Raw genomic sequence first — 72,089 nt, 5'->3', positions numbered from 1 at the left:
CTTTCAGCTCTTTTGCACTTGTATTCACCTCTTTCCAAGGCTAGAAAACTTTCCCAAAGTCACACATACATTTCACAGAACACTTACAAAAGCATACAGAACAGTACCAGAACGGCTACAGTACAGAACAGAACAGAGACAGAACAGAAGCAGAAGCTCTACAGAAGACCTACAGAAGGTTACAGAAGGTCATCAAAACCTCATAACTCACTCTCAAACCATTTCAAACTCTCACAAACCATTCAATAAACTTTCACAATATCTCATTCTTCATCAATCAATACTCCATCCCTCCTTACAGAAGACAATCAGAACAAAACAGACCAAAACAGAACAAAACAGAAGGTATACAGAACCAATCAGAACCTATCAGAACATCACAGAACCACCAACAAACATCATGATCTTCCAAAACACAATCAATATCATCTAAAACACTCTCAAACCACTTCCAAATCAACCAATCATCCCATAAAATCAACCATTCAGCTCTCAAAAAACAACAAAAACCAGCCAAAAAACAAGTCATTTCAACACTCAACACATAGGGATATATAAAACATGCATTGAACGCACGTGATGCCTAGGGTTTATACATAGTAACTTACCCGAGGGAAAAATATAGTTAGTCTAGGTTCACAGTCCAATTACTTTTTAGGACATGCCTTCTCTTTCTTCTTTCTTTCAAGCTTTTGGAGAAGCTTCCATGGTGGACAGCAAGGATCTTGCTCTCTTGATCAATAACTTCTTTATCTCTCTTTAAAAGCATGGGGAAAAGATTCTTTATCTTTCATTGATCATTGCAACAACCAGTCATCAGCCACATTATTCAGGTCCATCAAGAGCATGCCCAAAATTTGCACTGCATTTTGCACTGATCTATAGCTCCTCTTCTACAAATTATGTCATTCATTGATTTCTTGTCTACAGCTTGTACACTCTTTGGACAAGTGCTTTTGGCAACATTCTCAGTAGTTAGGGATTGACCTATTTGAGTCTCTAATCTTCATTCTTACCTTCGAAAACCCAAAAGACTAATAGGGCAACAATAGCCACAGGTCTGAAAGCTTCAATTTCTTCAATATTTGGCTCTTCTTGACTTCTAAGGCTTCTTTACTACCATTAGTAATAAATATTGCTTCAAGTTTGAAGACATTGGAAAGATTTTAGTACATCAAGCTTCTTGGAATACATAATGGTGCTATATTTTGGGGCCTTTGCTTAGAGAGCTTGAATCTTTGGTATTCAAGTATTCAACAGGACTCAAGGCAATGATTCTTCAAGGATTTCATGATCTTCAAGTATGTATGGGCTGAATTCAATGGATTTTTTGGAGCATGAAGCTTCATGAATGGATTTCGGGCAATCTCTTCAACCATTGGACTAAGGTTTGATTCTAAGTGAATCAATCATCTTCTTCAACTCAATAAGAGGTATTTCACTTAATTTCTTCAACCATTGGGCAATCTCTTCAACCATTGGACTAAGGTTTGATTCTAAGTGAATCAATCATCTTCTTCAACTCAATAAGAGGTATTTCACTTAATCTCTAAAATCTCTTAATATCCACTTTCTTCAAGTTTTTCACTTGTTGATGGAAGATTTTGATCAATTAAGACTCTAAATTGATCAATAGGTGCTTCTTTTCATTAATCAAAGCTTATCAATTAAATTCAAGTATTCTTTTCAATCCTCTTTCATCATGATTACCATTTACATTATCTTGATATATCACCCTGATTTGATTGTGTGATTCTCTTGTATCGAAGAAAGAAATATTGTAAAGGATAAGTCATTGCAATCAGTGAGTCACTGAATTGCAGTGGTGGTAAGACCCTCAACTAATCTCCATTTCTTACTTCTATTTTTTTAATCAATCAAATTTTGCATATCATTAAAGATTGTTATTTTTTAAAAGTTATGCATTTCAACCCTATTTTCTTAAATAGAATGCTCCTACCATGTTGATATTCCCATGGAGAAAAAAGACTCCGCTTGAGGAAAAAGATCGATGCCAAGTGAGGTGGTAAGACAAAAGAGAGTGACCCTCCCTTACCACTTAAGACTCTAAAGGGGTGCACAACCCGTTCCGGTGGGGGACTTTGCCCACCTCTCGATGATCTAGAGCCTGATACTTGTATGCAGTGCAAGTACTCTCCCATGATCACCACCTCTCCTAATGTAATGATCCCCCTTGGACACCCTTTCAGTGCAAATGGCACCCATACATGACACTTGAAGTGCATGCAGTCAAAAGACATGTATGGCAATAAACTTCACTTATGCAATGATGACACAGTAGATGGACATGCAATGATGCTTGGGATAGTGATCAGTATGCTCAAGATGCTATTCATGTTGTTGGATAGGCCTCTCAATTTATGACTCATTCATATAGCTTTTGCACTAAGGGACATATAGTATTTTTTGTCACAATCAAGTAGGACAATCATAAAGATCCAATTAAAGAAAATTCTATATTGCACCTTGGAGTAAACCCTATAGCTCATCTCAAAGAGGGCTTTATCCCCTGCGGTTTGCATAAAAAATCTCCCCAATAATCAGAGCTACATTCTAAAAGTTATGCCCATTTTTGTGCACTAGGGTCATTGTGGACAAGGTGCACACCACTCTAGGACATACATAGAAATCCCATTGCAAAATAGTTTGATCATTTTCTATCACAAATATTAATAGCTCATCTTGAAGAGGGCTTTTCCCCCTCCGATTTGAATCAAAAATCTCACCAATCGGAGTTTCCTACCAAAATTTACACCCCATTTACTAACAGTAGGTCCTATGGATTCCATCCAGATGGTTGGCCAGAAAGGCAAAAGTAAGGCCCATGAAGAACTCCATAGAGAGATTAGAGACTCCAAGACCTCCATGAATGATGAACCGAGCTTGGCACAAGATTACCATGGTGATATGCATGAGAAAATGCCCGATACAGATCCCTACAACCTGCTCAGTCACATCTTATGTCAGCATGAGCTTCATCACATGGAACGGCATAATGACATGGTCACCAACCACCTCCAAATGATGCCCAAGTTTGATAAAGTAGTTGAGAAAATGGCCCTCTCAAACTTGAGAACTCAAGGCAGCTCGCCACTCTTGTTGCTCAGCTAGCTACAACTTCATCCCAAGAGAAGGCAAATGACTCTAAGCACGAATCTAGACGTCCACCACCTCAGGAGCCATTGCATGGTCCACAGGGCATACTTGGTGCTAAGGGAATCCTCCCTTCTACTTATGAGATTGGTGAACCCTCTCATGTGCATGATTGTGGGAGCTCTTGCTCAACCACCAAGACCCACGGACCGCTTATTGTTTCAAGCGTTCCAAGCCGAGCACTAATGGCTACCTCTCACATAACCAACGCGCCATCCATATCTACGGGTGTAGTGAGCTTACCTCCATGCTGTTCGAGTTACCTCCTCTCCTGCGCACTCTAGTAGCTCCACGATCCAAGTGCAAGCTTCAAGCAAGCTCAATCCTCTCGCTCCAAGCTCCAAGCTCCATTGCCGCGAGCAAGAGAAGAGAAGAGAAGAGAAGAGAAGAGAAGAGAAGAGAAGAAGAGAGGAGAAGATGGAGAGCTTCTCCACCCCACGATCCCTCACCCTCACACACTCACTCCCTCACACTCTCACACTCCCTCTCTCAAGCACAAGCTCAAGCAAGCAAGAACAAGAAAAAGAAGAAGAAGAGGAGAGCTACTTTTGGCCACACACAAGAATGAGCTTCTCATTCACTTTTCAACTTTATATACAAAACCCTAAATCCCTTTTGGGCGGCCATCCCCTTTTCCCCTTTTTTACATGGCCGGCCATAGCCTAGGCCCTTTTTCCCATTGTCCTTCTATCTTCCTAGCTTCCTTTCCACCGCCCATCTACATTTACAAATTGCACGAGTGAGAGCCCGGCGCTCTTTTACAAGATTTCAGGGTGCGCCTTTTTATTTTAAAATGCACATTTTCCCTTTTGCATTTGCCTTGGACTTTTAAGGTTGCCCTTGCGCTTTTGGCATTTTCTCCTATTCTTTCTTCAGTCGGGGGCTACCTCTTTTTCACCTTTGCCCTGCGTCTTTTTTATTTCATTTTGCTTTCTTCTTGTTGGGGTTAACATTACCCCCCTCCTAGACGAGTACCAGTCCCATGGCAGTCACCATCGCAAGTAGCAAGCGTTTAGCATGCACCGAAGACGTGGGTGGCAAGGACGTCTATGGTTGCCATGGTGGAGTGTTGGTAGTGGTGGGGAGGAAGGTCATTGGGGGCACATTGGTGGGTTGAGTGGTAGGTGGTAGGGCAATGGAAGTTGGTGGTAGGGCTGTTCTTTGGGGGGGTTGCACTGATGGAGTACAAGTGGCACTTTGTTGGGGATTCTGTACATGCTGATTCTTGGCAGGCTTATAGGGTGATAAGGATAGGAATTCAGAGTTGAGTGTTGATGATGAGCGAATGACACCTTCGTTGGAATCTTCAATACCTGCAATTGAAAACCTCTCATATGGTCTCTCCCTAAGGGATAGTGCTAGTCTTTTTATCGTGCACAAGACATATTTTGATTAGTTTGGGAGACAGGTCGAACTTCTAAGCAAGTTGAGAGTATTGTCCTGCACTTGAGGACCCAAACTGTATATATACTTCGGTGCAGATATTATGTGAGTACTCGTGCATACTTAGATATTACGTAGCTAGAAGACCGTGGGCTAGTTTCTCGTAACAATGTGTGGATGAAGCAAAGTTGTCCATGTTGAGAAGAAGTACACGTGAAGGTATATGAGACATCCTTTGCATTGTGATTGCACGACATAGCATAATTGAATACAGGGACACCGCACTTTCGGTAGTTGGAAGCTATTGGACTTGCTTGATGAGGACGGTGTACTTTTCATGGCCAATCGTGCGGTGCTTACCATAATTGATTGCAATGGTATTAAGGCAGAGTGCAAGAGGAAATTGTGCAAGTGGGTCAGGGTGACAGGTCTAACCATAGGCGAGACAAGATCCCTATGTATGTCCTGCCCTTGATGTGCCCTGAACAATTGTGGGTGATGCTAAAGGGCTAGGGGACTAGGGACGGAGCTAGTCGACCAAGGTCACTGGATGTACCTAATTTGAGGACCCCTAGGTGTTGTGCTGTGATCGTGGGTGCTTCTTATCTTTTCGTTCGTTTCTTTTCTTTTCTTTTTCTTTTTCTTTTTGGACTTGCCTCAGTACAACCATTGCAATATGTTGAGGCTATCAGCCTTTCAATGGGTTGGAAAATGTCAAGCTTCGAAGGCTCAGGAAATGGATATTACAGTGATGATTGTGTCCTAGCCTTGTTGTTAGAGAAGCAGTTGTTGAGATGGGGAGATACACTTGAGATATTGCAAACCTCCTTGCGACACACGTGATATTGGTACAATTGAGGTAACGACTGCCGTGAGCCAACTATAGAGCTTGACTCAGAAAGAGAGCATAGCCCATGAATATGCTTTGGGCTATGCGATGTGGGTGGTCGGCAAGGGTGATTTTTGCTTTCAGCAGCGTGGCTTTGTCACGGCTCTTTGTGGGGTCGATGGTCTTGCGGTGATTGGGCATTGAACACTTTCACACAAAGACCTGTATCATCCTGTATCCACTTGTCACTTATGAGAGTACATGCATAGTATATGCCGCAACTATAATAAACTAGTGCAATGCAAGGAGACATCACTTATCTAAATTCTATGGTGTCGACTTAGATATTTATCACCTACGCTTGATTAGCTTTTTCTTTTGCTAAAGACGTGAAATATATTAAATGCAGATATGAAAAGTTCGTACAATTCGGGAACATGTCAACACTGAACCATTTAAAGGCAAAAAGTCCTGGCCAGGTAGCATTTGATAAGTCTTTATTCAACATGGGGCTACTCCATTTGTACGAGGCAGGGCGAGTTTGGGTGGTCGGGTGACTGGGGCTCTACTGGTGCGGGGCTCCCGTGGGGTTGGGCAGGGAACATGTCGGCCGGGACATGAATGGTGTAGTCCCGGGCCGCCACCGTTTCCAAAATGCCTTTAAATAGTTCATTGACACCATTGGTGTTGCCACATTGTGTGCACCTCCTTGAGCGTCCGCTCCCCTGGCCCGCGGATTCTTCGGCCTTCATCCGGGGCGGTGTCGCTTGGGGCCACGTTTCTTGGCGTACCTTTTAAGAGTGGGCACGTAGTGCACTGGCAGAGGGGCGTATGCTGCATGTTCCCGTCGGCTGCAGAGAGCGTCCTTGCAAGCTAGCTACCCTTGGTTCTCCATGTTTTCCTCGCGGGGGGGCCTGTAAGATGCGAATCAAGGATTAGGATTTGTTACATGATAAGACCATTCATATGTAAGGGATTATAGTGCAGGTTATCAGGCGCATAAGACGAGAAGGGGAGGGGTGGGGTATGCAGTGCTTGTTATAGAGGGATGGCCCCCATGATGTATATTTAGCCTCCTGCCATTAGCAGATCTTGGCTCATGCCGAGTACGTCGACTGGTGGTCATGAATTTAGGTAGGGCTCAACCTTGGAAGGATAGATCGGAAAGGGAAGAAGGTGTATAGAAAAGGGGCTGCACCATGTCTACACCATCAGAGTTGTTGGTCAAGGCTTCCTATGGTGGTAATGTGGGTTGCATGCCCTTCAGTTGGAGGTGGGGATGGTCACACGGCTTTTAAATGCATGATGAGAGGAGGACTTGAGGAGCTTAGCCTGTCAGACCCCTGCCATTAGCAGATCTTGGCTCATGCCGAGTTACATCGGCTGGTGGTCATGAATTTAGGCAGGGCTCAACCTTGGAAGGATAGATCGGAAAGGGAAGAAGGTGTATAGAAAAGGGGTTGCACCTTGTCTACACCATCAAAGTTGTTGGTCAAGGCTTCCTATGGCGGTAATGTGGGTTGCATGCCCTTCACTTGGAGGTGGGGATGGTCACACGGCTTTTAAATGCATGATGAGAGGAGGACTTGAGGAGCTTAGCCTGTCAGACCCAACTCTTCTCCCTGTGCTTGACTATCATTGCTTGTGTGTGTTGATATTGTTTATACATGGTGACACAAAAATCAGTGTTTATTTATATACATATTTATGAATCCATGTCACTTCACGAGGATAAGAACCAATTGTAGAACTCGGGGTCACACGCATCCAGTACTCGTGGCAGCTTACTCAGTACCAATAGATATTTTGCCACATCGAGCAGCATGGAACCTTGTCCAAGTCTACTGGCAACGTGTAACTCCTCCTCAGTGAGAACCTTATCAATCAAAGGGCTCTCTAGGCTAGTTCTAGCTAAGTCCGTACCCCGAATGTCAGTTAGCACTCAAAGGGAAGTTGGTGCCACATAGGTTGGGTCTCTTTGAGACTGCCATTTGGCCAATCGCTCCTCAGAGACTATCATGATTCGAGCCCCTAGTTCGGCCATTGCAACGCGGTTCTCACACCAACACTGTTAAATTGACTTCGACCCTTTGTTAGTCACTTTACTTGCTCTATCTCTAAGAGATTTGGTTGGCAGAGCACATCATTGAACGTGACAGTTAAGCACAGTTCATCGGCTTCCTAGTCAGAGATGAGTCGCATGCGTTCATGCAGGAGCCTGTCATAGTGCTCGTTAAGATGTTCTTGCTCTTCCCAGGATAGAGGAAAGGGCAAGTAATCTCCAATCTGCTCCTTGGGGATTGTGCCCATGTCCGCAAGGACGTAGACTCATGCAAACACCTTGAGCTTAGCATCCAACTCAGCTAAGCATTCTGCGATACTTCTATGTTCAACGAGGGCTTGCTCGGTTGCCATCTCATGCAAGGTTCTAGGAGTTTGTCTAGGCTTTAGCATAGCTGGGGGTTCAGGCCTATATGAGCAAGATTGGTCAATGCTAGGATTGCTCATGCTTTCGAGGATTGTGCGTTTTTCCTAAGGTTTTGCTGCTATTTTGTCATGGTTTTCCTTGAATGTGACTGGTATAGATTTGTCACCTGTTGTGACAGTGTTGTATCCACTCTTGATTGGTCGATGCGAGTTCTATCGTCTGTGGATTGAGTGTTGAAAGCAACTCTTGATGGCAACGATTGCTTTGATTTTTCAGAGCACACGAATGTGTTTGAGGTTTCACCACTATTAGGAGAGACATCGATGGGTTCATTGGTGGATGGACTCGATGCTTTATTCCCCAGCTCTCCAGTGCTCTTGGTCTCAATGCTCTTAGGGTCCAAAACCACCTGTAGCTACTGTTGTTTTCATTGTTTTCTCCTTTTTTTCTTGGTCAGTGAAGGTGCATAACTTAATGACTCAAGACCCTGAACTAGGTCGACCGTTGATGTGCTTGGTCGGGCCTCAGCATTTCCCTTCTCTAGAGGCTTCTCATGGGACCTAGTCGTGGCCTGCAGAGTAGCCTTGCCAGGTTGCATGGGTACAACTGTCTCCCTTTTGGGGGATTCTAGCTCTTTCACCCGTTCCCCTATGCCTAACTCCTCCAGCCCAGGCTTTAGGCGCTTTGGAAGTACTGGAGTTGCTAGGAGGTAGGTCGTGACACCTCCTTCACAGGTAAACCACTAAGGACACGTTCCGCAAGGGGCCTTGTCACGGCCAAGGGCTGTGACTGCTGTGATCCTTGATTTGCAGTAGCTTGTTACTATTGGTGGATTGCGGTGTCAAGTCCTTAGGGAAATTGGAAGTGGTTGTTGCTCTTAGAGCATTCACTTGCGTAGGTCGAGTATCAGTTGAGTTAGCCACGGTGGATTGCACAGGCATATCCTTAGGTTGAGAGCTAAGGGGGGTGTCGTGTTCCACCTCTTGGACGTTTGGAAGCTTTGATGTAGGTAGAGATTGGGATCGAGTAGCCGCACTTGACGAGTGTTGTGCTTCCCGTGTCCGTTTAGGGGAAGAGGGTATAGGAGACTTGGGACTCCTAAGTGGCTTTGACACTAGTTGGGAGATTTGCTCCTGGCTGTTAGATGATTTTGCTATTTGCTTTATTGAGCATTTAACCTTGCCATGAGCAATGTTGTGCCTATGATGCCTGCTATCCTCTTGGGGAATCAAAGGCTCCTTGGGCACTAGTGGCTTTTGCGCATCCTCAGCGATTACATTTGCTGTCTACTTGTCAAGCACACTAGGCTGAGGATCTACCCTCCAATTGGTCCCATTGGGTTTCTTGATTTCGACCATGAGGGGCTCGGTCACTCCACCATTTTTGACTTGGGACTTGGTTTTTTGTTTAGATCTCCTCCTACGCTTCTTTGCTCTTGATATGTCCTGGCCTTCAGTCGACAAAGGAGTATGCCACCATTGCAACACCTTTGACTGATCGAATAAAAATGAAATTATTCTTTTGGGATGCCACTACTAATCATAGCTTCAAGCAGTTAAAGGACATGCTTACTTCTGCCCCCATCCTTATCTATCCTGATCTCTCTAAGATGTTTACCATTCATTGTGATGCGAGTGGGGTAGGGGTATTGGTACAGTATTGCTACAAGAGCATGGTGCAATTGCATTTGAGAGCTGCAAGCTTGATGATAAGGAGATGCAGATGAATGTGTATGACTAGGAGATGTTGGCCATCTTCCATGCTATCAAGAAATGGCACCACTATTTGTATGGCAGCCCCTTCCAAGTAAAAAGTGACCACCATGTCCTCCAGTGTTTCTTAACTCGGTCCTCTTTGACTCCTAAGCAAAGGCGATGGGTGGCAACCTTACAAAACTATGACTTTGACATTTCTCACACCCGGGGCAAAGATAATATAGTGTTGATTCACTCTCTCAAATGTGGGCATGAAAAGTATCCTCTATTTCAAAGTTGCATAGTGATTGGATTGAAGAGCTTGAGGAAGCTTATTTGTTAGACGATAACTTCATCCACATCTTCCATAAATTACAACATAGGGTCATGGCAAAACACTCCCAATATCAGCTCAAGCATGGCCTTATTTGGTCCCATGGCAAGATTGTCATCCCACACACTTTTCCCTTCACACAGAAGATCATGGAAGAGATGCATTCTTGTCCCACTAGTCATTTGGGTGTTTTCAAAACATATGACAGGATTGCCAAGATCTTTTATTGGAAAGGCTGATAGATGGATGTTAAGGACTTTGTGACCAAATGTGTCCCATGCCAACAAAACAAGAACAATACACTCCGGCCCGCTAGCCTCTTGCAGCCCCTCCCTATTGCTGAAGGGAAATGGACTCATATCACAATGGACTTCATCACTGGCCTCCCCGTGACCAAGAAAGGTTGGAATAGTATCTATGTGGTAGTTGATCACCTCACCAAAGCTACCCACTTTATCCCCACTAAGACCCAATACACTAGCTCTCAGGTGGCCACTTAGTTTATGGAATATATCTTCAAGTTGCATGGCTTACCACAAGTCATAGTACACAATCGGGATGCTAAGTTTATGAGAAACTTTTGGCAAACAATTTTCACCTTCATTTGGAGCAGCCTATCAAAAGTTATGACAATTTTACCTCAGTAGGCCTGTCATGGACAGCATGATGTCCCTAGTCTTTACCCACAAATTTTCATTGTAATGTGGCTCAGAGTAGTACTCTACACCCCATTCCAAACCCATCCATCACTCCCCTCTAGTTCTATTCATTTTTCAGGGTAGAAACCTTTCAAGTGGGGATGGATTGTAACAAGTGGGATACATAGAAACTAGGGGTCAGGCACCTAGTCACACTAACCAGGGTATATAAGGTGTAAGAGTCCTAGATTAGGGCAACCAGTTATTATCAAGAACATACTCTTCACCTTCATCTTCATCTTCCATGGCTTCCTCCTTCTTCCTTCCCTCTTTTTTGTATTTCTCTCTCCTCTTCTAGTCTTCCTTTCCCTTCTTCTTGATATATTTCTCTCTCTTCAGTTCTTTCTCCTCTCTCCTCTCAGCTTCATTCATTACACCCATCTCACTATACGAAGAGCATATTGGGTTGCTTGCAATTTTTTTCATTGGGGTAATTGCTAGATTGCCACACAATATTGTCCATTCCTAGAAATGGGTTGTTGATAGTGCTTCGAAGACTACTATCTAGGCAAGGCTTAACATGTGAGGAGATTGACGAGGCAAGGCTTGACATGTTCGAAGTCTACTACCTATGCAAGGCTTGACATGTGAGGAGATTGATGAGGAGATGAAGAACTACATGATGCTCTCTGATAATACACTGGAGACTACCATTGAGAGGTTGTCTGCCCTTGATTTTGCCACATCATCTAGGAGAGAGCACCTCGACAAATCTCCCCATGGTGATACAAGGAAAGTCTGTTCTTTTATTTTCTTTGTAAAGTAACTTTGGAAATGGGCTCAAAAGTGTGTCACATTCACTTTTCTTCATTTGCATTTGTGGTAGGATCCTGCTTCCATCGACTCAGGCCACACAATGTTTTGGGTTATATCACTCAAACTAAGGTGACCAAGTATGGATTCTCAAACTATATTAAACTTTGTTTTGTGAAAATTGAAATATATGTTATACTTAAAGGTGCTTTTTACTTTTTTTTCTCTTATCTATGTGTAGTAGTGAGCGTCCAAGATGTAGGTGGAGGAGTAATAGTTCTTAGTCTTTGGTAGCACGAGGTGTTGTAGAGACTCTATCTCCCTAGTCTACTGTAATGGTGCCTCCTATGTGAATGCCTCAAGGAGTAGTCTCTGCCCTCTTAGGTATATTCTTCTAGCTTATTGAGTATATGTTATTCTAATTGTATGTGTGTTTTGGAATTGTCTCTTACAAATTTTTAAATATTTGATTTCTTATATTCTTCAGGTTACACCACTTGCACAAGGACATATGGTGTCACTTGTGATACTGATTGTGATGGCTGCATCATCCCAGTCCGTGGAGAATGAGTATTATTTTGATGAATGTGCAACATTGTTGACCTATACATGTCACATGTTCATTTGGTGTGTGCATAAATCCAACTTATTTATATAAAATTAATATAATTATTGTGCTAACTCTATTTTTCTCATTGCAATGAAATATAGAGACTGGGATTCAATGTCAAAGAAGTTTGTCATTGCACAGTTGGAGCAGCAGTTTGGCTAGTTGGAGTCATAAGCAAGTCTTAAGCAACATGACAATCGTGCTATGGCACATACAAAAGAATGCACAATATGTTCACATTAATGGAAGTTTGATTTTTTTAATTAAATTGATCAATGAAAGTTGTGGGAGGGGAAGCTTGAGAGAAAACATAGAAGGTACAAAAATGAGTAAAACACAATAACTTAGTAAATAATGCAATACACATAAAAGTACATAATAGAAAGGAAAAAATAGAACTTTAAAATGAATGAATGTCATGAATGCATGAAAGTGAGTATAAGATGCTCAAAGATCAAGTCAAAGAGAGAGCATGAGAAGTAGTTGAAGTGTGATGACCATTGGAGATGTATCCTAAAACTAGCCTTTGAATCTAATTTATAAGATATTGATTATAAACTTATAGTACACAAATTATTCCTTGCTCTTCAATGGACCAAATTTTCTTCAATTGTTATGTCCTCTATTGCTTTCATTGAACTTTACCAATATAACATTGAGCCTTAGGGGAATCAAATCCTTGTTGACCTTTAAAGGTTATCACCATGGGCTCCCTACAGCCCCCTTAGCAAGTTGATATTAAAAAATATGCATAAAATTTGATTTAAACAAGTTACTTGCTAGTATAGGGTGCCACCGGAACCTTCTTGGATCTCTCAATGTACACTACATATGGAATTATTATTGATTAATTCAATATCAGTGTTGTTCCTAATTAAGCTTGTGGATTGAAATCTCATCATTTGTTGCTTCTAATTTATGGAGAATAATTTCTAACTCCAACTCTAAGATATCATCTTCTTCTTGAGTATCCTCCCTATCATTCTCATTGTCATATGTTGATGAGCTTGACACTTGTGGCTCCAATGTTGCTCTTGCCTCAACCTCCAACGTTGTGTTGTCCTTGTGTTCATTGTTTGTCACTAATACCATGATTTTTGTTGTCAAAGATTCGACGTACTCTAGGATTCATTAGCACAACTTGTAATCATGGCATAGAAGGAGACTTTGGATCTTGGTTTTTAAAAAATACATGCTTGCAGTGCACAGGAAGGATATATGGTTCCTCTATGGTCATCAATTGAGTGTAGTTGGCAGACTAAAAACCTATGGATTCAAGTCTCAATATCAAATTTGTGCCTTTGTACTTAGCGCAGACCCAATCTATCTTCAAGTTAGGTTGTCACAAAACATGATGTTTCAAAGAGCAAAAAATTGTACATAAACAAATATAGAAAAAACATGTAATATAGTAAAAATTCTTTGCACTTATTTCATGACTCTATAGTTGAGCTCATAAATTGCAACTATATGGTCAATATAGCGAAGCTCAACATCAATGAGAATTTGATACTTTATGCTTATACATGATAGTTATTGGAAAGATGCAACAATTGAGCAAACTTGTATGAGGGGAAGATTGTCTATTTTGAGTATGCAAAAATGTTTTTTGTATGCCCACATACTACCAAGGGCACAAACCTGTGTACTAATTCCAATTTGATTTAAAAAAAGGTGTTACCTCCCAACCACACCCAAAACTGAACTCAAGATACTCTTTGTTGACATCAATATTTTGTTTGTGTACTTTTGTGATATGAGTGCCCATCCAAGAAAGGATGGAAGGAGGTGGCTCTAGTCTTCTAGCTTTTGTTCCTCTTCTTCTAATGCACCCACATTCCTCTTTGTATTCTTTCATGAAGTTTGACATACACTTGGAGTTATAGATCATGAATATTAGGGGAGTTATGAGGTCTCAAAATTGTATTTTAGGAGATAGAGAAAGTGCTCTAGACCAATAGGAGTAAAGCCTCCATAACGAAACTTCTATGTTTAAAACATCAAAAAAACATTTTTTAAATATATAGATATTTATAATTACAAACTTTTACTTTGAATATTTGTGTTTTCCCCATTGTAATTGTAATTATGACAGCTTGTACATTAATGGCATAAGGTCTCGTCCACTTCACATTAATGACATGATCATGATTGCATGATAATCATGATTGAATATAAATTCAAATCTCAAAAAGGATTGGTGTAGTATTCACGAAAAACTATTTTCCCCTCCAATGGAAAAAAGGACCAAGCTTAACCCTAGCTGATTTTGGGCGGGAAATAGTCGGTTTTATAACTAAAATGCTAAAAAAATAGCCGATTTCATCAAGACAAGCTTCAATTTCAACCGATTTTTTGAGAATCTTGCCTGGAAAAAATACACTAAAAGACGGCTTTTTGTGAACACTGGATTGGTGCTTAAAACTTTCCTTTCATCCTTTTTACTCTCTCTCTCTCTCTCTCTCTCTCTCTCTCTCTCTCTCTCTCTCTCTCTCTCTCTCTCTCTCTCTCTCTCTCTCTCTCTCTCTCTCTCTCTCTCTCTCTCTCAGCCATGGGTGTAAAATTTTGACCTTTAATAAGGCACCCAACCTCTAAGATCACATTCATACTAGTATTTTAATTCATGTCAAAATGATGGAAAATGGATTCATATTTGATTCAACTTCATATAAGGCAATTAAAAAATCTAATACATTTTGCAAGGACTTTCCCTAGAAGAGACATCCTTTTTAGGAGTCCTTTTGGGCTTTTTTGATACTTTAGTGCCACGAGTGTTGAGGGTATGCCTTCAATTGACGTGGTTTTGAGCAAGTCTTCTTCATTGTCCACTTTCACACTCTCCATTGCCTCCTTGCCTCTGTGGTCAACATCCTGTCAACATCCTTTTTTGTATCTTTTTTAGCCTTCTATTTGTAATGACAATCTTTCTCTTGTTGAGGGTATGCCTTCAGTTGTTGTGGTTTTGAGCAAATCTTCTTTCTTGTCCACTTTCACACTCTCCATGGCCTCCTTACCTTTGTAGTCAACATCCTTTTATCTTTTTTAGCCTTCTACTTGCCATGATCACCTTTCTCTTGTTGTGGTTGGATACAATTGAAGACCATATGATTCAATAACTTTGCTCTTAAATACCAAACATGCTTGCTACTATAACAATTCTCTAAGAGCTATATGTATTTAAATAAAAAAGTTGCTACTTCACCATTATTTTGCAAAGGACTAGCTTTTGAATAAAACTCTACCTTAAAGCTTACTTTCTTTTTTGTCACCTTTATAAGTTTCTTAGCACTGCCTTTGGGGCATATGCGTATACAATGGTACGGTAACAAGATGGTGTAGGTCTCAAAAAAAATTTCCACTCTTAACTTCAGTTAAGTGGTCTACTTAGCCTTAAAATGTATGGATATCTTGCTTTTGGAGGAAGAAGATTAAACTTTTAGATTTTAAAAAAAGAGCTCTCTCTCTCTCTCTCTCTCTCTCTCTCTCTCTCTCTCTCTCTCTCTCCCTCTCCCTCTCCCTCTCCCTCTCCCTCTCCCTCTCCCTCCCTCCCTCTCTCTCTCTCTCTCTCTCTCTCTCTCTCTCTCTCTCTCTCTCTCTCTCTCTCTCTCTCTCTCTCTCTCTCTCTCTCTCTCTCTCTCTCTCTCTCAAAAAGAGAAATGTTATTGCATGCGATATGCGTACTTGTTTCATTTTATAAAAAAATGAATCAGTCTTCTTATATTTGTAAATACTCTCCAGCCACATGAATGGATATCTTCATGATGAGGACTCTCAAATCAATAACAAAGAGTGATTATTTCAAGTCATTTATCATTGTTTGTATCATCAACTATCTTAACATCTTTTGATTAGGGGTTTATTACAACTTGTCTATACTCCATCTTTGCAAGAAGATTAGAAGGCATTTGAGAGCTTCAATCAATATTTTTGCACTTCTATATCAAAAATTAAAATCTTAAAATATTTTACAAGAAGAAAAACTTCAAATGATAGGAGGCCTTGAACCATTGCACTTATATATTGGCATTTCCATGGGATCCTCTCAAAGAATTAATGAAATAACATTGCTTGGCCTAGGAAGTTCTGTGTATGAGGAAGGTTTGCATCGAAGATAGTGTCCCTCCATGCAAGACACATGTGCCTACATTACCTTGTATGGTCAAGTCTCCCAAATATAATAGTAAAATTATCAAACACAACAAATTTTAAGATAGAAAACCTTACATTGGGCTTGTCTTGTTGATGTAGTGAAGGTGGAAGGTGATGTGAACCGAATAACTCCTCATGAGCACATGACATATCACTTGTGGCCATCGATGCACTTCTCGACAACTGTTACAACAACATGGTACATGAATCATGATCCTCATATCCATCATGTATGGTGAAATGGGTTGCTATCAAGGATGATGTTCCTCCACATTATATCATAGAAGTCCATATATGGGATGGACACAAGGGTGTATCGAGGATGAATTTGAATCTGTGTATCCATCGAAAAACAAAGCTTGTAACATTACAAACTGTATTTTAACTAGAAAATTCACTTTTTTCTAACACACACACACACACAGAGAAGTTGCCAAGAAGCCTATTTCATAAGGTCAACTTAACTTGTTTCCAACCTCGACATTTCAAAAACTCATAAAACACTTTATTTTAACTTTTTTTAAAAGTCCTACCCTTAAAAATGCATTTGAACCTTTATCCTAAACAATCGTCATGGATTCAATTGGATACATAGACATGGACATTGAAATTCATTACAATAAGATCTTGGACATTGACAGAGCATATGCAATGACTAAGGAGAATAAGAGATCACTAGTCTTTTCCAAAGGAGTCGTGGGGCCACTTTTGATAGGAGAAGCATTTACAGATGACATTTCCTCAACAAAAGGTATGATTGATTTGTTTAAAAAGGGTTTGTAACTAGAAAAATTGGGTGGTCTAATGTTTTGGTCTTTGAGATATGATAGAAGGTGACACAAGCGAGGCTACGAGTAGGCCATGAATGGGCAAAAAGGGGTTTATTGCCACTTTTGTGAGTACTGTCACTACACCTCTCTCAAATGTTTTATTTTATATGTATGTGATTTTTGTTAAATTAGTTTTTTGTTTGTAACCAAATGAAAGACTATGGCCATGCGCCCACTCCTACAAAGATAAAGATGGCCATATACTAGGGCTATTGAGCTTTACATGTGATGCTAGCACAACCTTTTGTATGTATCCAACTAGATTTATGTCCAATGTGATTTCTAAGTAACACTCCATTACTAATAGATATCTCACACCATTTAGGAGATTCATAGAACATGTAATATGGAGATCATTGCTGAGAGGTATCAGCGAGAACGTGGAGATCGCCCTAGGTGATGGGACATATATGCAAGTGAATAGGCAAACTCACAAAGAGTAGGGTCATTCTTCTAAGCATCCTAATCTAAATATAGAGACTAGCAGTGATGACCTAGGTGATGATGATAACAACATAGCCTGAGTCACACTTTGATACATTAGCATGTCACCTTTGGCCATTACTTGAGCTGTGCTTTAATTTATTATAATTGGTCAGCCACTTGATCAATAATGTATGACTTGCACTTTGGTTTATTATAAATAGCTAACCACTTGGTCATGTATATATAGTTTTTTGGATTTCTACTCTAATATTTTAATTGTTATTAGTAAAATAAGATATTTTTCCTTTTACAAATTGTAATTAGAAAAATATGACTATGAAAGAATATGATATGATATTGTTCTATCATATAATACTTTTAATCGATTTAAATTTCCAATATCATGTCCTCGTAAAAGGCATTTTAATCGATTCAAATTTACAAAATTGTAATTAGAAAAATCTGAATGTTTCACTAACTTGACATGCTAGAGATCTCGAACGATCCACGTATATGGTACATCTATTGAGTGAGTGTATCCTTTGAGTAGTATCTATGGATGGATTCAAATGAGTGAGTGAGTGTGTGTGTGTGTGTTGTGGGGGGGGGGGGGGGGGGGGGGAGGGGGGGAGCACCCTTGATATGTGCAAAAGAAATCTCATAGCAAAAGAAAGGGGGAGGGAAGAGAGCAATAGAAAATAAATTTTAAATAAAAATTGTTGCTTAAACAACACTATGTCTTTCATTAATTATGCAACACCCCCAAAAGAAAATTCAAACAAAGGAAAAAAATTGTAACATCACTTAAGTGATGCTTTTGCCTTTTGTACTTTATGGGGGGGATGCTCGTCATAGATTATGCAACATTTCCACATGGCATAAGTGACATACTAGATCAATGACCATAGCGATGGTGTTTGTGATGCTTAAGCGATGGATTCACCGTCACTAACATCCTGTTTTTCTTGTAGTAAGGCCAATGGTTTTTTGATTGCCCATTTGTCTCATCTCCATCTTCATCCATTATTTAGTAACACAAATTATTTAACTATACAAACTATTAATAGTATAATCTTCATCTATTGTTTAACAATGCAATCTTCATCTCAATCTTTATGTATTATGAAATTGTTGGTTAACAATGCAAATGATTAACTATTGCGTTAATGAAATAATGCATAATGTTAAATTAGGTCAATTGGGTCTTAGATAGCATTAACTTGATAACTTATGTTGGAGCAATTGTGTGTGTGAGAGTGATCATCGAGTTGATTGTAGCCCCAAACGTGCCATGCCAATTGCACGAGGTGTAAAGAATGGGGATTAGAGGGTCTTACACGGGGTTAGCACATGCGAATACCCAATTACAGTGATGGGGTATTTAAGGTGTACAAGGACCTGATTAGGGTACCATTTTGAAAAATACAAATCTGTCTCCTCACCTTCACCTTCAGCTCCCATGGCTTCCTCTCTCTCTCTCTCTCTCCCCTCTTTCTCTCTCCTTTCTTATCTTTCTCTCTCTTCTCCTAGTCTTTCTCTCTCATCTGCTCTCTTCTTCTCTCTCTTCTGCGGTCTTCTTCCTTCTCTCCTTCTCTCTCTCTCTTTTAGTTAGATTATTTAGGTCCCCTTCATTACAATTGGTATTAGAGCTTAGTTTTTAGATCCTTCCTTTCTCTCTCCTTTTAGATTTAGTTCTCTTTTCAATCTCAGGAAACCCTAATTTTCTCAGGTACATTAGGACAAGTACAACATTAAAGACAACAACAGTCAAGGAGTACTATAGAGATGGTAGCCTTCTTGGGAGTTTGAAAAGAGGTCTTCTCTTTCTTCCTTGTAAGCTCCCTTTTGGAGCTTCCATGGAGTACCAAGCCAAGATCATTTCATGTCTCTTAGACATTGCTCCTCCCTTGCAAATGGGTGTTGTCATGGATTTCTCCACTTTATCCTGAGCGTCTGGAGTACCTTGCTGAAGCCCCAGGGCTATTCGGCCACCTCTTCAAGAGGCTTTGTGCTTGCCTCTACAGCCTTGGCATATGCTGCACCTGCATCATCTGTCAATATGTGCAAAATGACGCTGGTCCCCTTGAGGGATGCGGGAGACTTTACATGGGGTCCAGTCTCCTCGGTTTCATCACAGAGCATCTCAGCAGTTCCAAGCTTGAGGTGAGAATGGAGAAGGAGAGGACCTGTCCTGTTCCTGCCATGGCAGTCAGCCGAACTAAGGGTGCTCCAATCAGGCAAACAGATGCGTGTTTGTTCACTCCATGAAGCGGCAGGAGCTCTGGAGGCGCAATGAGAAGGCTCCACTATCAGTGTCAAGGGTTTAGTCTTCTCCGGAGTTCTCATCGACGAGAGCAGGCCTTTAGGAGAAATCTTCGGCTTCGTCTTCTTCCGCGTGAAGCTTAGAGAGAGGTGGGGGCGGCGGCTCCTATCAGCCTCTCGCACATGAGGTGAGCTCCATTGGCTTGATCCTCGGCAGGTTCTTTCTTAACCTCTCCTTTATTATTGCCCTTAGACGTGTTTTTCTGCTTAGCAGATTTCAGCAGTGCGGCAAAGGCATCAACTGGACCCTCAAGATGGCCATTTTCAGAGACGATGATTTTCCTCTTTTTAGCACTAGGCTGCTGAGGCTTGGAAGAATTATAGCTGGTCTTATCAGTGGCAGTACAACCATGCTCATGCGCAGCATCCAAGGGTGCAGTACCTACACATTCCTTTTTAACTCCTGTGTGGCCATTCTAGGTGAGAGTTGCGCCATCTACGCTCTTAGCAGTGGCCTTTAAGGAGGCTTACTTCACGCCCTTGGAGTTTTCCTGATTACTTCCATTTTCAGGCTTGGTCCTTTCAGCCTTTGAGGCAACTATTCCTTTCTGACCTTTGCTCAGCTATTTGTTAGTGAGGCTTTGAAGTAGTGGTCAGAAGTTTTAGGCTTTGGATGGATCACAACTGGAAAAAGAAATCTGAGTCCTCTCTTGCACAATAGCTACAACTTTGGCTTCCAGACGCTCCAGTTCTGAATTGGGAACAAGTGGGGCAGCAACATGACCACTACAAAGATCTTCCCCAACATATGTAGGAGTATAATCACGGGCATACAGAGTTGCCACAGGCAGTGCTGGAGCTACAACTTGGGGATAAAATGAATTGAGGATCCTCTCCCCATGAGCAAGCAGTAGGTCAGAGTACCAACTCAAGAAGAATTCACCGTATGGTGTATTCCATCCATAGTGATGCTGCTGAAGAAAAATTGTATGCTTGTGATGGTCCACTCTGGTTTGATATTGCCACTGTTTGGATTCCTTAAGGAGGATACTCCTAATTTCACTGGCTCTTTTATTCAATGACCAAAGCAATGGTAGAAGACCTTTTGGAGATTACAACAATTTCTGCATGTTGCATGTGTAGCAAGAATGAAAGAAGTAGTATCTAAAACTCGTACCCAGTTTTTAGAAGCACAACTACAGAGCCAGTTGCAGGTGCTGGACACACATGGAAAGAAGTAGATTATGGGGCTGCAGATCAGCGCGGCACCACGAAGCTGGTAGCTATTCCTCTCAAAGCTCTAGCTTATGCACTCTCTGGCCGGATCTGCAGCCACTTCTTTCATTTGAACCAATGAACTGTGATGAGTGGATGATCACCACACCTCTAAGGTTGGCCTATCCCTAACACAGGAGTCAAGAGTAGCAAAATCAGTAAGGAGAGTCCCACTGTATGCAGCAGTAATAAACGTGCCACTAGCACAGGTAGTATCAAGGGTAATTGGAGCCAAATATGCAACATGGATAGCATCATCAACAGTTTAGACTGTTGTTCCTATTAAACATGCGAGTTCTGTTGAACTGATTACTGTAATGCACTGAAGAAGATCTTCAAAACTCGAACTGCCTGTGCTACTTGCATTTGCAGCCGGGGTATGCCTATGCCTTTGATTAGCAATCTTGGTAATGATGCTTATGATTGATCTTGAGATGTCATGTCTGGTAAGGTTATGCTCTTGTTGGCAATATATTAGCCCTAATCAGCAAGGATTTGGTTCATATTGGCAATGGTTCCCGCACACAGTGATGCATGGAAGTTGCAAGTATTGCAAGGATGCAGATTCAGAGGAACTGTTGACAAAAGTCAATTACAGAAAAGCCTTCTTGTGCGATTGAGCATGGACCCCATAGCTCAATTTGAAGAGGGCATCGTCCCCTTCGATTTGAGCCAAAAATCTCCCCATTCCGCCCTAAGGTTTGGGAGATACACCCAATTTTGTGCTCAGAGGTACTGTGGGACGGGCAACAGTCCTACATAGTCAGCTCACAAGAGTCAATTACAACAAAGCCGTGATCATTTACTATCAAATATATTTTTACATAGCCTCGTAGAGAGGATTGAGAGCTTTAATTTGAATTAGAAAGTTTGGTGATTGGAGCTTCTTAGCTCAAGATATTGCCATTTCTGTAACAGGGGGTCTAGTGGACTTCACTTACGATGGTAGGCCACAAGGGAAAAGCAAAGGCCCAAGAGGACTTCCAACGTAAAATAAGGGACTCCCATGCCTCAATGAATGATCCTAGCTCAGCCCAAGAGGATCGTGAAGACATGTTTGAAGAGGGTGCCCCCAAGATGGACCGCTTCTCTATGCTTAACCATACTCTATGCCAACATGAGACCCGTCATGCCGATCGGCATCAATAGTTGGAACAATGCCACGGGAGATGGAAACCCGCCAAGATCAGCATCATTCCGAGATGATGGCCAAGATGGAATTACTCATCGAGAATCCTTGCCATCGCACCCTCCTCGGCTCAGCCCAAGGAGCATGTTCCTCCTCGTGAGACCAACCGCCTTTCCCCCTTGGAGATGGGATGTGGCCAGCAAGGTTTTGGTAGCACCCATGGTTTTCCAATAGCACCTATGAGGTGGGCCATCCCTCTATGCGACATGATGAGCTCATTCTCCCCTCACCCGTGACGAACCCTCCCAGCCCATCCTTGGGACAACACCTCCCCCGTAGTGGAAGCTATATGCAAGGGTAAAATGCAAATATTGGGCAACAAGGCCCTAATACAGATGCACATGGCAACGGGCATCATGCACATGGCAGTTTTGGGCAGCAAGGCCCCAATGTTCAGTTTGGTTCGCATGTATTGCATGGGCAGCATGGAAATTTTGGACAGTAAGGCCCTAATGCGGGTGCACATGGGCAGCATGGGAATTTTGGCAAGCAAGGCCCTAATAATCAATTTGGCCCACATGTAATGCATGGGCAGTATGGCACCCATGGACATTTTGGTCAACATGGCATGTATGGGCATTCTCACGGACATTATGAGTACCATGACCATTTGCATGCGCCTACTTATGGTCAACATGCATATGATGATTGTGAATATTTTCAACAACATGCATATGGAGATTCTTATGCAATGCAGGAGCAGCAAGCCAATGATTATGATTAGCATCATGCCGATACCTGTGCTCATATTTATGGTCAGCCTAGGATGCAAGGACCCCATTGTAGTCATGTTGGACAATCATCATGCAATCTTGGGCAGCATGTTTATGGGGAACAATATGACCAAAGTTTTGGTAATAGTTAGTAGCAAATAGATGTACATGAGTAGTAAGGCTATTATCACCATATGCAGTATGGACAACATGAGTATCATTATGAGCAGCAACCACATTGGTATGATCCTCCATATGGACAACATGAGCATCATGGTCATGGGCAATCATTTGTTATACATGAGCAGCAAGTTGACTATTAGCAGTATGTCAAAACTATTACTGAGCTGACCAATGGTGATGAGCATGTGTGTAGATTGCTATCTAAGGCTAAACGTATTACACACCTTACTAGTGATACGATACAGGAACTGCATGCTGCGGGCTTATGCTATCGATGTGCTAAGCCAATATCTTATGATCATCAAGACAAATGTAGAGCATAGAATGCAAAACTCCTATTTGTATTTCAATATCATTATGCCAAGGATAGGACAGATCTTGCTGAAGACCATTTTGATGTGGGTCCAAAGCAAAATGAACTTTCATTCAAGAAAGAAGATCATGTAGATCTTAAAGATCATGCTCATATTACGGATCAAGAAAACATGTCCTTTCAGGAGACCCTTTAGTCTGTACACATGTCACATATAAGGGTTGATGCAATTGTAAACGCCCCGAACAACGTAGTATGCTTAACAATTATGATATTCGCTTGTTTTCGAGATTTAATATAAAAGAGAATGAACACTTAAAGCTAAAAATGAAAATTACTCACAAAATTACAGCCATGAAAATGTAAAAGTAATGGAGACAAGATTGAGGGTTGAAGATGGGCAACCCCCCCCGAAGGAATGTATTTATGCTCAACCCAAGTCCCTTAGGGAAGAGCTCAGTTACAATCAACCTGAGAGTGAGAAGAAGTAATTCTCACTCTCACAAGATCATGCAAAGATGTACAAACACACATGCATTATCTATTATGCAATGATAAGAACTGATTTCTTTACAGTATGAGAGAAGAAAAAGGGAATTTCAGCCTTTCTCCATCGTTGATCAGCAGTACATGGATAGGGCTTGCTTCTTGTAGCTAAAATGGAAGAAAGAGCTCGAGGAGGAGGTGTTGTAATGAATTTACAGGCTTGCTGTCCTGCAAAACAACAGTGATAGAAGAGGGAATATGGAGGAATTTGATAATGGAGAAGTGGGGGATGATGATGGGGATGGATGGGGCCAGTTTCTGGCTATCTGTGGGTGCTGTACATGAGTTTACAGCAAAGAAAAATGGTGATGAATGAAGAAAAACGAGCTCTTATTTATAGGAGAGGGGAGAGCTAGTACAAAAGGGGAAAGTGGAGTAGCACAAGACAAGTGTCCAGCCACATGTCATGAGATGTGACAAGTGGTGGGACACTTGGAAACTTGTGTAACAAGTGTCTTGACACTTGTCTCTTCTCTATGGCCTTCCTTTTTGGGTTGAATACTGTCAAGAATAGAAACAACCAAATTTAGTAAGCACAGTCAGAGTATAGAACTTACTATTTTTAGAATGACATCCCTATTTTTTAGGACTAGCATTTTTAAGCTAATTCGAGGCTCCTAAAATTTAGGGATCTCCTAAAATTTAGGGACCCCCCCCAATATGGGTATCATATGAAAGCTTTTTCCGTGTACATCGCAAAAATGGTATCCGAATCTTCATGTGACTTTCCTATGCAAAGAAATGTGCATTTCAAGCTTTCAGCCCACACATGCACATTATACAAGCATTTCATGATCATGCCATCTTGTTGATTGTAACTGTCTGTTCTGGTGGATCTAGCCCACACTTCCGACATCAATCCTTTCTGTGTGCGAGTCTAACCCTGATATGCATGAGTTCTAGTCACAGGCGCCCAATCGGGTCATATAGGTGGAAGTGTGAACTATCTTTTCTCTAACCCACCGCGTGGGTCCACCATAACCTGTGACCACTCATCAGTGGCCAACTCCAATGCACTTTTCTTTATATCTAATTGGTGCAAAGGAAATAAATTTAATAAATCATTATATAGACAAATTAATGAAAAAAGGATACAAATTCTGTTTCTATAGAGTTGTGACAGCCCTCTGGCTTTTATTCAGCTGTCCTCAGCTGAAAAGCTTCTTGATATTGTTGTAGAATATTTGGGTAATCCTTCATGAATTTTTCATCTACCCACTGTGCATCTGTTGTGGGTAGATTTTTGAATTTTAGTAAGAATTTTCGTGTCACAAGGCCACTTCTCGTGGTTCGATCCTTGAGAAACAAAATCTTTTCAGGTTCCAAGAGTTGCTCTGTTTCTTCAACTTCTGGGGGATCTTCAGTAATGGGTTCCTTTGGTTCTGGTCCTATGTAAGGTTTTAGCAAACTTACATGAAAAGCATTGTGTATTTTCCAATGAGTAGGAAGCTCAAGTCGATAAGAAACTTCATTTATTTTCTCAATCACTTTGAAGGGTCCAAAGTATCTACTGGAGAGCTTTGGAAAAGATGAATTTTGACCAGAACCTTGTTTGAGCCTGCTTTTATCAAACTTTAGCAAGACATATTGACCTTTTTCAAAAGCCAAAGGTCTTCTTCATTTATCTGCTTGCTTCTTTTGTCGCTCTTGGGAAACTTTGATAGTGGCTCGAACTTGATCCATTGTGGCTTTTAAATCTGAAGCAAACTCATCAGCAGCAAAAATCTTATCTTTAGTGCGAATAATTGGAGGAGGAATCACTTTACCCTGTACTATTTCATTTGGAGCTTTCCCTGTGGATGAGTGCACTGTATTGTTGTAAGCAAACTCCAATAATGGAAGATATTTCTCCCATTGTGACTTATGTTCACTAACATAAGCTTTCAACATATCCAAAAGAGTGAGATTCATCATCTCTGTTTGGCCGTCAGTTTGAGGATGAAAAGCTGAGGAGAACTTTAAAGTGGTTCCCAAATTCTCAAATAAAGCACGCCAAAAGTTACTTGTGAATTTGGAGTCTCTATCTGAAATGATCTCAGAAGGCATACCATGTAATCTGAAGATATGTTGAATGAAAAGTCTTGCAGCTTGTGCGGATTTCAATGTTTTATGACATGGAATAAAATGTGATTGTTTGCTGAATCTATCAATTATAACCCAAATCATATCATGACCTTGAGGTGTTCTTGGAATACCTGAGATGAAATCCATTGTGATAGATTCCCATAGATCTTTGGGCACTGGAAGAGGTTGCAACAATCCTGGAATCTTCTGCCTATCATATTTGGATTTTTGGCATACCAGACAAGCCTCAATGAAGTTATGTGTATCTCTTCGTAACGTTGGCCAATAAAAGTAGCGCTCAATTGCACTTAGAGTGGCTGCCCTCCCTCTATGCCCTGCATAAGGGGGTTCATGACTTTCTTTAAGCACCTTTTGTCGAACAGGAAGAGTGACACAAAGGCGATTGTTCATGAGAAGGTAACCGTCTTTGATGGAATAATCTGGATGAGAATCTCCTTGCTGTAAATTTGACCAAATTGCTGCAAAATCAGTATCTTCATCATAAGTATTCTTCATCGTTTGAAAATCTTCATGATGAGCCACTGTAATAGTTGCAATGCGAGGCACTCTAGAAAGTGCATCAGCAACTACATTTTGTTTCCCTGGAGTGTACATAATTTGAAAATGAAACATAGACAAGAAATTTTCCCATCTCGCATGTTTCTCCTACAAATGCTTTTGAGTCTTGAAATACTTCAAGCTTTGATGATCAGTTTTAATAAGGAATTCATTGCCTAAAAGATAATGTTTCCATATCTTTAAAGCATGAACCACTGCTAAGAGCTCCTTTTCATAAATATCATACCTTTTCTCCACATCATTTAGATGGCGGCTTTCAAAGGCTACGGCATGGCCTTCTTGATTTAGCACTGCACCAATACAATCACTGCAAGCATCTGCTTCCACCACAAATGGTTTTACCAGATCTGGAATGATAAGAACAGGTCCAGAAGTAAGAGCTGTTTTCAGCCTTGTGAAGGCTGCCTTCTCTTTTTCCTTCCATTGGAAAGAGATCTTCTTCTTTGTAAGGTCATGAAGTGGAGAAGCCATATGTGCAAAATGCTTGATGAAGCGGCGGTAATAAGAACATAAGCCAAGAAACGATCGCACCTCATGTACATCACGAAGATGAGGCCATTCTTGGATTATCCTGATCTTTTCAGGATCCATCTGAATCCCTTCAGAAGAGATGACATGCCCAAGGTAATTTATTTTATGCATGAAAAATTCACTCTTTTTACCATTTACCAAGAGTTGATTTTGTTGTAGTAATTGTAGAACAATTTCCAAGTGTTGATGATGCTCCTCTTCATTCTTGCTAAAGACAAGAATATCATCAAAGAAAGTACCGACATATTGTCGATGCTCTCTAAAGATGCGCTCCATCATTCGATTAAAGGTGGCTGGTGCATTGGTTAATCCGAAAGGAACCACCAAGAATTCATAAAGACCGTATGAAGTGCGGAAAGCAGTTTTGTGTACATCTTGTGGTATTACCCTAATTTGATGATAACCACTCTTTAGATCAATGCGGCTGAAAACCTTTGAGCCTCCTAGACGATCCAAAATGTCGTCAATTCTGGGAATAGGAAACCGATTCTTCGCAGTGATTTTGTTGAGGGCTCGATAATCAATGCACATCCTAAATGTGCCATCTTTCTTTTGAACAAGAAGAACCGGTGAACAAAATGGTGAGCTACTTGGCCTAATTAGCCCACGGTTGAGTAGGTCTTCGACTTGCTTTCTGATTTCTTCTTGTTGAGGACGGCTCACACGGTATGGTGCTATATTAGGAGGAGAACTGCCCGGGATAATATCAATATGATGGTCTTCTGGCATTTCTGGGGGAAGCTGATAAGGAAAATCTTCCGAAAAACAATCTTTATACTTTTCCAAGAGCTGAAGTTGCTCTTGGTTTTCAGCATTCATATTATCTTTTACATCAGTGATATAAAGCAGACAACATTGAACACAATCCTTAATTGCTCTAGAGACTTGCATATGGCTTACCATAGGTATGGTGTCTCCAGAAACTCCAGCTTGGATCTCGTACTTCTTGCCTTTGTTGGTGAGTTCTACCTTCTTTTTCTGAGAGAAGATGGTTGAATCTACTCTATGATTCCAGGGCATGCCAAGAATCACATCGCAACCATCAAGGTCTCCGATACAGAAGGTATCTTCGTCACTGTAGCCTTGAATTTGAAACTTGAGCTTGCCAATGTAGGGTATCACAGTCTTCACTGTGTCACCTTCATCAACATTTAAAGCTTGGCGAACTTCTGCCGGAGTGTCCATCTCTTCGTTCTTTAATCCAAGCTCTTTAGCTAATTGCAAGGAAATGATATTTTCATTCGCCCCAAGATCTATCAAGAATAGTGCTTGCTTACCTTGCAACTGTCCCCAAGCTTTTAATAATTTGCGCGTCTCTGGAGTGTGAGTTGTGTTTGCAACTACATCACTGATAGCATTGATTTTCACTGGCGACTTAGGCTTGTTGTCAGAAACCTTGCTTTGTCCCTTGTTTGGACATTGCTTCGCTATGTGGCCTGTTTGTCCACTTTTAAAGCACTTCCCTTCTTTCATGAAGCATTACTTTTCTTCTTCGGAAAGTTGCTTTGCTTGTGGGTATAGATTGGAGCGAAATTGAGGAGCATTAGCAGGTGCATAGGGCTTCATCTTCTTTTGATTTGATGGCTGCTTTTGCCACTGTTTTTGTCCTTCATTTGGGGCTGAATACTCCTCATCATCAGCTACTCTCTTCTTATCATTCTTTTGGAATGATTTGTTGCCATTGTGCTCCATTTCCCATGTCTCAGCATGGTCAATGAGTTCCATGAGACTAGAACAATGATAATGATTAAGAGCAGTACGAAGTTTAAAATGCAAACCTCCTTGAAACTTCCTAAGCTTTTCCGAACTGCTGATCTTCTTGAAATGTTGGACCTTCAAAAGTAGCTCCCAAAATCTCTTGGTATAGTCACCAAGTGACTCATTTTTCCTTTGCCAAAGCCAATCCCATTCCATTTTTACATCTCTTTTGAAATGAACAGGAAGAAATTGGCTTTGTATCAGGCGAACAAAGGACCGCCATGATTTTGGGGCAGCATGATCATATTCCAACCCCGTCCACCAAGTATGGGCTAAGTCGGTTAAATGTAAAGCTGCAAACTTAATCTTTTCTTTTTCTTTATACTTGTCACGACCATACAAAATTTGAAATTGACGAATAAACTTCAGAAGAAGATCAGGATTTCGGGAACCATCATACATACTGAACTTGATCTTCTTTTCAAGTTGAGATAGTGACTTAGTCTTCTTCTTCTTCTTATGCCTTCGTCCATGCTCGAATCTTAGGTTGAAGATGATGAAGTGCTTGATGGGGATGAAGATGGAGACGAGGGTGAAGAATGTCGATGTCTTTGACGATGATGAGGTCTTCCACGAGAAGGGTGTGACTCTTCATTACTAGAAGAGGATCCATCAGAATAGGCGCCAGATGACTTTGAAGAAGAGGATGAGCTTCGACGCGATCTCTTTCTTTGTCTTGAAGTAGAATGGGACTGCCTCTTAGAAGTAGTTGGACTTCTTGATCGGCTCCTTTCATTGGTATGGATTTGTCTCCTTGAAGTAGATGGGCTTCTTTCCTTGAATTCTTTGGGATTCTCAACTTTTTCTAGTTTGAGAAGTTGCTCACGAATTTGCTGATTCTCCTCTCTAAGACTTTGAATGGCTTGAAGGATAGCACTCGATTGATCCATTGAGACTAAAGAAAAACATATATGCTCAAGCACTCAATGCAAGGGCTGAAAACAAACAAACTTATAATTGTAAGCACTACCAGTGTTGGGGGTGAGGACCGAGCCAAAGCTCTGATACCACTGTAAACGCCCCGAACAACGTAGTATGCTTAACAATTATGATATTCGCTTGTTTTCGAGATTTAATATAAAAGAGAATGAACACTTAAAGCTAAAAATGAAAATTACTCACAAAATTACAGCCATGAAAATGTAAAAGTAATGGAGACAAGATTGAGGGTTGAAGATGGGCAACCCCCCCCGAAGGAATGTATTTCTGCTCAACCCAAGTCCCTTAGGGAAGAGCTCAGTTACAATCAACCTGAGAGTGAAAAGAAGTAATTCTCACTCTCACAAGATCATGCAAAGATGTACAAACACACATGCATTATCTATTATGCAATGATAAGAACTGATTTCTTTACAGTATGAGAGAAGAAAAAGGGAAATTCAGCCTTTCTCCATCGTTGATCAGCAGTACATGGATAGGGCTTGCTTCTTGTAGCTAAAATGGAAGAAAGAGCTCGAGGAGGAGGTGTTGTAATGAATTTACAGGCTTGCTGTCCTGTAAAACAACAGTGATAGAAGAGGGAATATGGAGGAATTTGATAATGGAGAAGTGGGGGATGATGATGGGGATGGATGGGGCCAGTTTCTGGCTATCTGTGGGTGATGTACATGAGTTTACAGTAAAGAAAAATGGTGATGAATGAAGAAAAACGAGCTCTTATTTATAGGAGAGGGGAGAGCTAGTACAAAAGGGGAAAGTGGAGTAGCACAAGACAAGTGTCCAGCCACATGTCATGAGATGTGACAAGTGGTGGGACACTTGGAAACTTGTGTAACAAGTGTCTTGACACTTGTCTCTTCTCTATGGCCTTCCTTTTTGGGTTGAATACTGTCAAGAATAGAAACAACCAAATTTAGTAAGCACAGTCAGAGTACAGAACTTACTATTTTTAGAATGACATCCCTATTTTTTAGGACTAGCATTTTTAAGCTAATTCGAGGCTCCTAAAATTTAGGGACCTCCTAAAATTTAGGGATCTCCTAAAATTTAGGGACCCCCCCAATATGGGTATCATATGAAAGCTTTTTCCGTGTACATCGCAAAAATGGTATCCGAATCTTCATGTGACTTTCCTATGCAAAGAAATGTGCATTTCAAGCTTTCAGCCCACACATGCACATTATACAAGCATTTCATGATCATGCCATCTTGTTGATTATAACTGTCTGTTCTGGTGGATCTAGCCCACACTTCAAGGCATCAATCCTTTCTGTGTGCGAGTCTAACCCTGATATGCGTGAGTTCTAGTCATAGGCGCCCAATCGGGTCATATAGGTGGAAGTGTGAACTATCTTTTCTCTAACCCACCGCGTGGGTCCACCATAACCTGTGACCACTCATCAGTGGCCAGCTCCAATGCACTTTTCTTTATATCTAATTGGTGCAAAGGAAATAAATTTAATAAATTATTATATAGACAAATTAATGAAAAAAGGATACAAATTCTGTTTCTATAGAGTTGTGACAGCAATACACTTTTCAGCTTATGCAACCCCATGTGTTATTGACAGCATCCAAGCGTAGACCGAGCTTAATCATATGATGCTTATGGCAGACTCGATGCAACAGCTAGTGTTACCGACCATTCTAGCTTTACTTGTGGATGGTAACCCAATGCATGGAAAGGATAACCACTTTCCATTTGACCCCGGTGGTAGTGCAGAGAACCACGCTTGCATGGATGACCTGTATGCTGGTGATGCTTACCATGCAGGTTATCCATTTGATCCCGGGGGTTTAAAAAAAGCTCTATCTACATCAGCACTTCCCCGGTGCAGTCCCCTCACCTTGAGGCAGTAACCTTGGTTGAAGGACAACTCGATTTGGGCCTGTTTTGCAATAGATAGCCATCCATTTTCGAATAGTTTTGGGCCTGAATTAATTGCACCCATGCATGACCTACCTGGGCTGAAAGTACGCTCAAGGAGCTTCGTTTTGACATGCGGAACGTCTCATTTGGAGTTGCCCATGGCAAGTTATGATCAGTTTTCCACTGCAGGCCTGTTCGAGACAGCATGATTGGGCCTGTTTTGCAATAGACAGCCATCTGTTTTCGAATAGTTTTGGGCCTACATTAATTGCATCCATGCATGACCTACCTGGGCTGAAAGTACACTCAACGAGCTTCGTTTTGACATGCAGAACATCTCGTTTGGAGTTGCCCACGGCAAGTTATGATCAGTTTTCCGATACAGGCCTGTTCGGGATAGCATGCTGTCCAGTGTTGTCCAACCCTTCTTGTTTGGAATTGGTGCCTATCCTTGTATTGAGTTACCCCCTTCCCTCATCCTCACACTACATACATGCTCGTAGGCCACCGTTCCACAATATTTCACCCCCCCTCCCCCCCCCCCCCCACCCAGCCATACCAATACGTCCCCTTTTTGTTTTTGAGGGCAAAAATCTTCCGGGTCGGGATGGAATGTAAAGAATGGGGATTAGAGGGTCTTATACGGGGTTAACACATGCAAATACCTGGTTACACTGATGGGGTATTTAAGGTGTACAAGGACCTGATTAGGGTACCATTTTGAAAAATACAAATTTGTCTCCTCACCTTCGCCTTCAGCTCCCATGGCTTTCTCTCTCTCTCTCTTCCCTCTTTCTCTCTCTTTCTCTCTCTTTTCCTGTCTTTCTCTCTCTTCTCCTAGTATTTCTCTCTCCTCTGCTCTCTTCTTCTCTCTCTTCTGCAGTCTTCTTCCTTGTCTCCTTCTTTCCCTCTCTCTCTCTCTCTCTCTCTCTCTCTCTTTTAGTTAGATTATTTAGGTCCCCTTCATTACATGAGGAAACATAGGTGCAGATGCTTGGCATGTAGGTGCAATTGCCCCAAAAAGTTGTGCCACACCAAATGTAGAGAGGAAACATAGGTGTAGGTCTTATGGATTACGCCCTCACAACAAAAGGGTTACTACAAATATAGATGTGATCTTGCAAGTTGAGGTCATGGGAACCTTTTCCAATGCCTAGCCTTAGCACATGTGGTGCAATCACAAGAATGTGTGGGTGTCCTTGTGGGGTCCTCTTTTTGTGAGATCATCACCATTAATGTGATTGCATTACAATTAGTATGCCATACTTAAATTGATTCGCCTTGGGTTAATTCTTATACTAGGCTTACATTCAGACCATTGAGTGCATGCGATTCCTCCTTGTTGATCCCATTACTATGGGTTGTCTCCCATGTGGTCAATAGATGAGGTGTTTTTCCCCCCTTGGGCATGACAAAGGCCAACTTGTCAAGTGAATGACTAAGAGTCAAAGCCACATGGAAATTTGGACCTTCTACAAGTAGAGCAAGGCAATTGTCATCTTGTGTGGCATATTGCTGAGACATCACACTCTTTGACTTTCGAAGACAATCATTACATGGACATGTGATGTTTCTTGTGACTTGAGAGGTGGGATTCACCTTCATAAATATCAATTGAATACTATTGTGGACTGCACAATGCACATCGACTTGCTTGTGAGCATTTGGGTGAAAGTGACCAATTTTGTAGATAAAGTTCTGGTAGGTGGAGGTGCATGTGGCACCTCCCATGATTTCGGACCCTAATGGTTGAAATCATATTGTGTGGCTGGACTCTAAGAGTGGGGGACCCTCAAGTTGCGGTTGGTCGATCGTGTATATGGGGATTCTAGGCGATTGGATGGATTGGAGGAGAGAGAAGATGCCTTCGAGGGAGAGAATGCCTATGCCTATGCGAACAATGGCCATTTGACATGTCATGATGACTTCGATTGGTTAATGGTGTAGGAGTATTTTTGAAGCTACTTGATTCGCTGCAGCAAGTTTTGTTTTGGATGGCACTTTGAAGTGAAAAGAAATTAAGAGATTTGATATTTAATTGACCTGCGTGTGTCCCGTGCCTCTAAAAGCGCCATGTGCACAAGGGGCCTATTGGGTAGGAGTGTTGTATACTACTTTTAGTACACATTTCCTGTGGGCCCTGAAAACCAATGCGTTGAGAGTCGAGAGAAAGGGCAGATAAGGTTTTGTGTTTGTCGAAAACGACTCTTATTATGATGTGCGCTTTTGAAAACGGGCAAAGGGAGAATCAAAGCCTGCTGCTGAACAGCAGCTTCATCCCCCACACAAACGCAGTTTTCAAACTTTAAAAAAAAGACAAGAAAAATCAATTGGCCACATAATACATCAGTAAATGCATAATTGCAGATATATTATCACACAGTCACCCTGGAAATAGAGAGGCACACCATGAACGAACAGAAAACTGCGAAAAAGCAGCTCAAAAAAAGGGAGAAAAGTCATCCATCTCTCCCAGTCCTCTCCTCTCTTCTCTTTACTTTTTGTTGCTCGCTAGATTTCTCCGTCCTTGTCTCCTCTGCTCTACCTCTTTCTGTCTATATAATTTATTTAATATGATATGCTACGATAACTGATATATAATCGCCAGACTAGCGATAGGACCACTACCCCCCCTCCGGCCCCTTCCCCACTAGTACCTCGCCTATTGCGCCTTTAGAATTCCTGTCTGCTTCTTCTCCTTCTTCCCCATCGCCACTGGAAGATTAAGCTTCATCTGACATGGGGAAGGGCTCCGCGGAAGACAGCCTCGCGGCTTCCATAGCTGCTTCTACTGGTGAGAATTTGGCAGCTTGGCTCGTAGACGTGAACAAATTGGAGATCAAGCCATTTCCGCTTCCCCCGCTAGGTCTCTCTCTCTCTCTCTCTCTCTCTCTCTCTCTCTCTCTCTGTGTTCTGTTGTTTTCCATTCTCCTTGATCGTCACGTAGGAAGTAACATGTTACTGACCTTCCCCCTCGTTTCTCTCGATCATCGCTTGCGGTAGTCTTCCTTCGAATTCGCGCCAGGGGAGCATTTAAAATGCCCTTCTCTATCGTTTTCCTTGATCGTCAATAAATTTGGTTCTCCTTCAAGGAACATTTGATCGGTGTTTTCTACCATTTCCTTGATCGTTGTTATTAGTCTCCCTTCTCGATTTGCAGGAAGTGAAAAAGTCTGCGAAAATTGTCATTGTTTTGTTTGCCCTTGTTAAATTCGTATCTGCGGGAGTAACACGTAATTCGCCCATCGTCAATTTGTTTTCTGTAGGAAACAAGGATGTGAAGGCTGTGGTCTGTGCCCTTTTGAATCTTATATCTGCAAACAATGTTATTTGTTTTGTTTATCCTTGTTTGCATTTGAATCTGGCGCCAGAGCAAACTGTAATAGCTCATCTTCAATTTGCTCTCTACAGGTAGCAAGGATGTGAAGATCAGGATGAAAGCTGTCGGCATTTGCGGTAGCGATGTCCATTACTTAAAGGTCACTATGTTCGATCATTTATAGTATTCCGCTGTAGCACCTTCATTTTAATGTGGGCAGCCATGTGCATTGCCTGAACTTTGAAGGTCATTGTTGCTGATTATGTTGAATTAACTTGAGCTGAAAAGCATCTCTTCTGCATCTGAGAAAGGTACAGCTGCAGTACTGATATGTTTGTCTTTGAAACAGCACATGAGATGTGCGGGATTTGTGGTGAAAGAGCCAATGGTGATCGGACACGAATGCGCAGGGGTGGTGGAGGAGGTGGGCAGTGACGTAACACATTTGGCTGTGGGGGACCAGGTTGCTTTGGAGCCTGGGATTTCGTGTGCTCGCTGCATGCAGTGCAAAGAGGGCCGCTACAACCTCTGTGATGAGATGAAGTTCTTTGCCACTCCTCCTTTCCATGGATCGCTTGCCAACTTTGTATGTCTTACAATCAAGGCCACACAAATTTATTGCATGAATTCATTTGCTTTCCTCATTATTTAGCAATGCTGTTAAGTGACTCGTTAGTGGAAGGATGTATGTTTACTTCTGCAATGTGCATGAACTTCCTCACTTTCCTCATAATTTGTCTGTTGAAGAGTATGTTAGAACCTGGCCTGAAGTCATATTAAAGGTTACTCACTTCATGATTTGTCTGTTTAAGAGCATGTTAGAACCTGGCCTGAAGTCATTAAAGGTCACTCAGTGTATGATTGATAACTTAGCAATGAACTTATCACAGGCCTAAAGTCAAAGGTCAATTAGATTGTGACTGCTGGATCAAATTTTGGCTTCTTGGCTGTAGCAAGTCAAAATGTGACTCTCAAAAGGATTATTTGTTGAAAAAGAGCTGATCTGGTTTTCTGTTACTGTCAAAAATAAAAATTTTGTTTTCTCAAAAGGAGATTATGGTTTGCATGATCTGAAAATGTCCAGAATATTGGCAGATTGGTTTAGCTTGTGCTACAATCTATCATGGTCTGTCATTGTAGTTCAGATGGCTGGGTATGTCGTGTTGTAGCAATGGAAGATTGTATCTTGTACTTGTTGTAGCATTAGCAGATTGGTTCGGCTTGTACTAACATCTATCACAGATCTGGTATTGCCTTCTGCATCAATATGATTTAGCTGACTACAAAAATGAAGCTTTTTCTTTCTTGGACTGGTAACCTAACTGCTCCAGTTTGTGTTCTATGTGATGCAGGTTGTACACCCATCGGATCTATGCTTCAAGCTGCCAGAGAATATGTCTCTGGAAGAAGGTGCCATGTGCGAGCCCTTAAGTGTTGGTGTCCATGCCTGCAGGCGTGCTTGTGCAGGACCCCATACTAAAGTGCTCATCTTTGGAGCTGGTCCTATTGGCCTAGTAACTATGATGGCTGCAAAAGCATTTGGGGCACCACGGGTGATAGTGGTAGATGTGGATGAGAACCGGCTTGCAATGGCCAAAAAGCTAGGTGCTGATGGCACTGTTCAAGTCTCAACCAATGGAAAGGTCCATCCTCTCTCTCCCCCCCTCTAGTCTGTCATCTTGTGCTTGCACGAAGTAATGTGGTTTGTTAAATACTGACATTAGTTTAAGTTTCTGTAAGCCCCAAAATTTCAGTCTTGTTTCTCCTCAGGCAAACTACATTTTGTTTCCGGTAGCCTGCTTAAATGGATAGAAAAGATTTGATTTGTCTTTCATCAGATACTCTCCCATCAGTTCTGCTCCATGCCACTTGATGATGTCTATTCTGTCAGTTCCATGACCATTAGTAATCATTGGCTTTGCTATCATAAGTAGAGACGTGATTGAATCTTGTCTCTAGAGTGCTTCGGTTTTAGGAGAAGCTATGTGATCAAGTGCCTTTTGTGCTTCTAACTCTTCGCTCTGTACTTACATCCATGTCAATGCAATATCATGATGAATGTTTGCTTATCAGTAATCTTAATCAATTTGCATTAGCTGATACCTGTTCAGTATGTACCTACACAGTTGTATCCTGTTATGTACCGACACAGTTGTATCGACATGCATGAGGATGCTTGCATATTTGGTTTAAGTTTTAATCATTCATTAGATATGCTTACACTGCAAAGTGTATTCAGATGGGTCTGTCAATGTGTACTTTGTGAATGTGCAGTACATAGTGACACAAAGCAGCAAGTCTGAAAGCCTTATTGCCTCAGTTGATCTGTACCCTACACAGGTGCATCGACATGCATGAGGATGCTTGCATACCCACACAGGTGCATCGACATGCATGAGGATGCTTGCATACCTACACAGGTGCATCGACATGCATGAGGATGCTTGCATATTTGGTTTAAGTTTAATAATTCATTAGATATGCTTACACTGCAAAGTGTATTCAGATGTCCCAACTGGCATGCAAAAGGAAGGGTCTGTCAATGTGTACTTTGTGGATGTGCAGTACATAGTGACACAAAGCAGCAAGTCTGAAAGCCTTATTGCCTCAGTTGATCTGTACCCTACATCCTGCCCAAGTGTTGAGAGTCCTGCGTGTATCCTGTGACATATATGTGTCACTTTTGGAATGCCTTTTATTTGTAAATTTTTTAAGTAATGACTGTCGTGACAAACTCTGCACTGTCAATCGAGCTATTCAAGCCAGTGGCTTATAAAAGCAAAATTTCATTAGACAACATTTCCAAACCACCTGTACTAGCATTTAGCGGCTTAGCCTTTTGAGGCCTTTGAATTTTCTTTTACGGTTCTAGGAGGACTAAGTGCCCTGAAATATGCACGAGTGTAATGCACTTTTTTTGGCAGTAAGAACATGGTATTCTTGATTTTTCGCACTATGCATTTGTCACTTTGATTCTAAGCAAAGTTTCTTCTTCTGATGACTGAATGAACAGGACGTGGATAATGAGGTAGCCCTAATCCAAAAAACCATGGGTACAAACATAGACGTCTCATTTGATTGTGCTGGATTTGAGAAGACAATGACAACAGCTCTTAAGGCTACAAAATCTGGTGGTCAAGTATGCTTGGTAGGCATGGGACATGCTGAGATGCACTTGCCTATAACTCCAGCAGCTGCAAGGTAAGATATTAGCCTTGCAAATCCAATACAAATTAGGCATGGCTCCACAGATACTAGTTCTGCTTGGGCATTATAATTTGAGATATGTAGTGATTTGGAGTCCAGGAATGTAATCTGTTGTTACATTTTGGCTGATTTGTGCAATCTTATTTTGCAGAGAAGTAGATGTCCTGGGTGTATTCAGATACAGGAACACGTACCAACTCTGCATTGATTTGATAAGTACTGGCAAGATTGATGTGAAGCCTCTGATCACTCATCGGTTTGGATTTTCACAGAAAGATGTGGAGGATGCATTTGAAACGAGTGCAAAAGGTGGTAATGCCATCAAGGTTATGTTTAACCTCTAGGGTGCAAAAGGTGGTGATCCCATGAAGGCTATGTTTAACCTCCAGGTTGCTAAGGGTGGTGATGCCGTCAAGGCTAAGTTTATCGTCTAATGGTTTACCGTTTAGGGTGTGTTCTGCAGATAAATGTAGTGTGCATAATAGATCTTGTTTGTACCTCTTTACTACAGGTAGCGAATCTGCTACTTCCACTACTGTTTGTATGGGTTATGCTGCAAAGTTTATATACATTGTGGAAAATGCGTTTTTTTCTCTTTTTTTTTGTGGAGAGAGAGAGAGAGAGAGTGAGAGAGGAGTCTTGCAACAGGCCCCCCCCTTAAGAATCCCTAACTATCCTTTCGTGTTTAATCAGCTTAAGAAGATAACTAGCATTCCAGATTGCAACTAGCGAAGCAACTTTGTGAAGCTAATTAACATTGTGAATTTAGGCACCTAAGAGAGAGAGAGAGAGAGAGAGAGAGAGAGAGAGAGAGAGAGAGTGTGTGTGTGTGTGTTTTTCGCAACAGATCACCCTTAAGAAGCCATATCTTTTCGTGGTTGGTTACCTCAAGAACTAGTGAAGCAACTTTGTGAGCAGCCACTTTTGAGGCATTTGTGTGCGTTGCGTGAGTAGTCAGGTTCAAGCTCTGCTTGTATGGGTGCTGTGAGGGTATCTTATAACCTGCTAATAATGGCATCACATTTATAAAAGAAAATAGTGAAAGCAACTTTGAAGCTAATTAACATTTTGAATTTAAGCACTTACATGCTGACGAGAGAGAGAGAGAGAGAGAGAGAGAGAGAGAGAGAGAGGATACATCTCTTCTTGACAAAAGTGCAGCATTTGACCTTGAACAATGGGTTTTTGGGGGGATTTGGCTAGGCTCGGAATAATTTTGGTGCTTGTTATGGAATTTACATTTGTCTAAAGGTCACACATTAAGACAATATTTTCAACTCTTAAATATCTACACATCAACACACAATCTATGTTTCCTCTAATTTTTTTTGTAAACAAAACACACAAGCCTTGATTTAACTTCTTGGATATAGTAAACATATCTAAAAGGTTTGCGATCTTGTGGAACTTCTAACATAGTAAGTTTGATCGCCTTAGAGTGACCCTCCTCTCTCCTGTCTTTGCTTTCCTTAAAAGCTTGAAAAGGTTTAACGTTAAGAAAAATGAAAAGTTGTATAACCTCATAAGAGCTTTTCAAAAAGCTTTTGTAAGCTTTTCGTTTATTCGTCATCTTTCATCTTCATTTTGCAAAACATTGAAGTCCATCACCTTTCCTTTCGTGTTGATGACTTCGTGTATTAGCTCAAGCCTATAACCTCCCAAATTTTCATTTCTATGTAGATAGTTCTTTAATTGAATGCCCTTTCTCCATGCAAATGGCCTACTCCCAAGGTAGCTCCTAGTGAGGTCTAATGTATTCGAAAAAAATTGAATTCGCTTCAATTTGCAACTACCTTAGCTAAATGAGATTTTCTAATCCTAGGAAGTAGAAAGTGTGTGGTCAAGGGATTGTAGACAAAGAACAAGCTATTGTCAAGAATTTTGAAACCAAACAAGGTCTCCATTTGAGTTAAATGGTTTCATGTTATGCTTTGTAGCAAATGTGGAAAATGTTAAGACTTCAAGCTCAACTCTACTATCTTTAGGTTGTGTGTACGCGACACTTAGCTTGTCCAATTATACTACATGCGGTCATTAAATAAGTCAGTAGTGACTTTAGACTTAGTTTGTACTTGGTGCGAATGGTCTTACAGATCTTAGTGGGTTGTATTCACTTCACTTAGATGAGTTAGTGATATAATGAAAAAAAAGAGAAGAGAGCACGTTGCTCCTCTTTGTTGGTTCAAATCTCTCTCTCTCTCTCTCTCTCTCTCTCTCTCTCTCTCTTACAACATGGTATCAGAGCCATAAATGGGCTCTATGGTGGATAGCATTTGTGAATCATACTTGGAACTTGAAGATTCAGGGTTCTTGACAAGAGGGGTGGATTGCCATTGCTCCTATTGAAGGTATGCATTGCATCATTTGGTTTTCCATTACTCAAGAGATTGTCTGTGACTTGTTTGGAGCATTGTGGAGGCTTTAGTGAGAACTCAAGAGCAAGCGTTGGTTATCATTTTATTGTGGAGCTGCTGCTATGATCATTATACCAGTTTGTGTATTTGTGCCTGATGTTGAGGGAGTCTCCTTGGCTGCCCACAAACTCAAAAAACACTTTCTAGGCTATATATTGCTTGGAAATGCTTCTTGGAAGGTCCTTTGATGTCTTGATATGCTATTGCTTGGTTTGGAGATGATATATGAGCTGGAACAATTGGTTACAGGTTTGGAATTGAAGATTGTTTGCTGTAAATAGACAACATACAGCATGTATGTATCTTTAACATGAGCTTGGAGCTCTCTAACATACCCAGAAGCATCCTTGGAGGATATATATATGCAAGGAGAATATATGGATTTGATTTTGTGCCTAGAGTTGGAATTTTTTACTAAAATACTCAGATCTTGAAATTTTTCACAAGTTAAAAACTATCATTTACTGTGAAAGACAACAAGCATTGTCTTTCACTGAAGCAATACATGACATTAGAAGGCTTCTGTCATTTGTATAACCTAGCATATGTCTTCTGAATGTCTAGTGGATTAAGAAGAGTATTGGAGGCTACTAAATGTTGAAGGTTGAAGTTGGAACAAATGCATTGACATCTACTTGGCTGGTTACAAACAGTAAATGCATTATATGATATTGCTTCTTTGAAGACAAAGTTTATGGATGCCGATATGGTCGTGTATTGATCCCTACACACAGTAACAAATGCATGAAGTGATTTGAGGGCATTCTTGAGCTAAAGTACACCTCGGTTGTCAGTGTCTTGGTTGTGTGCAACCACTGAGTAGATTTATAACACTTGTACTTGATGTATATGCACCAGTTTGTGCTGTATGATCATGTATGGACTTCTACAAGTACTGGTAGATATTTGGGAATTTTTGGAGCATGTATGGCATGTATACTCTTTTGTTTTGGCTGTGAATTAGCTGTTGGTTATTGACAATTTGCAAATTTCAGACATGTTTGCTTAATTGCAGTAAGGTTGCATGAGACAGTGCTAAAGCACCTACATGGTCTATGTGTTGACTGATGTACCTACGAGTTATGCTATATGTTTGTGGATGGAATTGAGATGTTAAGGGGCTGAAGTACTCTGGTTTCAACAGTGAATTTGTTGCAAAAAACTGTCATAAACAGTCAAAGACTGCAGTTAGTCAATTAGACTTGTTGGCTTGCAAGAAGTCAGGCAGTGACTAGATATTGTCTGGTACAATATGGCTAATGCAGATAGGACTGACAACATAACCCAGATAGTGGGAGAAAAGCTTGATAGTAACAATTATGCCATATGGAAGTTTTGCATGGAGAACTTCTTGATAGGTAAAGGATACTAGGAGTTGGTGACTGGAGTAGAAGCTAAACCGAGCTCTTAGAGAGGCCTACAGTTGATCAAAGACGAGCACATTGAGCTTGGACAGAAAGAGCTAGTAGGGTCTTACATTCGTTGTCTCTATGTATTTCGGATGCTATGGTGATGCAGATCATGAATTGCAAGTCACTAGAATATGCATAGAACATTCTGATAAGATATTACGGCACAACTACAAGTGCTAGGAAGATACAGTTAAAGTAGACAACATGGATAGAAAAGGCAAATCTATACAAGATTGTGTCACAGAGATTAAGACCATTGCGGATCAGCTGGCATCCATTGGCACACAGGTTGCGGATGAAGTCATGGTTGCAGTGACATTAAATGATTTGGGGCCTAAATATAAGTCATTTGATACCTCCATATCTATGCAGGCTGCAATGTCAGATTTTATTGAGCTAGTTGCATTGCTCATTCATGAGGAAGTTAAATTGTGTTTGGCAACATGTTCTAGCAGCGCCAAGAACAAGGATGTTGTCTTTTATTTGAATCAACTCGGCCGTGGAGTTGTGGTAGAGGTTATGGTTCTGCCAGAGGAGGCTAGCAAAATGTCTCGTATGGCAAAATAACCAGCAGGGTTCAAATGCACGAGGAGGTGGAAATTTCAAAGGCAGGGGGAGATTTAGCCCTAGAGGCAGAGGTTGCTAGCAGAGGTCCAAATGCACGAGAAGGTGGAAATTTCAAAGGCAGGAGGTGGAAATTTCAAAGGCAGGGGGAGATTTAGCCCTAGAGGTAGAGGTTGCTAGCAGCAATAGTGCCCATTTGACAATCCTAATAAAGATAGGATTGTCACTATTGTGGAAAGTACGGTCATATTGCCAAGGATTGCTGGAAGAAGCAGGGCAATCAAAGAGGTAAACAACATGGACATTTTGCATTGTCCAGTTAGGCATAAGAGGTATTTGGGGATAGATTGTTTGCCATGACATATGTGAATGACAAGGCTGATGAGAAGTCTTATGAGCATCTTCATGGTTGATCTTCTTCTTGTTCTTCTTCTTCTTCACCGCTTTGCTTGCATTGTTCTTTTGGTCCTTTTCTTCATGGTCCTCTTTTTCTTGGTCTTCTTTGCTTGCATTAGTCTTCACGTCCCCCTCAAGCAAAGGTATCATGATCTCTTTGCTTTGCATGGTACTCAAGATAGTTGGAGTGTCTTCAAAATCTTTAGATGGAATCATTGATTGCACTTGAGTGTGAGTAGCTCCATTTCCTCTTGTAGGTAGAATAAAAACATATTCTATATAATTGTAATGAGCAACAAGAGTAATGTTACTCTTCATTTGAAGTAGCCATATAAAAGTCGTCTTATTTGGCATTCCCATGATAAGATATCAGGTCCAAATGGCTAGCAAAGAGTTGAACTTGAATGGCTTAAAAAATTATTCAACTGACTGAAGATGACCAGCAACCAAGTTGACTTGCAGTGTGTTTAAAAAACACAAGCAGTGATAGCATGAAATCTCGCTATTCTTAATGCTTGTCCTTCAGATGAGTGCTTCAAATCTTCAAGGTCTTCCAAATCTTCCTGATTAAATGCTCAAATCTTTGTTGGCACTAAGTAGGACTCAGATCAGAGTGGTAGGCATATGATTTAAGTGGCAAGAGAGAGAAACTGAATAATTTCAAGAGCTTGATGTTGAAGATGGCTATGGAGTTAGGGTTTCCAATACACCAAAGGAGACCTCCCAGTCCACTTGAGGCGTAGATAACTGAAGGAGGAGGCAAGGAAACCATCTAAGGAGTCTAATGCTAAAAGGTAAGAGAAACTTCAGGATCTACCCAAATGATTCACAAAGTTCAAGAAGGGTGATAGGATAGTGGTGTTGCTAAGAGCAAAGGGACAAGATCAAACAAGCAAGCCCATTGAAGGATCTACCAAGGTTAAGGAGGTCAACTTGGTTGGCAAATGTGAAAGTCCCCAGCCAATGTTCATAGTAACTATGAATGAGAAGGTTAACCTCATTAGTCTCCTAAAAGAGTTATTTGATGTGTTTGCATGGTCCATTGAGGAGCTAAAGGGTATCAATCCAAGCATAGTAACCCACAACATCCCTATGGTGCTTAATGTAACACATGTAAAGCAAATACCATATGCCATGAATCCTAAACATGCTCATGTGATGAAAGAAGAAATCAACAAACTCTTGGGTGCAGATTTCATCTATGAAATTGAGCACATGAACTAGGTATCACCTATTGCGATTGTACTAAAAATTAATGGTAAGATTAGAGTGTGTGTAAACTACAAAAAAGTCAATGCAACAACCAAGAGAGATAACTATCAATGTTTGTACACTAAGCACATGCTTGGGAGAGTGGTAGGGAAGGAGACATGTAGCTTCCTATATGGGTTTTCACATTGTAATCAAGTGCAAGTCCACCCTGATGATAAGGCATAAAAATAGCATTCACCACTAAATGGGGGGTGTTTGCTTACATAGTTATGCCATTTGGACTGACTAATGTCCTAGCCACCTTCTAACATCTCATGTGTGCAATATTCAAAGACATGCTTAGGAACTGGTTAGAAGTGTTTGTTGATGACATGTGTGTTCACACCAATTGGACAGAACACCTAGAAAAACTTTGTGTAGTCTTTGAACGGTACTACAGGCAGTATGGTCTCTCACTAAACAATTTGAAGTGCTAGTTTTGGGTCAAACAAGGTTGTATCTTAGGGCATGTTGTGTCAAGGAATGGAATTTCCACGGAATTCTCAAAAGTGAAGGTGATTGTTAATCTTCCACCTTCGACCAACCATAAGAGAGTTCAATGTTTCCTAGGCCATACTAGATACTATCAGTAGTTTGTGTTAAACTATGCCGCGATTACTAGATCATTATATAAACTAATGATTGTAGTTGAATGGATAAAGGAGTGCCAACAATCCTATGAATAGCTTAAAGAGGCTCTAACATCATCACCTATCCTACAAGCCCCAAATTGGACCATTATCTTCCATGTGCATATTGACGTATCAAAATTGGTGGTGGGAACAGTGTTGTGCCAACTTGGCAAACATAACATGGATTTTCCAGTGAGTTTCACAAGCAAATAGCTCATTGATGTAGATATAAATTGATCAACAACAGAGTGGGAAGGATTGGCAATGGTATTCCCTATTAAAAATTTTAGACATTACCTTTTGGCTATACCATTCACCTTCTTCGTTGATCATCAAGCATTGCTTTATTTGGTTAACAGGCCTTGTGCAACTAGATGCATTGCTAAATGGCTGCTGCTCTTGTTAGAGTTTGACTTTTCAATGGTTGTGTGAAAGGGAAAATAGCATAACATGGCAGATCACATGTCCCGCATAACCACAAGAGAGCGTGCTAGAAAAGACATCATGGATGATTTGCATGATACTCACCTTTTTAAAGTATCCAATGAAAAGGAGCTTTATAAAGTGCACCTCATATTGTCAAGTGTTTTCGCGTAAATTGAAAAGCTGCTAGAAGAACTGTAGATAGGTTGGATTTTTGTTAGCATAGTTGTTATGTGACTATTTGTTTGGTTGTTTTAGAGTTGGATTTTTTGTGTTTGTTTAGTTTGGGAATTGTTTTTGCCATTTTGTTTGGATTTTTGAGTGTGGAAACTTGATAGTCATTTTTTGGATAGGTTGGAACTAGAGTTTGTTGGTAGATAGCTGCCGAACATTTTGAAAGATGTATATTTTCTTGCTAATACTTTTACACATCACAGAGATTATGGGTTCACAAGCACTTCACATTGCACTTATTCAATACACTACTTGGGGTTCATCTCTTGATTTTATCAATTACTTCCATGCTAAGGGTTGGATTGAAGCACATTTTTCATCATCGATGAGCACTAGTATAGCATGATGCCTACTATAGCTATAAGTAGTAAATCTTAGTTGCATGCACACTTGAGAGAGCACCTTCATTGTGAATGCACTGTTTTTTGTACACACGAAATTTGGAATATTCATCACCAAGTTAGGAACCTCTAGTTGAGTGGGAAAGGTGGTTGGGTGAGTTTGTGTGTCATGAAGGACGCCTCCAATTGTGAGATGGGTTATTTTCTTTGTCAGTATTATAAGGACCATATTTTTTAAAAAAAATTCTGAGATTTTGGGAGGGTGGAGTGGAGTTCAACATTTCCTTGTTGAGTGATGAAAGCTGAGATAAATGATAAAATATATTAAAGAAATTGTGTTTGCATCTTGCATGACACTCGAGCACATGTAGATAGGCTAGGTGCTATTTTTCCAGTGCATCCATTCTTTTTGTGTCGAGCGCCACTTGTTCTATGGCATAGCATGGATTCAATGTTGCATTTCTTCTTAAATCATTAATGGTTGAGCACGGAGTGTATTTTTTAAGCATGTTCTTTAAGACACATTGCATGAACAAAATCAGGCACATATGAAGAAAATATCAATCTTTGAAGACTCAAGGCGTGGGGGGCAGTTACCATGAGCCAAAGCTATTGATTTTGGAGGAGACCTTTCCTATAAAGGTTGGAGCTGGTCACATGGGTTACCAGATTCAAGCTAGGTTGCGATTTATGGAAAGCTCTTTTGGAGGTGGAGGATGATTATAATGCCAAGGAATAGGAAGAAGAATGTGATGATGATGAGGATGGTATGGAAGGAGTAGAGGTTGTTGCGTATTTCTCTTCTCGTGAAAGTGAAGTGGAAGATCATGAAGATAATGGACATACTAAAGGGAAGGTAAAGTGTGATGAAGTCCTCATGTTTATAGTTTGGAAAGGAGAGAAAGGGTGTAGTGGCCACTTGCATGTTGTTAATAGGAGATATTGGCAACAATGTGGGCGGTTGCAGCAGCTGGCGACTCATCAGGAGGAGTAGTGAAGAAGACGCGTGATCTGATCTAAAACATACAATCATGATGATGCCTAACACTCTTTTGCGATGCTGCTCGTCACACCAACACTACCAGAGTATGTGTGTTTGTGGGCATTAAACGAAGGCTACACTTTTCATTTTGACAAACAACATCGTAGTTGAACATGAGAAACAGCATGGATTGCGTCTTCGGCATCGTTTCATTGTCACATGGATGAGGATGATTGATTGTTTTTTATGACACCGACACGAAAGCTGATTAAAAAATGAAAAGCTTTAAAAAGTGTTATAAAAAAAAGCTTATAAGCTTAAGGCTTTGAAGCTTTTAAACCTTAATAGAAGCTTAAGATATTAGAAAAGCTTGATCTTTTCAAAAGGCACAATGTGTGATTAGAGAAAGCTAAAACCTATATAAGGAGAAGAACAAGAAGTGTTAGGGGCCCTTCCCTTGATACTATCATTGTTGATTGGTTATTAAGGGACATTTCTCTAATGGATATTAACATATTTTTAAAAAGACAATTGAGATATAAGAACATTATGTCGATCCTTATAGGTCAATGCCATGGTGTTTTGTTAGGAGGTAGACTTGGAGATTCCTTAACCAACTAAAATCGTGTCCATGAGACTTGGATGGTGTTACTTGGGAAAGGTCTCAGATCGATTACTATATATTGCCTCCTCTAGCCTAGCTAAGTAAATTATGTCTCAAATTGGATGTAGTTATATGCATGCAATATATATGCTAAAAGATGGGGCCGCATCATGTGAGAATGTATATTATTCTTACAATAATATCACCACATTACATGAGTCAATGCTTTATGAAAAATCAATAGACTCCACATTCCATATTGATTCTTGTTAGAAATGCTCTAGCAAATTAGGTCAAGGAAGCTAATAAGTTTATCAAACGTAGATGTCTAAAAAAATATTTCAAATATGTCTAAAAATATATTCCATCAAAAGAATGCACTAGCTTATTTGTGGTTGTGTATTACACCTGCATGAGACCATGTTCTTGATGCACTAATTGATGAGGGAACCAAAAACATCATACTCACATATGAGGATTGGCGGCCAGCCACAATTGATCCTGACCAATGCCAAAATCAACCCATATGGGGGAAAGCCATATACCTTGCTAGGAAAGTATAGGATCAAAATTACCATCAAGAGTAAAACCCTTCATGTTATATTTTATGTGCTTCCAAACATTGAGGGAGTGGTATAAGAAACATTATTGGGACAGACCTTCAAGAAACAAAATTAGTGCAATGTTCATTATATGAGACCCAACATATTCATATCGCTCTTGCCAACATTTGGATAATAATGGATTTTAGCAAGGGCACCCATGACTTGAACTACCACTGAGGTTTTCATCTGTCACCAATTCTAGTGAGGGGGGTTAATAGATATTGCATGAATAAAAACAAGCTCAAACAGCCAAATGGAGGCCTGTAAGTGAGCTAACCATTGGTCATCACATCCACACATGATTAAACACTACATAGGCTATGGAAATTTAATCTCTAGACCACCTAAACCTCACACACTCTCCTGGAAAAAATAACAAAGAGGGTGGCACTATGGTCGAAGGACACTTGTAAGGCTGCACTAGGTTCCCAAGATAATGTTGAGTGTCCAAGGATACTATGAGCGTAACTAGTGGCTATGGCTATCTAACCACCCCATCATGAATAAGATCACAACTTTTTCTCCTCGAACTGCCGAAAAAACTACTAGTGACCCTATTGTTATTGAATTGAACTCTGTGCTTCCTTGTAGTAGCCAACAAGGCACCAAGACCTCACAATCGAAGCCAGAATGGAACGACTCCCTATGTAGAGGCGAGCTCAACCACCAAGACCCACGAACCACTTATTCTTTCAAGCGTTTCAAGCCAAGCACTAATGGCTACCTCTCACATAGTCCATGCACTATCACTCTTTACGAGTGTAGTGAGCTTACCTCCATGCTCGATCAAGTTGCCTCCTCTCTCGAGTACTCTGGTAGCTCCATGATCTAAGTGCAAGCTTCAAGCAAGCTCGATTCTCAAGCTCCATGCTCCAAGCTGCATTGTTGCGAGCAAGAGAAGAGAAGAGAAGAGAAGAGAAGAGAAGAGAAGAGAAGAAGAGAGTAGAAGATGGAGAGCTTCTCCACCATGGTCCCTCACCCTCTTACACACTCACTCCCTTACACTCTCACACTCCCTCTCTCAAGCAAGCAAGCAAGCAAGAAGAAGAAGAAGAAGAAGAAGAAGAAGAAGAAGAGAGCTACTTTTGGCCACACACAAGAATGAGCTTTTTCATTCACTTTTTCACTTTATATACAAAACCCTAACCCTAATTCCCTTTAGGTGGTCATCCCCTTATCCCCTTTTTTACATGGCCGGCCGTGGCCTAGGCCCTCTTTCCCATTGTCCTACTATCTTCCTAGCTTCCTTCCTACTGCCCATCTACCTTTATTATTTGGACAAGAGGGAGCCTCGTGCTCTTTTACAAAAAATTTAGGGGCACCTTGCATTTAAAAATGTGATTTTGCCTTTGACTTAGCTTTTGAGGCCGCCCTTGCACTTTCAGTCGTTTCCCTTCTTCCTGCTTCTTCTGTTGTGTCCTATTTCCTTCTGGGCCGCCTCTTTTAGCTCCTGACTTGCACTTCTCCACTTTTTCCTCTTTCTTTTTATTCTAAGGTTAACGTTACCCCCCTCCTAGATGAGTGCCAGTCCCATGGCACTCTCCGTCGTAGGTAGCAGGCTTTGGCATGCACGGAAGATGTGGGTGGAAGAGACTGTTGTGGTTTTTCGTGGAGGAGTTTTGGTGGTGGTGCGGATGAAGGTCATTGGTGGTACTTTGTTGGCCTGATTGGCTAGTGATAGGGTTTTTGTAGTTGGTGATAGGGTTGTTCTTTTTTGGGAGTTGCACTCATGGCTCGCACAGGTGTTGGTTTTTGGGGATTTGACGTGTGACGATTCTTTGGTGGGCTTGCATGATGATAAAGGACAAGAGTTCAGAGTTGAGTGTTGATGAAGAACTGACGGTACTTTCGTTGGAGTCTTCAATACTTGCAATTGAAAACCTCTCATATGGTCTCTCCTTAGGTGTTAGTGCTAGTCTTCTTATCGTGCACAAGACGTAGTTGATTAGTTTGGGAGAAAGATCAAACTCTAAGCAAGCGGATAGTATTGTCCTACACTTGAGGACCCAAACTGTGTATAGATTGTGGTGCAGATAGTATGTGATTGCACGTGCGTACTTAGATATTACGTAGTTGGAAGATTGTTGGTTTGGTTCCTCGTAGCAATGTGTGGATGGAGGGTTCAATGGGGTGGAAAAAATTGTCGATGTTGAGAAGAAGTATACTTGAAGGCTTCTTGAGACATCATTTGTGATTTTGACAATACGATATAGCATAATTGAGCTCATTGACATCTTAGCTTTTGGTAGCTATTGGCTACTTGTATTGTTTGAAGAGTACGGTGTACTTTCCATGAACTTTTGTGCCTTGCTTACCACTATTGATTGCAATGGCACTGAGATGGAGTGTGAAAAGGAATTGTGCAAATGGTTTAGGGTGACAAGTCTAATTGAGACGAGCTCCCTAGGTATGTCATGTCCTTGATGTGCCCTAAACAATTGTGGGGGATGTATAAAGGGCTAGGGGACTAGGGACAGAGCCAACCGACCAAGATTACTAGACATACCTAATGTGAGGACCCCTAGGTGCTGTGCTGCTATGACCGTGGATGTCTTCTTTTCTTTTCTTTTTGTTTTCTCCTTTTTTGGGATAAAATGAATACAATCAATGCAATATGTTGAGGCTATCAGCCTTTCATTTGGATTGAGAAATGTCGAGATCCAAAGGCTGTGAAAAATGGAATTTACAAAGATTATTGTGTTACTAGCCTCAATGCTAGAGGAACAATTGTTGAGATGAAGAGATACACTTGAGATTTTGCGAACCTCTTTGTAACATGTGAGACATTGGAACCATTGAGGTAGCAAATGGATGAGCTGTCCATGGACAAGGGATAGAGCATCTGGTGAATTGAATCCTGGTTGATGAAGAAACGGTTGTCATTGTTGAGAGTGTGACTCCTACCTAGATATAGAGTTTGGCCAAGAAAGAGAGAGTAGCCAATGACTATGCTTTGGGCCATGGTCAAATGCAATGTGTGCTTTCTGTAGGGGTGATTTACTCTTCTAGTAGCATGGCTTCTGTCATGGCTCTTTGTTCTTGGTATTTATTCCGCTTTCTCCATAATGGTTCTTTGTGGGGTTAGTGGTCTTGTGATGACTTGGACATTGAACGCTTTCGTACAAAGACCTGTGTTGTCCTGCATTCACTTGACAACTTGTGAGAGTACATGCAAGTCATATGCTTCAACAATAATGAACATGCGCAATTCAAAAAGTCATCACTTATCTAAATCCCATAGTGTTGACTTTGATGTATATCACTTGCACTTGATTATCATTTCTTGTGTGTATACTAGCTTTGGTTCTTTTGGTATTATTTATACACAGTCACAAAACACATTGTTTATTTATATACATGTTTATGAATCCATGTCACTTTGTGAGGATTAAAACCAATTGTAGAACTCATGATTGTACTAGAGTGTGGCATACATATCCAGTAATTGTGATAGCCTACTCAGTAATAATAGATATTTTTCAACATTGAGTAGCATGGTGCCTTGTTTGAGTCTATTGGCAACATGTAGCTCATCCTAAGTGAGAATTTTATCTATCAGAGAGTTCTCTTGGCTAGTTTCATCTAAGTCCATATTTTGAATGGTAGTTAGTACTACTCGAAAAGAAGTTAGCGCCACATAGGTTGGGTCTCTTTGAGACCACCATTGGGCTAGTCGCTCCTCTGAGACGGTGGGCTCCAAGTTTGGCCATTGTAGTGCGGTTTTCAAACCAACGTTTTTCAAATTGACTTCGACCCTCTGATTGTAGCTTTAGTTGCTTTATCTCTAAGAGATTTGGTTGGCAAAGCGCTTCTTGAATGTCATAGTTAAGTGTAGTTTTTCGGCTTCCTCATTAGACATGAGTTGCATGCTTTCTTTCATCTAGGAGTTTGTTATAGTGCTCATTAAGATATTTTTGCACTTCCCAACTAAGATAGCGGATATGACAAATATTACTCAAGCTGCTCCCTAGAGAATGTGCCCATGTTCACAAGGACGTAGGCACGTGCAAATAATTTGAGTTTAGTATCCGACTCGATTAAGCACTCTCTGACACTTCTATGTTCTATGAGGGCTTGCTCTCAGTTGCTGTCTCATGCAAGGTTCTGGGAGTTTTCCTAGGCTTTAGCATCCTCATCCGATTGGATTGGTAGTTTCTCCTGGTTGGGCATTTGCTCTAGACTCTTGTCCTTACCCATTGAAACATGCCTTCGTTGCTTCTTATCAGAGCAAGTGTTGTGTTTAGAGTTGCTTTTCTCTTTCTCTAGAGGTTTAGGTAACTCTAATGTAGAACCAAGAGACGGTTTAGGGTTCATGTCATGTAGGCTTGGACGAAATGAGCTGAAGAAGTTAGGGTTGTATTGATGGGAAGCATAGAGATCTAGGATTGCAGGGTCTTAAGTGAGGTAGAAGACATATGCACTAACATCAAGTACCATACTCTCTACTCCTAGCCTGCTAGCCATCTGTAGATCTTCTTCTAGAAGTAATTTATTGTACAATGGATTTTTTTGGATAGTGGCAGAAAGTTGGACCTCATGGACCATTGCCAACACTCTTAATGAGGTCGGGGCAACGTACATGGAATCATGTATTTATGTCCAAAGGGCTTTCCTTTACTCAGCGAGTGTCATAGGTTGGTGGCCACTTTTGGCTACCAAACTTTGGTTGGAGTACCATTTTTGCACAAAGTTACCTTGTTATTTCCCTTTTTATTTGATTACTTCTAGCTTTTTCTTGTTTGTCTCACATTGAGCAATATAGAGAGGGTATCAAGCCCAATTCTCTAGCTATGGCTTTTGGGATGTCCTTTATGACTGCTTCAGTGATGAGAGCTACATAACGGGAGCAAACATGTTGTTGCTCATCCCAAGTCAGGGGTTTGCCCATGAGCTTTGTGTGTTCTAGTGTTGGCCTTTCGATGTCCACATGGATGTACGCATGTGTGATGGCTATCAGCTTGTGATCAAGCTTCTTTAGGCGCTTCATGTTTGGTTCATCGATCAAATGTGCCATCTCTTTGGACAAATCTTTGAGAGATTTCTCCTCAATCCTAGGCTTTAAGTGCTTTGAAAGTGCTGGATGTGTCAAGGATGTTGGCTGCGACATCTCTTCCGTAAGTGAATTGCTAAGGACACATTCTGCAAGGGGCGTTGTCACGGCCAAAGGCTGTGAATGATTGCTGTGATTCCTGATTGGAAGTAGTAGTGGCTAGTTCAGTGGATTGGCTACTGTTGGTAGAATACGATGTCAAGTCCTTAGGCAGATCAAAAGTGGTCATGTCTTTTGTTTCCCTTTGTATATGCACTTGTGCAGATCGAGCATCAATTGAGCTAGTCATGGTGGATTGCATAGGCATATCCTTAGGCTGAGAATTAGGGGTGGTGTCATGTCCCTCACCTTGGACATTTGGAAGTTCAGATGGAGATAGAGATTGGGATTAAGCAACTGCACTTGACGACTACTGTTGTACTGTGAATGACTGATGTGATTCTTGATAGGAAGTAGTAGTGGCTAGTTCAATGGATTGGCTACTGTTGGTAGACTGCGATGTCAAGTCCTTAGGTAGATCAAAAGTATTTGTGCCTTTTGTTGCCCTTTGTATATTCACTTGTGCAAATCCATTAGTTGAGCTAGTCACCATGGATTGCATAAGCATATCCTTGGGTTGAGAATTAGGGGTGGTGTCATGTCCCGCACCTTGGACATTTGGAAGCTTAGATGGAGATAGAGATTGGGATTGAGCAACTGCATTTCACGACTATTGTTGTGCTTCCTATGTTTGTTTAAGGAAAGAGGGTGTAGGAGATTTGGGACTCTTAGGTGGACTTGGCACTGATGAGACTGGAAGATTTTCCTTTGCCATTTGCTTTGTTAAGCAATCAGCCTTATCATGAGCAACATTGCACCTGTGGTGCTCATTATCCTCTTGGGAAGTCAAAGGCTCCTTGGGAACTAGTGGTCTTTGTGCACACTCAACGGTTACATTTGACATCCACTTGTTAAGCATGCTAGGCTAAGGATCTACCTTTCGAATAATCATGTTTGGTTTCTTGATTTCAATCGTGAGAGGCTCAATCACTCCAATGTTTTTGACTCAAGACTTGGATTTTTGTTTAGATTTTCTCATGTGCTTCTTCGCTTTTAATACAATCTGGCCTTCAGTTGACAAAGGTGGTTCAAAGCTGGGGGTTTTGGCACCCAAATCCATCGGTCACCTATGTAATACCCTTGAGCACATAGCAACACTTTGGATATCCATCGTGGCATTGTGTTGGCTCTCCATCGATACCTTTGTCTATAAGGCTTGGGCTTCTTTTGTGGTCTTCTACGATATTTGTAAGTGCAAAGCCTATCCTTGGCATTGTCTCTTGACCTTCTTGTTTCAAGCCTAGCCTTGCTCACCGGTTCTCTTTGTTCAACATGCACTTGTATCAACTCTTTCAACAAGTCCTTGCTCTCGTTACTAGGCTTGCCTGTCACAATATTCCTTGTCTTTCCCTCGAGGTTGGATGAAATCACCCTTACTAAAGGTTGTGATTATCCTCACACCTAGTGTAGTGTCAAGTGTATCCTCTATGCTACGTAATCGGCCTCACACTTTGTCGCCCTTTTGAAGGGTCTTCCTAGGAGGGTTTCCTTTCCATAATTTGCACTATTTGGAGGAACATGGAATGGGATAGGCAAGCTTTTAGTTTCAATAGTTACAAGGATCCTGCACTTCCCTATAAGTGCTTGTGGGTGTTCCCTGTAAGGATTAAGAGTTGCATTAGTGGATGTGAGCTCTGGTTGCCTAGTCAAGTCCATGCTTCATAGGTCAAGATATTAAAATCTACTCCTCCATCAATGAGAGCATTGAGACTGTGCTCTCTTTTTGTGATGAGTTTGACCCTCAGAAAAGCAGGCGGTACCATGTTTTCATCTTCCAAGTCTTGGCTTATAAGTTCAAGCCTTTTGATACATGACTTTGAGTCCCCAATTGCACAACTATATGTGGATTCTCTATTAATGTCTTGGGTCATTTGTGCAGTGCCATTCAAGGTGCATCTATCATCAAGACTGTCATGTCTAGTCATCCTCACAATTGTACCTTGGTGTTGTTGCATTCCACTTTGACTAGATGCAGTCTGAATGCAACATATATATGCTTTTGTGGTGTGGCCTTTTTGTCCTTGTTGGCTAGATTGGCCCATTGAGATTCTAGTGTCTTTGTTTGTCTTTATTAAATTTTGAGCTTTTGGTTGCTCTTTTGGAAGTGAGAATCTATGCTTGCGTAGAGCCATTACTACACTAGGATCTAATTTGCAGGACCTGTCACAGCGCGTGTTTTCTCTCCAGTTTACTTGGGGGAGGTGCGGAGGGGGAAGAGCCTCCTCTACGGGGGTCTAAGGGGGGGAAATTCCCCCCCTCCGGCCCACCCCCTAGCCCATAGGGCCATTACGCTAAATACCATGTGCGATTTAAAAGACCGTTCGTAGCTACCCAAGTTTTGAAATACTTGCTCTAGATTTCAGCTAAGTGATAAATCTATTATGTGCTTTTGGCTTTATACGGTCGCTAAGTCAGTTTCAGGGGTTAGATGTGTCAAATTTGTATTACATTCACCTGTCCAAATTTGACAATTTTCTAATCCAATTCTTAGAGGTCCGATTCTCAGGAGTTCGATTATCAGAATCAGATGTTCGAGGTCCGATCCGTTAGAGGTCCGAGAGTCTGAGTTGGTTCAATTCTAGTGGTTCAATTCAGGTGGTCCAATTATGGGTTAGTCCAATTTTTGTGTGTCTGATTTTCATGCATCTGATTTCCAAGTAGTCCAATTTTGAGCGTTTGATTGTCTGATTGTCTGAGCATCCAAATCGGATGAGTCTTGTGTGTCCAATCAGACAGGTTTTTATGGTATCTAAGTTTGAAAATCGAACCATCCAATTCTAGGGAATTGGACCCTCCAATTTTGATTCTGGGAATTGAACTCTGGTAACAAAGTCCAATTCCTGTGGATAAGTTTCCAAGGATGATGAAAGTCAACTCAATTCTAATGATTTTGGTTATGAAGGGTCATACAAACCTCCAAAATGTAAGAATAGACCCTAATGAAGGATTGTATATACCTGGAGTAGCAAATAAACTCAAAAATACAAATAGGCAATAAATCAAACCCTCTTGCCTTGTTATGATAGTAGAAACCCCAATGCTTGTTTTCCTTTTTTTCTTTGTTTTTTCCTACCCTAATGCATCCAAATCACAAAGAAAACACCTACACTACTCCAACCTTATTTCCAAATCCAAAAAACTAAAAAAATATAGACATCTTTTCTTGGTCCCTAGAAGATCTCAAAGGGGTAGACCCGAGTATGGTGTCTCACAACATACCCATGATGCCTGATGCAACATCGGTCAGGCAGTGACCATATCCCATGAATCCAAGGCATGCCCATGCTATCAAGGAAGAAATTGAAAAACTAATGAGAGCAGGATTTGTCTACAAAATTGAACACACGGACTGGGTTTCCCCCATAGTCATCATACTAAAGAAAAATGGAAATATTAGAGTGTGTCTCAATTATAAGAAGGTAAACACGGCTACAAAGAGAGATAATTACCCACTGCTATACACCAAGCACATGCTCGAGAGAGTGACCAGCAAAGAGTCCTACAGTTTCCTGGATGGATTCTATGGATATAATCAGGTGCAAGTGTACCCTAACGATAGGCATAAAACTGCATTAGCCATTGAATGGGGCATCTTTGCCTACAAAGTTACGCCTTTTGGGTTGACTAACGCACTAGCCACCTTCCAAAGACTGATGTGTACAATATTCAAAGACATGCTAAGGAAAGAGTTAGAGGTCTTCATGGATGACTTGTGTGTTCACTCTACTTGGCAAGAACACGAGCGGTCTTTGAACGGTGTCGGCTATACCGTCTCTCATTGAACCCTTTGAAGTGCCAGTTTTGGGTGAAGCATGGGTGTATCCTAGGACACATGGTGTCAAAGAATGGCATTGCCACAAATTTCTCAAAGATTAGGGTCATTGTCGATCTTCCACCCCTTATTGATTTCAAGGGTATTCAGTGCTTCTTAGGACACATAAGGTATTATTGACAGTTCGTATTGAACTATGCATTGATTGCTAGACCTCTATACAAGCTATTGATCATATTCAAATGGATCAAGAAATGTCAATGCGCATATGAGGAACTAAAAAAGGCTCTGAACACCACAACATCAATTCTATGATCCCCGGATTGGACACTCACATTTCATGTGCACATTGACGCTTCAAAATTCACCGCAGGAGTTGTGTTGTGCTAACCCAGTGAATACAACCTGGATTACCCGGTGAGCTTTGCTAGCAGATAACTCACTGAGACTGAAATAAATTACTCAACAACAGAGAGAGAGGGCTTGGCCGTGGTGTTTGTCGTAAAGAAATTTCAACATTATCTTTTGGCCATGCCTTTTACTTTCTTTGTTGACCATCAAGCCTCGTTGTATCTTGTTAATAAACCATGCACTATAGGACGCATCGTTAGATGACTTCTTCTGCTTTTGGAGTTTGATTTCTCTATGGTGGTGCATAAAGAGAAGTAGTATTACATGGCTAACCATCTATCTCGTATCCCCACGGGAGAAGCGGCTAGACAAGGCATTGTGGATGAACTGCCAGATGCGCATCTATTCTGCTTATCCAACGAAAAGGATTTGTTTAGAGCTAACATGACGCCATATTGGGTAGATGACATAGTTCAAGTTCTTGAGCATGGATTGCCAGAACGATCGATAGAAAAAGCTCAACTTAGACGACTCATCGTGAAGATCCAACCTTACCAGCTAATAGCAAGCTAACTTTACAAGCTAGGGCAAGACAGGTTACTACGCAAATGCGTGTGCGAGCTAATGACATACTAACAAAGGCACACAGTGGAATCGCAAGAGGACATTTCAGTGGAAAAGCCATAGCCCGCAAGGTGTTGCAGTCCCAACTGTGGTGGCCCACCCTATTTCGAGATGTGGCACAATTTGTAAAGCATTGTAATAAAATGCCAACAGACTAAAGTTCCAATTCGTAAGGATCACATGGAGCTAACCCCAATTATCGCACAAAAATCCTTTGAGAAATGGGGGATTGACTTCATTGGACCCATTAGACTTGCAACGCAGTATTCACAAGCCAAATACATCATTGTGGCCACCGATTATTTAACAAAATGGACAGAAGCACAAGCTACGAGAAAGAATGACACTAGAACCACTGCTAAGTTCTTATGGGAGCAAGTGATCTCATGATTCGGCTGCCCCATCGAACTAGTTAGCAACAAGGCACACACTTCATCAACAAAGTGATAACTCACCTCCTATCCTCCTTTCTAATCATCCATTGGAAATCCTTGCCTTATTACCCTAAAGAAAATGGTCAAGCCGAGTCCATGAATAAAATCTTAATAAATGTCGTGACCAAAGTCATATTTGCTTCACGCAGTGATTGGGATAATAAGCGGATGGTGGCCTTGTGGGCCTACCGCATAGCTTACAAGACGGCTATAGGACAGACCCCATTTAGATTGACATATGGTATAGAGGTGATCCTTCCCTTGGAATTCTTTGTACCAAGCCTTAGGATAGTCCTTCAAGAGAGATGGGATGGGAAGGAAACATGGATGGAACACTTGATGGAACTCGAACGCTTATCGAAAACCCGACTTCTAGCCACCCATGTGCTAATATGCAAAAAGGCAAGACGAAACACAGGTTTGATGAGCATGTCAAGCAGTGCAACTTTGAACAAGGTGACTTAGTACTTCTATACTCAGTCAAAGGACAAAAGAAAAAGCTAAAGTTTTGAGAGCTAGGACCTTTTAAGGTTCAAACCATTAGCCAAACTAGCAACGTAGAGCTCGAAACCCTGGAAGGTGAGAGCATAGGCTTCTTCAATGGCAGCCACATGAAGAAGTACTTTCCCCCCTCTCACACCCCTTGCATGAGCCTCCAATGTGGGCATCCCCTGTCCATGTATGAGTAGCCACTATCACTGAGGTGGACGGTGAGGATGAGGAAGCAGTACCACCAACTTACCTAAGCATGATGGTCATTGCTAAACACACATGTACCATCAATGCATTGATCGATGAGGGAGATGATTTTAATGTCTTAACCCATGACCATTGGACCCAAATCAGCAAACCGTAGTTGCAACCCACTAATGCTAAGCTCACCCCCTATGGGGGCCAACCCTACAAGCTTTTGGGAAAGTGCAAGGTTGCAATTTCTATCGAGTCTACCGATAATCTTCTATGTGTTTCCCAACACTAAAGATACATGCACAAAGTCACTATTAAGACAAACCTTTAAGAAGAAAGCTCATTGCAATGTTGACTATGAGTCGCAGTGCATCCACCTAACTGTGGGTAATGTCTGCATAGTTATAGCTTTTAGTAAGGGTAGTGTGACTCCTTCCAAGTTCTAAAGCTACCGGTAGAGAAACCCACCATCAAGAGTTAGGAGGGGGGTCGTGACTCGCCACAACTTGCCAAGCCTCAATGCCAGCAACCTACTAAACCCAACGCTAAAGCCCATGAACCCTAGTTAAAATGGGTACCTAAGCAGTAGGGACCGCCACCTAGGAATAGAATCCCACGGCTCGCAAGAATAATGGCCCACACTCGAAACCTAGGAGGCCAAGACGAACCTATAAAAAAGGACGCACAGTCAAATCGTGATGGGTGCCCAGGACCTTATTGCAAGCGCAAGGCTACTATGAGGGTAACCCCTAGATTTGGCTTCCTAAAGCCAAAACAACCCAAAATCCTACTCACGTGCCACCCTCAAGCTTGGCCACATGAAACAATGAGTTAGAAAAACTCATCCAACAAGAGAATTGGGCTGCCAAGTCCATAGAACGATCCTAGCTCAATAGCGCCTAAACCAATCTATCGCCCGAAGTCGCAGCCTACCACCAACAAAACGTCCCCATCTTGTGCAGATGATATCCCTCAAATCTCAAATGCATCTAGTAGTGTGCCAACCATAGCTACAACCAAACCCATCAAACATAAGGCCAAGCTACAATCCTAGGAGCAAACCGACCACCAAACATTAGCCTGCTGAACTCTCTAGCACTGCCAAACCTCAACCACCCACCCGACCGCCTTAGACCCTCTTATGAGCGGCAATCAATTCTCGCCTTGGCTACAAACTTAGCTGAAAATATAGGGGACGACTTGGTTGCTTGCCTCCGATGCTATTTTCATGACATTGGCTAAAAGCTACGATCGACATTGTTAAGGCTTTCGAAGCAGCTGAGGAGTTAATTGCAACTGAGATATCCAAGGAACAAGCAATCAAATAGCATCTCATTACATCGTATAGAAAGAACATGATCATGGCCACAAACCATGAAATCGAGAAGTTGAAACAACTTGCTAACAACAATTCCTTCCTCTTGCAAAAATTCTACGCTCTATGAGTGCAATGGGAGCTAGAGGGATGCCAAATAATGATCCACGACGCTGAACAACGATGCACAATCAAGGCATTGGAATATGACCCAACCTATGTAGCTCCAACTTCCTATAGGGTGTTGACTACCATTTGTAACCAACTCGTGGAAGAACACATTAAGGGACATCCTTATTTAGATCGCATCCTCACTAAGGAGGAGTTGTATGTTGCTGGCCGAGTGGACTACTTTAGAATACAACCCTAATTTCTATGTTTGGCTCATGCTATAGTAAAACACTAAGATTATGTGTTGTAGGCCCTTCATCCACTAAACATTCAATCCTAGGAAGGATTCTTCTCAATCCCAAAGGGGAAGGGGAAGGCAAGCAAAGGTAAGGGTGAGGTAAATCAAACCAAACACATAAGGAAACCAATAAAGGAACGACACACATTAGGAGGATGGAACAACTTCTGAGTGTGGAAAAGGTCAATAAACTTTGAAATCAATAGATTAATTGGAAGAAAAGTCAGTTCTTGCACTTGAGCAATTCAGCTCAACAAATATGCAATCGTTCACTTTTGTGTGTGATTACTCTGAATAACATTAGTGGCGAATATGGTTTCATGATAGACCCCCATCATGGCATGCCAAGAAAAGGCTACCAAATATCCCTTTTCAGAAGAAGAAGAGGAAAAGTGTGGCCTTTCAGTGGAGACATGCACCTTCAACCAGTTCAAGTTCGGACATATCTTCAACCTAGAAGACGTGGGCATTGAAGAACGGGCTGTAAGGTAGATCATTGAGCAATGCAATCTACACAAATACATGGAAGAAGTAGGTCAAGGGGTGGACTACTGCCACTCTGCAGAATTTTTGAGGACCTTCCACAAGAACCGCGACACAATAACCATGCATTAGGGAGAGGAAATTCATCGCGGGTGTAGATTGAAATGACCCCGCAACTGGTGGAAAAGGCATTGGGCTTGGTGAACAAAGTAGAGAGGAAGCCAAAGAGAGATGTATATGCATTGCTAGGAATGGACAAGGTAAGGGTCCACACCAATGACAACATCAGCTTGGCGGATATCCCTGACCTCGAAATCCAACTCCAAACCAAGATGGTGCATGCATTGTTTTCTAGTTAAAGATACAACACCATCATGAGCCGCATCAATGTCCCCCTGCTAGAGAGCATCGCAGCAAGGCCACTGGATGAGGTGAGCCTCAATGATTTTGTGAGGAAGACTATTGAAACCTTGGCAAAATCTCTAGCAATGGGAGGACAACTTGCTGAAGGAGAATCTCCTGCCACCAAGGCTAAAAGGAAAGCTTTGTATTCAAAGGCCACAACCATTGGATTTGGTGGGGTCCTCACCGTGAGCATCAAGGAAGCCTTGGGACAAGGGCAAGATGAAGCAAGAGAAGGAATAGATGAAACGCCAAGCCGATCGCCACCTCACTAGGAACAGGAGGCATAGTCCAACGAAAGGACACTGAGTGAGGAAGAAGAAAGCAAGGGGCAAGAAGAACAAACTAGTCGGGGAAACGCTAAGAAGACTAAGAAGAAAATTGCACAAGAACAGTAGGAAGAGGAGAGGAGGAAACAAGAAAAGGCGGACTTACAGAAGGCCTGCAGGGAGTCCAAAAAGGCCAAGGAGAAAAGAAGGAGAAAGAAGGAAGAGGAGGAGGAGGAGTTGAGAAAAAGGAGGAGGAAGACATGGCCATCGCCACATGTAGGTCCATTGAGCAACAATCCAGACATGATGAGTCGGAACCCACGAACGCAACAGTCGAGGCATGACGAGTCGGAACCCGTGAACGCAATCAGAGACGAAGGGCCAAGCTCAAGCACCCATGTGCCAGAGTTCGTGCCACCGGCAGTGCAAGAAGGCAAGGGCAAGGCCCCAATTACCTCCATTTCCACTCTCCTGATACCCACCACCACCGCCATCTCCACTCCCAATTCTACAACCCTAGGTGGACACCAACAACTTAATGGCTTGGATCCAATACTTCGTAAATAAATAAATGAGCCAAGGAGCAGGAGAACGAACCCTCCTAGCAGGAACCAAAAGGCCGGTTGTAGCAGATGCCGAGTCAATGTAGGACCCGAAGAGGCAAAATGTGGCACACTCCACAACCTCGGTCCCCGCAATAGAGAGGCCACCCGAAGAATATGACGAGTACATCGAGGATCTTCTCTCTCAACTAGAGAAAGCCAAGGAAGAGAAGAGAATCACAATAGTAGAACTTGAAGTTGAAAAAGAGGCCATGGCTACATCCCAACTGGAGAGAACATGCCAAATAGCCATGGCCTAAAGGGAATTCAATGAGTTAAAAGAGTAGCTATAAGCTAAGAAAGAGACAAAAGTGGAATGGCAAATGCACTTGAATGAAGAAACCGAGGCCATACGACACCTACGATGATACAATGAGGAAATTGTGGGGCTCTACGAAGATCTGCAAGCTGAAATGGAGAAAATCACTAAAGCCACAAAAGAATTGGAGGAGCTAAGGGAGGAAAGAGCTCACAGGTACGAGAGAGAGGTGGAGAAACTAACCCAAGAGGCTACCTCAGCACAAGAAGAGTAGCAAAAGCTAAGGATAGGGATGGAAGATCAAGAATGAAGGCTGATAGTGCTAGCTCGGAGGCAGGGAAAGCCTCAAAGATATGAATAGGAGGGCAGAAGAATGGGCTAACCAAAACAAAAAAATAGTCAAAACCTTGGCATATAGTCTCCCTCAAGTCAAAAAAGAAAAAATACTTGTTGAAAGTAGAGCAGAGGTAGTCCAAGTGAGCTTCTAAACCCAACAACGCACCTTTCTGGATACCCTATTGGACATCACCCAAGTAGAGGAGGGAAATTCCATAGAGACAATGAAAAGGAAATTGGGAATGGCTCGTAAAACACTGAAAGCAGGCTTGCAAATGCCACCAAAACTTAGTGGGGTTAGCCCAAGCCTAGAAGAGAAATGCCATTATCTCCTATTCGAAGGCCTAACCTTGTAAGAAGTGGATGCACTGGGGTTCCTTGAAGAAGAATAGCAAAAGCCAAGCCATGAGAGGGAGGTGGATGTGAACTTTGAAATGAGATCCCACAAAGAAGAGGTTGTCCCACCACCTCCTTCCCCGCAGCCTAAGGAGCAGCAACATGGAGACATCTCTGTAGAAAGAAAGGCGGCGCTAAGGGAAAGAAGAAAACAAATGGTGGAGGAGACAAGGAGAAAATGGAATGCCAAGGGAGTGAAAACACCCCAGGCACCTATCCCACCATGCGAGGATAATACCTCATCAAGCTTCCACACTGACCTTGTGATTTGGGAGAGAGGCAAGAAACGTCTAGGAGCTCTTTCGACTTTAACTTCCAGTTCCCCGCCACCTTGCATAGGGTTTTTCCCATCAAGGTGGTGGAAGAGGCGATTAACATCAGAAGCAAGCTCGGACAAAAATGGTTGGAAAAGAGAGAGCAGAACCCCACCTTATGGGCCATTGAAGATACTGAATTTTGGCAGAATAAGGTTTTTGAAGTGCCTAGGTTTGTGACCAACTACAAATGTCAACCTAAATGGAGAAAGAGGGTCTGCAAATCCAACTTGGATACTTGGATGGCCTTTTGCAACACTCAACCCTTCGAGTGAAATGACCCAACCTTTATGCCTTACCCTCGAAGAGTGGGAGTGGATTTTGACTCCAGTATCCACGATTGCTACAACTTCCCTATAATCTATAATCCTCATTGTACCAAATATGAAGAGGTCCTCCTCTTCATATCAGAGAACTTGTATGATACCCTAATCCAATTCACTAATGAATTCTCTTCATGTTCAGACCCCACCTTTATTACTACTTGTAATTACCTTAGACTACTTAGGATACTCCTTAGGCAAGACCCCACATCATAGGAGCGCGGCCTACCAATACTCCATTTTGATCCTAATGCTATCGATAGTTGCACGATGGCTTGACTAATGATGTAGGATACTCTATTACTTGCATTTTGTTTAGCCCTTCTAGAGGACATGAATGATAATCGCTTCACCCGTTGCAATCATCCATTCCTCTCCACCACCACTCTTCAGGTCCGCTTAGACCTCAAGGGGTATCTCCAAAGCCGCCAGTTTCTTAACAAATCTATTAAGCCCCCTTCTCCACCTCACTTTGACAAAGACTACACCTAGGGGTCCTCAAGTTAGGTGCGTCTAGGGGCCTCGGTTTGGCTCCCATCCCTAACCCCCTAGCCTCATTTCGATTCCCCACTTCACACTTAGGGCACATCAAGAGTAGGACACACCTAGAGAGGTAACATTTGCCTATGACCTGTCACCCTAAGCCCCCTGCATTGCACCTCCCTGCACAAACTGGGTCTTCAAGTGTGGGACACCATCGCGGGGGGTTAGATCCATCTCCCAGTTCCACAAGCATAGGCACCTCGCACTCCATGATAAGGCAGACATACCCCTAGGTAGTGCACCTTCTTTTCTTTCCAAGTATGAACACATGCCCTAACCACCAACTCTAGAGACCCCATTATCTATGCAATGCACTCCCCATCTTATGCAACGTTCCACCATGCAATCACAATAAAGCAAGGGGCGACTGACACAACAACCCCAGTCAAAAAGTTAATGAAGAAGCTCATTGGAAACAATGCAAGAGATGACAAGCACGGAGGGCCAACAGAGGGATCCGTCCAACATAATATTCAATTTCAGATCCATAAATCCCTCCAACACCAGAGCTCATTCCAAACTCAAGGACCTTTTAGTTCCATAAATCCCTCTAGTAGGTCCATAAATCCCTCCAACACCAGGGCTCATTCCGAACTCAAGGACCTTTCAATTCCATAAATCCCTCCAGTAGGTCCATAAATCCCTCCACCACCAGGGCTCATTCTTTCCAAACTCAAGGGCCTTTCAATTTCATAGATCCCTCCAATACTAGGGCTCCTTCCAAACTCACGAGCCTTCCAAATCCATAAATCCCTCCAACACACGATCCACTATAGCTCGTATACAAACTCAAAAAGACATTGGCCACTTTAGCAACATCGTCTAACTCATCACCTAGCAATACCATGGGACTAGCACTCAACTAGGAGGGGGTAAATGAGGGAAGCGAAAAACAAGGCATCAAGAGGAAAAGCGCAAGGCAGAAAAAAAGAAAGGCGCCCTACAAAAAAGAGTGGACTCGGAAGGAATCTAAAAGCAAGGGAACAACCACCAAGAGTATAAGACGCAACCATGGAAGCTGCAAGAAGCCAAAAGCAAGAAGGTGCAACTTTAAAATATAAAGACGTAGCCAAAACCTCTATAAAAGAGTGCCAGGCTCCCTCTTATGCAATTTGTAACCATGAATGGGCAGGAGGATCAAGCTAGGAAGAGAAGAGGATGAATGGGAAAAAGGGCCTAGGCCACGGCCATCCATATACAAAAGGGGATAAGGGGATGACCGCCCCCCAAAAGGGATTTAGGGTTTTGTATATAAAGTTTAAAAAGTGAATGAGAGCTCATTCTTTGGTGTGTGGCAAAGTGGATTCTTCTTCTTCTCTTCTCTTGCTTGCTTGCTTGTGAGTGCTTGAGGGAGGGAGTGTGAGTGAGTGAGTGTGTGAGTGTGTGAGGGTGAGGGATCTTGGAGGTGAATCCCTCCTCCATATCCTCTCTTTTTCTCCTCTCTTGTCTCGCGCATGGCTATGGAAGATGAAGCTTGAGGGAAGAGGCTTGAGGATGCTTGATCTTGCATCATGAATCGTGGAGCTATGCTTAAGAGAGGAAGCAACTCAATCGGGCATCAAGGTAAGCTCACTATACTCGTAGAGAGGGATAGCGCATTGGCTATGTGAGAGGTAGCCATTAGTGCTCTCTTGAAACGCTTGAACAATAAGTGGTCCGTGGGTCTTGGCGCTTGAGCTCACCTCTACAGCAATATCTCTCGTCTTTTAACTTTTTGACCTTAGAATGTGTGAGCATTGTATATATAGCAAAAAAACAAACTGTCACATAAAAAAGGTGTTGGTGCTAAAACATTTCAATGTTTGGAGCTGATACATAGTGATGTATGCAATAGATTTCCTTGAAGGGTTTTGCAAAAACTACAAACAACACATCCTCTCCAAAAGTATGATGTAATGGCTAGGAAAATAATGAGCATGGAAATACAAAATATCCAATTATTGAAGGTCAATATCAATATTGGGATTAAGGCATAGCTTTTCCACTAACTTTGGATTGTTAAGAGAGTGTTTATGTAGCATAAAAGCCAAATACCACAAAAAATGAGTAGTTGCACGAAGATCCATTGATTGAAAATGGATTTTGGCAAGAATATAATTATGAAATGCTTTTGAAGGAACATCCCATTATCTTGGAATCACATGCCAATTAATTTGAGGGGCCGATTAAACAATCTTTTAGACTCCACTATGTTCTTCTAGGCACCTATGAATCAAACTTGGTATATCCACTAAATAACTAAGGTGGATCATAAATAAGAGACATAGGGGAAGGAATGGATAAAAGAGTCAATAGATGAAGGAGAGAATAAGAAAATTCATAGAAGGAAGGAAGCGATAGAGATAGTATTTTGGGTAAACAAACAAAATCCAACAAAAATGGAGTAAGAGCATAAGCTGGAAAGGTAGAAAGGACAGAAGTAGGAGATGAATGAAAAGGAGGAGTAGGAGAAAACATATGATTAGTAATGTACAATGGGTAAAGATAAGAATATGAGGATCAAAAGAGGGTTGGAATAAAAGAGTGGAAATAACAAAATATGGATTTATGACAAGAAAAATATAGGCTTTGAATCTATGGGATAACTGTTTGTAATACATTAAGAAGGGAACAAAAGGTCCTAAAGCTAAATGATGAGAATAAGCATTAAAAAAGGAAGTTTTAAAAGGAGGATTTTGGGCAATGTAGGAAATAAGATTTGACCTTAATTTGTTAGTATGTTGTACCAAAGTAGGGGTTTTCAAGTATCTCTAATTCAAGACAATGGAGTCCATTGTAGAATGCCGAGAAGTCTCAAAACATTTCGTCACTTTAGAGGGATATCCCTAAAAAGCTTCATCTATCTTAATCTCAAGGGAATGTACACAAAGCTGTCCGAAAGGACTACATCCCTTGCATACCAAGAGAAATCCTCATCATTCGAAATCAATAGATCACCTTTAATATACATATAGGATATCAAGATGGTGTCAGGTGTCATAAAATCCTCAAAAACCATCTTGACAACTTCTTATAGAGATCTAATGACCAAGGGCTATCCCATCCTCAAGAGAAGACAAATCCATAGTAGATAACTTAATGTAAAATGCAAACTTTTGTTGTTGGTAATGAATAAAGGCAGCAATGGGGAAGTAGGGTCCTCAAGCATCACAAAGCCCAATCTTACTAGTTGCTTCCTCGTGAGACCTTCCTGTTCAAGTTGCTGAACCACTTCATCCTAAGTGGGATCGTATTCTAATAGCTGTGGAAGTGGTGCCAAGGTGTTTTGCAGGCCTTTCCTAGCCAATTGGGGCTTTCTCTTTAGTTCATCAAGCCCTCCTGTCTTGGGTTGATGACCTCAATGAGGGTCTTCACAAAGCTCTTTTGGTGGATTTTCATCATTTTCTTAGCTAGTTGGGGGCTCTATCCTCTACCATATTTCTGTCATGTTTTTCCCTCATCAATTTGCGAGCAAGGTCTTGCACAGGTCTTGAGATTTCTATCTCCCAATTATCAATCTTTTTCCTAGCTTGCACTAGCCCTTGCTCTTGCCACTTCATTAGAGCTTCTATAATGGAAACATGCTCTTCCTTACTTCATTGGAGCTGTTCCTTCTCATGGGGACGAGTGTGCCTGCGATCTTCTTAAGGTCCTCCTTCCCTTTAGTGGCTTCCTCCCTTTGTTCTACCAACTTGAGTGTCCTCTCTTTCAGCTACTTTACTTCTTCCTCATCTTGTTGCAGTTACACAATTTGATAATCTTGCTCTTTCAACCTTTTTTCAAGTTCAACTAGGCTTTTACTAGCTTCCTCCTATCATGCTTCAATCTTCTCCCTACTTTCCTTCTCCTATTTATGCTATGCTAGTAGTTCCTTATACTTGTGGTCATTCATAGCTCTCCAAGCTAAGTTGGCTAGCTTTGTTTTGAGGCTATAGATGTCCCTGGTATATTGTTGTTGCAATGTTGTATATGCCTCTTTCTCCTTCTCTAGGGTGAGTACTACTTGGTTCCTTTCTTTCTCCTTCCTATCCCTTTGTTCTTCCAATGTCTCACAGAGGTCTTGTCCCGTTCCTTGAGTTATGAGGGGAATCTAGGACAATGTTTCCTCTAGAAATAACACCTTCTCTATTCTTCTTTCATGTTCTACTTCTTCTGTTACAGGCCTTTTTGATCCATGAGGGGTAGATCCTACTAATAGTCTACCTGACAAGATTGAGTAGAGTGCTTCCACACATTGTTGGCCTTCATTTGAGATATGGCTACCTCCCTTCGATCTTAGAAGCAGTGGTGGCAATGGTAATTGGGTTCTCTCTATTACTTGAGTAGGCTATGGTGGTGGTGATAAAGGATGTATATAGGTGCCTTCACTTTACCTTCCTACTAATTTGTACCCATCTCCACTTGGTATACTTTTAGCCCCGCTTGAACTAATGCCTATTTGTTTGATTTTGGGTGAAGCTTCCCTTGGTTTCTCTTCTCTTTTGCGTGTCTCTTCTATTGAGTTTTACATGGCCGAGTGATATTCCTCTTTATCTTTCTTCTCTTTGACTTGCCATTCTACCTCAGCCTTTCCAAACTCCTCCATGGCAGTCTCTAGTGTGTCTTGTTCTTCATGGAGTCTTCTCTGATTCACCCTGCTTCTTATCACTGTCCTTCTTCTTTTCTCATTTTTCAGAGCCCTTTTCCTTACTCTTCTCTCTATCATCCTTTTGTGGTTCCTCTTTAGTTTTGGCTTTCTCTTCTTTCTAAATTTTTATGGCTTCCAACTCTGCTTGTTGGGCCTCTTCTACTTGTTTTCTCCTCTCTTCCTATATCTTTCTTTCTCTTTCGGTCTATATTCTCTACTTTTTCTTGCTGAGAGTGGACTGGGATCCTTTCTCTTCTTGTTTCTAGTCCCGTCATCCCTGCTCTCATTAGATCTTGTCTTGCTCATGGTGTCTTGTGCTTTTGATGTGGCCGTATCCTCTCGGGCACTTGTCACTACTTCTCTCAGGGTACTGGGATCATTCAGTGCTTCTTCAAGAATGGCCATTAGTATTCCTCCAAAGGCAACCATTTTTGCTCTCCCAATGGCCTTCCCTTGGCGGGTTTACGACTTTCCACTGTGATTTCTTCAGAGCTTGTAGGCTCACTAAGTAGTGTAGGTGCTACATACATGGATGGTGCTTCTTATATAAGCATTCAAGTCTACATCCTTCAGGTCTCCTAACACCAAATCCTTGAACATGATGAGGTGGATCCTATTCATGGTAGCATTGCACCGAGCACTTGAGAATAGTGTGTGGATGAATTTGGATTGTAACTACAATTCAGGGCCTGGTATAGCCTTGAACTTGATTCCATCATTTCCCATCAGCTGCTTTATGAAATTGAATTGGGCCACCACATCTTTCTTTGTCATTGGTTTGAAAGGGCATTGTGGCAATCCTAGGGCCCTATGCCACCAAACCTAATGAAAGTGGAATCTTTACCTTTTGTAGCCCTTCAATAGTCTGCACCATGATGGTTTCTTTTTTTTTTCCCATTGTAACTTCTAAGGAACTCAGTGCACTTTGGGTGGTTGAACTTGCCTTTGAATTTTTTCACATACTTTGTTAAGGAGCATAGTTCCACCAATTCCTTTGCCTTTTGTTCATTGTCCACCAGCACCTATTTGAGATTTTATGTCTTCATGTACCTCAGGTCTCCATTTTGTAGGATGTTTGCATTCATATTGTAGTTTGCCTATTCTACATTCGTGAAAGGGATTTGGGGCTTTCCATGTCTCTCATGGACTACCTTTTCGTCGACTCTAGCCATTTTTGGTATGCCTATAAAAATGGAAAAAATCGTGGTTAAGAGAGATTTGAACTATTATACATAAGCTTACATCTTATTCCTATTAGAATTTAAGAATTTTCAATAGAGCTATGAAATGACTGCATTTGCATTTGAACACTTCCTCCCCTCCTGGGAAAATTAGCAATGCTTCCTAGCTTATAAGAGCAAGGTTGGTAGGGAGATGGAGCTTTGAATACAATAGGTTATTATAGACTGACAAAAAGAAACGAACAGAAAAGAAGATCTAGAAGAAAATGAAGTTTGTACAAGTGAACGAGTGAGAGGCACACAACATGTACACTAAGGAGATTTTGTCCGAACTTTCTGCAGAAACCAATCAGAGAAATTAGAATTGTGTTCCATAGCAGCATAGTGGTCCATGTCACTTGGTCTAATGCCCACATGTGTGATATAAGTGAGCATGTTTGTGAGAAAATTACATGTGTTCAGGCGGGTGGCAATGTGTAGTTCCTCCTCACATAGGACTCTATCTAGGTATGGATGTAGCAGCACATTATCTTCCCAAGGAGTGTTGTGAGCGATGGCTAGTACATGGAAAGAAGTGGGTATAGTGTAAGTGGGATCATACTCAGTCATCTTAATGTCTTGTTGTTGCTCCACATTTGCCATTATTTTGATAGTCATGCCATTCCCATTGTGCATGTAAGATGAACCACATTTGCCATTATTTTGATAGTCGTGCCATTCCCATTGTGCACGTAAGGTGAAGAAATTCATGTTCTGATGTGGCTAGCTTCTCTAGGTCTGTTACTTCTATCTTGGAGGCTTCCATGCGGTTACATTTGAAAGATGTGATCAATAAGCTGTGTATGGCCTATTCCTTTTACTAACTTAAGTGGCAATGAGCTCTTCAGCAATAGAGGCATGCTTGATGAAGATGAATTCATATTCTTCCCAAGAGCATGGCAAGCCTCTTACTACCATTGCAATGTCTTCATCTAATAAGTCTAGGTACAAACGGTCATAGTTATGAGCGAATAGAGTGAAGGTATTGTCACGACGAAGAATGCTATATCAACAATACTCTCACCAATATCAGTAGCCATGTCTGCAGTAAGCTCTACAATGGAAGGTCTGAGGTAAGAGGGCAATAACTCAACAAGTGGTTTAAGTTTCACATTTCTTATCAATGATATACCTTTACCTGACCTCACTAGAGGATTTGCTTATTTGTCATCTAGTATCCATACATTTAGAGCAATGAGACATGCCTTCTCTTCCTTATTCAATTCATCGGCTAATAAGACAAGTCGTGGGGATCTCCCCTTCCCTGGCTAAATTGACCTCCTTAACCTTGGCGGGTCCCTCAATTGGTTCGCTCACTTGCCCTTATCGTTTGGCTCCTAACAAGATCACCACCCTATCTCCCTTTTTGAACTTCGTGAATCATTTCGGGAGGTCTTACGATTTTCATCGTTCTTCTATTTGTGTTTCTTTAGGTAGCTTCCATCGTTCCTCCCTTAACCATCGGCATCTTAGGTGGACGGGTAGGTCCCCCTTGGTGCGTCTAGTCTTGGGGGTTGAGGTATTTTGGGGTCACTATTTGAGCTGAATTCCAATTCAAAATCAAACTCTTCATCTTTGCTAGAAGAGTAGCTCTCTCTTGGTGGTCATAGCTTAGAAGGTGAGTCCATTTGCAATAGTGGTGCATCACTCGATTGGGCTAGGCCTGCCTGCTCGTAGTTGA

General features: G+C 41.5%; 1 protein-coding gene across 1 annotated transcript; it reads left to right on the top strand.

The window, feature by feature from the left end:
- Positions 1-34,033: 34,033 nt before the first annotated feature.
- On the top strand, positions 34,034-38,651 carry LOC148027195 (sorbitol dehydrogenase-like). Its single transcript, XM_087691733.1, has 6 exons — positions 34,034-34,396; positions 34,942-35,009; positions 35,199-35,435; positions 36,202-36,492; positions 37,863-38,050; positions 38,208-38,651. Exons 1-6 carry the CDS (start codon positions 34,270-34,272, stop codon positions 38,398-38,400), a joined length of 1,104 nt encoding a protein of 367 aa, XP_087547859.1. The 5' UTR covers positions 34,034-34,269; the 3' UTR covers positions 38,401-38,651.
- Positions 38,652-72,089: the final 33,438 nt, after the last annotated feature.

The sequence above is a fragment of the Lygodium microphyllum genome, chromosome 13, assembly GCF_053477565.2.
Source record: "Lygodium microphyllum isolate KBCC chromosome 13, Lygodium_microphyllum_v1.1.10, whole genome shotgun sequence".
In the NCBI taxonomy this organism is placed as follows: domain Eukaryota; kingdom Viridiplantae; phylum Streptophyta; class Polypodiopsida; order Schizaeales; family Lygodiaceae; genus Lygodium; species Lygodium microphyllum.
The sequence above is the reverse complement of the archived record's forward strand: the minus strand, read 5'-3'. Positions and strand labels throughout refer to the sequence as shown.

Bases quoted from the DNA above. Each gene is read 5' to 3' on its own strand.
- LOC148027195 (XM_087691733.1), top strand. From the start codon at position 34,270: ATGGGGAAGGGCTCCGCGGAAGACAGCCTCGCGGCTTCCATAGCTGCT. The intron at 34,397-34,941 runs GTCTCTCTCTCT...TGCTCTCTACAG, and splicing joins ATTTCCGCTTCCCCCGCTAG to GTAGCAAGGATGTGAAGATC. The intron at 38,051-38,207 runs GTAAGATATTAG...CTTATTTTGCAG, and splicing joins ATAACTCCAGCAGCTGCAAG to AGAAGTAGATGTCCTGGGTG.